This window comes from Protopterus annectens, chromosome 1.part2, assembly GCF_019279795.1.
Source record: "Protopterus annectens isolate FY-2018-M chromosome 1.part2, PAN1.0, whole genome shotgun sequence".
NCBI lineage: Eukaryota > Metazoa > Chordata > Ceratodontiformes > Protopteridae > Protopterus > Protopterus annectens.
Genome location: NC_056727.1, coordinates 1116651191 through 1116723279, shown reverse-complemented (window position 1 = coordinate 1116723279; position 72089 = coordinate 1116651191).

The window sequence follows — 72089 nt, the reverse complement described above, 5'->3', positions numbered from 1 at the left end:
TGCAGTCTCCATCAGTAAGTGGACTAGCAGGTCAAAAGGATACATTCCACACCTTCCCCACACCATGTGTGAAACCTAGCTGAACATTACACCATAGTGGATGTTGTATTCATGTACTGGTAGGACACACAACCACCTTCACTGAGTAGCTAAGTGTACATTTATGCCAACAGCACATATCAGCAATACACTCACACAGCAATATTCCATGTCATGATCCCACAAACTGTTAGTTGACAGTTCCACTGTGAAGCCATGGCACTGTAATGGTCAACTGTGGGCACATCATATTCTCCACACACACATCATATTTGCCACACCCACCTCATGATTACTGGAAGAGTGCCAGCAATGTGCTCTGTTTGAGCTTGGCATTACACTTGTTCAAGCATGTGCAAGGTCTGTGGCTTATAAACATCTCACCCCAGCACGTTCTGGCTATTGTGGTAATAAGGTTGATGTCCAGACAGCATACAGCATGCATGGCTTGCAATTGTTGACATGAGGTATATGTAGGAGCTGTGGGTCACACATGGCTGTACATGTCATGGACATATCACCGGTAACTACTCAGGAACATACAGAGCATAGCTGTATTTCCCTGAGTCTGTCAATACAGGCCATGTGTGTAGGTCCTACGATCCTGTTATTTGGGTATGTTTGTAGGCATTGCATTTGGTGGACACGTCTAATGACATACATGCCACATGGATTGTTGTATGATATGATAGGTGTCATGGGTGACCAGTAAAGAGGGAATATTACCTCTGTCAACATAGATATGTTAGCATTCAGCAGCCATGGACCTATCTTCCATTTGAATGTGTGTAATGAATGTAGCCACCTGCATGCACAAAGGACATTCATTTATGTTGTATGAGTGTGGGATGTACATATCCAGGGCAGGTACATCTAGGGTATATCCAACCATGAGGGTGTTGTTTACTGGTGTATAGCAACAGTCAACTGTGTTACTGCTGACAACATCCAAGGGACCCTGGTATGTGTACAACTGACCTGGTTACAAACAGTGGTATTATTGCGTTGCATTACACATTATGCAACTGTGTCAGTACATGGGTACTTTGCACAGTTGATGTAGGGCTAAGTACAGTCCACCAGTCAAAGGTTACTTGGTATTGTGCCATAATATTTCATACCACATTTATGGATGTGTGTTGGTAGTCTAAGGACATGGTGGTGGATGTATATGAGGATACAACCTAGAATGCAGCTTTTGCCCATGTCACCTGTACCTGACTCATCTGTGATGAATTATGTTGGAGTAGTGGTCTTTACTTGTGAGTAGCCTTTATGAATATGTGGACACCACCACCTGGAGTGGTCCATACCAGTGTTATGGTCCACATGTCTGGATCTGAGTTATATGGTGATAGTGTTATTGTGCACTACAGAGCCTTCAGCCAGGTGTTCCTCACTGCACATATGTCAGTATTCCCCATTGTACGTTCTACATTGAGCAAATGGATTGTGAAAGCCACACATCTAGCACTGGTTAGCATAAGCATTCAATGCACTTGTCTTGTAGGTGTCAGGGTGTTACTTCTGTGCTTAGTACATTTGCCTTGGAATGGCACTATATGGGTAAATTCGACCTAGGTATTATCCACACTCCCTTGAATCATGGATGCATGTGATCTGTGATGAAGGCTTGTCTTCTTTCAGTCATGTCATCCCGGAATGACAGACACTGGACAAACTCATTATTACAGCAGGACATTGACTCATTGTATTGGTCAAGCAGTTGCCACTCGTACCATGACATCACTGCGAGTGGCAGTATTGTGCTTGGTATCAAATGCTACATCTAAGGTGACTGACAGCAGCAGATGTTGTGTAGATGACCAATGTCAGATATACTTAGTGGAGTGGTCCTGCTAATAATGACAACTACTGACACAGCCAGGTGAGGTCATCTTGACACCTGCACCTCAGTACCATTAGACAATGGGGCTCACATATTATGCTTGCACATGCCAGTGTTCCAAGTATAATGCCACTGTCCACAACCTGATATCAATGTATGCCTATCAGGGTAGCAATGTATGTGACACATGCTGTACTTTGCATCCACCTGTGTGCCCCAGTTAACCAATTGTCTGTTACTGCCACACATGCATGATTGTGTATACTTCACATATATATGGCAGTTCTTCATGTACATGTATGCATGTGTATCACACAGCACAGACACAGATATATCATTTATGGGCCACATAGAGGTATATGTTAGTAAACCTGTATGATGTGCATATATACTGACAGTTAAGATGTACATAGCTGTAAACCTGTGTGTTTACAATAGGAGTCCATTGTAACATGTTCTGTATGTCTAAGTGTATGAGCATGACCTTACCCCCTTAATCTACAATCACATCCCCCCTATGGGAACATACACATTGTAAATAACCACTTATGTTTAATATCTTCTGTACATACCTACTAACTATTGTCTTTATTTTAACATTTTTCCTAGTGAACAGAGACTAAAAATTGTAAACTGATATGAATTGTTGCATTTGCTCTTCTGTGTATTCCAGTTGTATTAACATTTACTTGTGCTTATATGTACTCTTCTGTCACTTTTACAAACTGTTATTTTATTTTACTTTTATACTTGATATTGCATCTATGGAGCTTTTCTCCCCAGGACTCCATTGAAAATGGGCTCATTCAGCCCAATGGACCATCCTAGCAAACAAAATTCAAATAAATAAATAAATGCCCACTGTGGCCTTCTTTGGTTAGAATCAGAGTGCATCCCAGACAGCCCTGTGCTACTAAGTGTATGAGCGTACTCACTGCCACCCTGTGTAATTTGAGTCAGTGCATCCAAACAAGCCCTTTGTTTCTAAGTGTATGAGTATGCCCAGTATAACCTTGTATAGTTGGAGTCAGAGTGCATCCCAAATGGCCCTGTGCTACTAAGTATATGAGCATGCCCACTGTCACCTTGTGTAATTGGAGTCAATGCATCCAAACAAGTCCTGTGATTCTATGTGTATGAGCATGACCACTGTAATCCTGTATAGTGATAGTAGTTGTCCTTTCCACAGATGGGCATACTCCAGTTCAGGGTTTGTTGTGCTACAACTGTACCTCTCAGGCCTACCTATGTCTTACCTGCAGATGATGTGTCTTGTTTGTGCATACAGGTTGTAATGGACTCCTACTTTAAACACACAGGTTTACAGCTATGTACATCTTAACTGTCAGTATCCCAGTTGATGTCCTCAATCTTAGAAGGGCATTCTGACTGTCTTAAATGTGTAATCTCTGTGGTGCATCGTGTAACTGCACAGTACTGTAATAGTGATCTGTAGATAGGCAGGAGTTCTGATCCCACCACTGGCAAGTGTGTGTGTATTTGTGTCTGCATCCTGTCATGACAGTGTGTTTTACTGTTTTCCAAAGAGAAACCACCTTTTGCACTGGCCTTTATCCTTGTCATCTGCTAAACCACCATTTCACCCCTCCCCACTGCAAGTAATCAGTCCTGTGATGTCACCCAGCTCAGAAGCAGAATCAGAGTAAGTGTAACTGTATGGGTTCTGTGGCACATACCCTAACTGCATACCACTCTACTAGTTACCTTTACATAGGCAAGACTTGTAAGCACAATATTGGCAAGTGTGTGTGTGTGTTTGTGTGTGTGTGACTACCCTGTAGCCAGGTATACACATGTGTTATGTCTTTTTACATGCTGCACACCATGGTAGTCATCTGTGGTGAGTGGAGTCTACAAATTATTACATAGTTAGGAATAGAAAAGACGCAGAAGTGGTCGCTGGGGTGTTTTTTCATACCCATCATTCCCCCACCCAAACTCCACAATCCCCGGGGTATATTTCCTTAGCCATCATTCCCCACCTCAAACTCCACATACACAGCAACCATCCCTTCTCTGGTGAACTGATTAAGATTTAAATGTTATAATACAAGAGTTGCCTCTGTTTTGTGTACACGTCAATTCCTTTGGAACCCTTCTGTGTCACAAAGGGTTTTCAGACATGTTTATATATATGGCTATAGCTGTGTCTGTATATATGCATATATATATATATATATATATATATACATATATATATATATATATATATATATATATATATATATGTGTGTGTGTGTGTGTGTTTACACATCCTATAAGTGCATATATGTATTTAGTATTTATTTATAACAGTTATACATATGTAGACTTGTCTATGTTGTTTCACAGAGTACAGTACATTCAAATGTACTGTACATATGTACACAAAGTGACTGTCCCATTTGTTTTCAGTACTGTGGAATACCTGTAGTAAAATGTGTATTCTAAAAACCGTGAAACATATATACAACCCAGATGGCTTAATGGTAAGTCCAGTGACTATGGTATGCATGGTCCAGGGTTCAAGACCTCCAATGGTTGTTAATAATGTCATTTAGGACTGAATAAGGCACTTTTAAGTGAGTGTAAATGTGTTTTTGTGACAGTAAGCAGCGGGTACACACAGTTAAAAGACATATAAAACACAGTACACTTGAAATGCCCTTCTTTGGTAATCCTGCTGATGTCATTCATTGTGACATACACCTTTGGGAAAGAAGTACTTCAGTAATGTCTGTGGTGCGTACTATAACTGCATACTGCTGTAGTGTAATAAACTGGCTAGATAGGGGTTCAAATGCCAGATATGATGGGTGAGTGTGTGTGTGTGTGTGTGTGTGTGTGTGTGTGTGTGTGTGTTTGACTTGTATCCTCTGTAGTGGTGCTTGTAAGTGTGACACGTGTGGGCAATGTGGAGGGTATTTTGCATATATTTTATGTTGGCCGTACTCTATATCACAATGTCAACCATACAGGGATAACAGATGTGCATTAGCTGTGAGGCTGGGGTGCAAAGCCATACCCATACATGTGACATCAAGGCCAACAAATCACAGTTAGCAACCCCACTATTACCCAGAGCACACACTCAACCCATGTGTCATACGCACACACATGCCTAGGCAACAGCCAATATGTGGGTAGTACACTGCATATTGGCCACTGATAGTAGCTATGCAGTGATAGCATGGGCTACAGAGGGCATGTCACCCTAGCCATCTGTCCAATATGCATGTACATGCACACAATGCACCTCCACCATGTTCCCCAATGGACACCTGCACCACCTATGGTGCTTTCACATGTGACTCACAACGGACATACCATGCCTGACAACATGCTTACAACTGCTTTACAGTGCCTTAAACATTCTGTATCCATTGGTCCTTGTTCTGCCTAGCAACAAAATAAACAACCTCTACTAGGCTTGAACCCAGGGCCATGCACACCATAGCCAAAGTGATTTACCTCTAAGCCACCTCTGTTATGCATAACCCTCCTCTATGCACAAACATACCATCTGGCCCAGTCATTCAACAGTACAGAGTATGTATTCTAACACGTAGATGTATGTGTGTGTGAAAATATATTAATGTCTACACAGATACAAATGTATGTATATATATATATATATATATATATATATATATATATATATTTTTTTTGTATATATATATATATATATATATATATATATATATATATATATTTGTATGTATGTATATATATATATATATATATATATATATATATATATATTATTTATATATATATATATATATATATATATATATATATATATATAGACAGAGAGAGAGAGAGAGAGAGAGAGAGACAGGGAGAGATATATAAATAGATATAGATATAGATATAGATATATATATAAATATCTATATCCACATATGTGTAAGCAGATATTTATATCCATATAGGTATATACGGACATACATCTGTAGATAAGTTGGGAACATAGCAGAAACATATATGTCCACATGTACCATGAAAGGGGTTGACAGGCACAAACAACATACGTCATGCATGAATAGGTATTCCCCCCACAGCAAAACATGTCTGACCTACAATACACTACCAACTGTTGCAGATCCCATAACCAGAACCTTACACAACAAGGCCACAAGATGTCAAAAGTACCCCATCCCACCTGTATGATGTCAGGCTGGTATCAGTAACATATCATGCAGTACAGTCAGGCTCATAATGACTCCCATTTTGCAGTTATCTGTTACCTTTGTTAGCCAGAGTCCCGTACTGTTGGCCCATACTACAGAGATGTAGAATTCAAACAATAGTGGTCCCAGGACTGAACCCTGAGGTACTCCATCTGTCACTTGTCTGGGGATGGATTTGGAGACAGTTACACCTACAGTTTGGGTTATGTCAGTAAGCCATGTGGCAAGCCATCGAGTGGCATAGGGATGTATTGACGGATTGGTGTATTAAACTATGTTTCCAGACTGATGTATGGTATTGAATGGCTTGGTGAGGTCCACATAGGCATTGTGGACTGCCTTACCCTCTTCAACAGCTATGCAGACTGAGTCAAAGCAGACAATCCATTTCAAGAGGCAAGACTGGCCCTCCATGAGCCCAGTCTGTGTGGGGTCCAGTGTTTGAGGGTTGCCAATATCTGTGTTCCAAACTTCCCTGATAATGCATTCCATGGCCATGCAGATCAGGCTCGTCACACTGATGTGAATGAAAAACCAATAAACGAAAATGGTGAACCATAAAGTAAACCAAACCACGAACTATCTTCAGTGCACTGCTGTCAATATAACACGTTCAGTGCAATACTGTCAATATAACATACTGCCAAAGCAAAAGTCCCAACTTTAAGAAATTATTTATTGAAGCGCTTTTCGAATGCCTTCCTAGGCAATCTTCTTCAGCTGAAGAAGATTGCCTAGGAAGGCATTCGAAAAGCGCTTCAATAAATAATTTCTTAAAGTTGGGACTTTTGCTTTGGCAGTATGTTATATTGACAGTATTGCACTGAACGTGTTATATTGACAGCAGTGCACTGAAGATAGTTCGTGGTTTGGTTTACTTTATGGTTCACCATTTTTGTTTATTCGTCACACTGATGTGACAGTAGTTCCAGGGATCCAAGGTGGCTCTCCCCTTGTGGAGTGGAATAACTGCAGCTGTGCACCACTCAGTGGGCACCAGGCCTGATGCAAGGTTATAATTACACATGACAGTCTGGTCCCATGGATGATGTATTCTTAGCTGTGGATAGTGCGGTTTCTGCCTGTGTGGCCATGGTTACTGGCCAATGGAACTCTGTTCATATTGCCATTGGCCCTTTTGGGGGTGAGAGGGGGGTTACTGTGGCACTAAACCAATCCGCCAGGATATTAGCACAGTCCATGGGAGCAATCTATGTAATGCCATTCTGTCGTAGCTCAGAGCACGTCTCAGCATTGCCTGTTAGATTCAGGACATAACTATAGAATGGTGTGTGGTTGTCTGTGGAATCTGTGGTGATTTTAGTTACATAACCAGCTTTGGAGGATTCCGCAGGGGATCTCAACATCTTACTGTGGCTGGTAAGGGAGTTGTTTGCATCCTTGGAGTATCCTTTTTGCTTCAACAGTGTCTACCTTCTGTTGTATACTCTGTTAATGGCAGGAGACAACCAGACTGGCTTGCTTATTTGGGAAGTGAGCATTGTGGTTCCATGTGGGATGTCAGGAATCATGCACAAGTGGATGTGCTCATTCAGTACCTAAGTACAGAATTCATCTGTAGAAATGTCAGCTCCTGTCTCCATGGGTGAAACAAACATTGTCACTTCTGCCTTGTGTAGCATGAAGCTGGCTATGGGGAGGTCTTTTGTGGACAACTGTATATGCATTCCTTTCACATGTTCACATTGATTAGCCTATACTGGGATTACTGTGGTGAAACCTCAGTCTCATATACTGTTGTGATGGCTTAGTGGTTAGTTACTGTGACTATAATGTACAGTGTCCTGGGTTCATGACCTGCAAAGGTGGGGTATTTTTGTCTGGCCAGGACAGCGATTAATGCATATAGACTAATTGTGGAAATTAGGTTAGTCACACTTAATACAATTCAAATGCCCTACATTGGCAATCCTGCTGATGTCAATCACTGGGGAGTACACCTTTGGGGAAAAGAATACTCCAGCAATCTCTGTGGTGCATGCTATTACAGTGTAATGCTGTAGTGTGATATAGAACTCTGGTATGGGTACTAGTCTCACACATGGGAGTTGTGGATTCCTTGGTGTCCTTTCCTATGCCTGTGTAGAGAGTGCTGCATGTCTGGCTAGTCACACTCACTATGATTCATTGGCCCTACTTTGGCAATCTTGCTGATGTCACCCATCTAGAAATACACCTCTGGGACTACTATAACCCAGTAATCTCCGTAGTGTGTCCTGTAACTGCATAATGCTGTAGTGTGATAAACTAGTTTTGTAGGTGTTCTAATTCAAGACTTGGCAACTGTGAGTGTGTGCGTGTATGTGTCTGTGTGCTTTAGAAGGGAACAATGCTTTTTAGAGTACTCACACTCCTTACAATTCATACAATCAACTTTGGCAAGGCTGCTGATGTCACCCACCTAGAAATACACCTCTGGGAATACTACTGCTGGAGTGTGATTTAGAACTATGGTGGGGTTCCATCCTCAACCATGGCAGTTATGTATGTTTTGAGTGTGTTTCAATGTCTGTGTAGGGAGCAATGCATTATAACCTACTCACTCGCAGGACATTTACAATGCCCTACTTTGATAATCCTGCTGATGTCATTCCTTGTCAAATACACCTGTGGGGAACAAGTTCCCTAATAATCCCTGTGGTGCGTCCTATAACATCTCCATGTAGTAGTGTGATATAGATCTTGGTCATGGGTTCTGTACCCACACATGTCAGCTGTGGATATTTTGTGTGTGTCTCACTGTCTGTTTTGTGAACAATGCATTTTAGGCTATTCATTTGCAGGAAATTTGAAATGCCCTACTTTGGTAAACCTGCTGATGTCATTCCTTGTGAAATACACCTTTGGGGATAGGGTAGCCCAATAATCTCTGTAGTGCATGCTATAACTGCATAATGCTGTAGTGTGATAAACTAGTTAGGTGGGAGTTCTATTCCGAAACATGGCAGGTGTGTGTGTTTGTCAGTCATATCCTGTGTGGAGGTGTCTGACCCCTGGACATGTTGAGGAGCAAGTTTTGTAGTTTTCCTATATGGTGGCCATATTATATGTCACAATGTCCATCTCACGAGGATTACAGATTTCAATCAGCCAAGAGACTGGCTTGGTAAGCCATACCCCTACATCTGGCAAAAGGCCTGGCGAACAAAGTAAGCAACCCTACTATTACCCAGAGTACGGTCTGAACCCATGTGTCATACACAAACACACTTGCTTAGAAATATACCGCTATGTTGCTAGTACCCTGCACATTGTTGACAGATAGTAAGCATGGTGTGATTGCAGAGGCCATGGCACCCTGTCCACCAGTACAATAGGCACATAATTGCAGACAATGCACCTTCACTATGTTCCCCACTAGACGCCTGCAAAATATGTGGTGCCATCAGATGTGATCCACAAAGGACATACTGTGTCTTATACACATGCCCTGTATGGACAGATGCCACTGACACCAGGGAATAGGTTCATAGGTTCATACGCTATCAGCCCTGGGGCCTATACAAGCCCAGCCAAAAAGGTACCCTGGCTTTTGCCACCCAAGAAAATTATTTTCCTGTGCCACTGTCAAACAGAGCCACAGAGTTGATCCCCGGAGTGAATTTCCTATTTCCAATCCAATCATCAAGATTTTTCTTGAAGAGTGCTAATGAGGAGCTTTGTTTGATATAGATAGGCAGTTTATTCCAGAGTATGAGAAGTCTCTGGGACAGGAATCTATCCCTCTGGCATGTTCTGTTCATTTAACTTTATATAATGTCTTTGGACTTTAACTGTGTGTGGTAGTAATTATTTCATTTAATATCTTTATCATACTTACTATTTTATATTTGTATAAGTATTTTTTTTTTTGGACTGTAACTGTGTGAGTCAGTAATTAACTCACTTAGTAATAATAAGTAACTGTAGAGTTGTTAGTTTTTGTCTCTTCAAACTTTCTTTAAAACACAATTATGTTTTCCTTATTGTATTCTCTGTGGAGCTTTTCTCCCTGGGCCTCTACTGAAAATGGAAATATCTCCAGCTAGACTAGCCCGGTCAACAAATGTAAAATAAAATGTAAAATAAAATAAAATAAATAAATAAAATTGTGGTGACAAGGTTTAGGTCCCTAAAGCGTGTAGCTTGGAGGGATTGGGATTTCTTTAAGTGGAGCATGTCCAACAGCTCTGGGTTTGACATAGCTTTGTATGTTAGGCAGAGATCACCTCTGAGCAGGCGATATGTGATTGAGTAAAGCTGGAGTTTTTTGAGATGGTCTGTGTAGGGCATCTGTTTGAGGCCGGTAATCCTCTTTGTGAGGTATTTCTGTGGCCTTTCCAGTTGTTGTAGATGTCTTGTGAGGTACGTGCTAAAATGGGCATTGTACTCTATAATGGGTCTAATGAGTGAAGAGTAGAGGGGAACAATGAACTCTTTTTTTCTGGATGAGAAACCTTTTGTGATGAGGTGTGCCACGTAGAAGGATTTCCTGACTACTGTGGCAATGTGATTATCAAAGGAGAGACTACTGTTCACCTGTGTCCCAAGGTCTCTTATCACACTTTTGGTGTTAAGTATACTACCGCCTATGTTGTACATGATGGGTACAGAGTTTTTACCAACAGGGATGACAATGCACTTTTTGGCATTGAGCTTGAGGCCATGGCTTTGACACCAGGCATATGTCTCAGTGAGGCCCTTTTGTAGGATGTCCACATCGTTAGGAGTTTCAATTATGGCTCCTAGTTTGCAGTCATCTGCGAACTTCATTAGCCAAAGACCTTCTGTGTTAGCCTGTACTTCAGAGAAGTACATACCAAACAGGAGAGGACCCAGGACTGAAACCTGTGGTACACAACTTGTCACTGGTCTGAAGTCGGATTTGGAGTCTGCTACTTTCACAGTGTGGGTTCTGTCAGTGAGCCAGTCGGCAACCCATCTTGTGACATAGGGATTTATACCTAGTTTAGTGATTTTATCTATAATTCTAAAGTGGGGGATGGCGTTGAAAGCCTTGGCAAGATCTAGATAGGCTGTGTGAACCACCTTACCCTTGTCTACGGCTTTGGTGACTGCTTCAAAGAAGTCTATAAGGTTTAGGTGACATGATCTACCTTTTACAAACCCAAACTGGGTGGGGTCCAGAGTTTGGAGATTACCAATGTCTTTGTTTATAAGTTCCATGATGATACATTCCATGGCCTTGCAGACCAGGCTCATCAGGCTAATGGGGCGGTAGTTCCCGGGGTCCGTGGTGGCTCCCCCTTGTGGAGTGGGATAACCGTTGCTGTGCACCATTCAGTAGGTACAAAGCCTGTGGTAAGGCTATGATTAAACATGGTACTTAGGTGGGGTGCCAGTTCATTCTGTAGTTCGTGAAGAACGCAGCCTGGGATGTTGTCTGGTCCCATGGATGCTGTGTTCTTGGCTTTGTAGAGTGTGGTTTTTACCTGTGCAGCTGTTATTACAGGAACTTTGCTTTCTTCCAGTATAGAGATGGGCTCTTTAGGGGGTGAGAGGGGGGTAAAGTTAGCACTGAACCTATATGCCAGGATGTTGGCAATATCAGTTGGGTCTGTATATTTAGTGCAATTGTACTGTAACTCAGAGAAGATCTGAGTGTTACCTTTGAGATTCTTGACATAGCTATAGAATGCTTTGTGGTTGTCATTAGAATCAGTGGCGATTTTGTTTTTGTAACTAGCTTTGGAGGATTTTATCAGGGATCGCAGCTTCTTACTGAGGCTGACCAGGGAGCTCCTCCATTCATGGGATTTTACTCTCTTTTGCAACAGTTTCTTCCTTCTGTTGTACAGTTTGTTTATGGCAGGGGACCACCAGATTGGCTTCCTTTTTTTGGAGGATAGCATCTTGGTTCTGTTTGGGATAGCACGATCCATGCATTCATGTAAGTGCTTATAAAGTGCAATTGTGTAGGATTCAGTAGTCGTAACTGTACTGTCCATCTGCATGGGTGTCATGATGTTCACCACTTCTGTCTTAAGAAGCATGAAGTTGGCTTTGGAGAAATTTTTTACCATGGTTTCCTTAATGTGGGGTGGGGGCAGGATGTGGATATCTAGGGTAATTAGCTTATGGTCGGATTGGACCAATGAGGCGTTGACTTCAGGTGTGGAACACCGGTCACTCATGTTGGTAATGACTAGATCTAGGATATTGTTGCCCCTGGTGGGGGTGTGGATAAGTTGATCCAGGGCATTGGAGTTTATGAATTCCAGAAAGTGTTGAGCGAAGGAGTTGGTACATGAGTAGTTTTCCCAGTTAATGGTGGGGTAGTTGAAATCGCCCATTATTAGGGTGTTTGGTTGAACCCTAATATTTTCCAGTACATCAAGAAAAGAGGAGTGGGATTTCTGGGGCATGGTGGGTGATCTGTAGCAAGCTACATTTTGGATTGCAGTTTTGCCCAGAGGTAGTTGCACTTGGATAACCTCGGCTGCATTATCCTGAGCAACTAGCCTGAAGGTGTGGATATCCTTAATAAATATGGACACACCTCCGACTTTGGTGTTCCGGTCCAGGTTGCATGGCCGAAAAGTGTGGTATGAGTTATAGCCTGGTAGTGCAGGGGTGCTGTCTGGAGCCTTGAACCAGGTCTCAGTCACTGCACAGATATCAATGTTCTCCATTTTAAGGTGTGTCTTGAGTGAGTGCATTTTGAGATTTATACTTCTAGCATTGAGTAGCATCACACTCAGTTTTTGCTTGCCTGTTCCTGTTACGGTGGTGAATTTGTCATTTGAACCTTGACTAAAAAAAGCCCTATAAGGGCAGCAAGAACCTTAGCCAGTGTCTGGAATCCCAGGGGTGACAGGTGCAGGCCATCTCTGGCAAAGCATCGTGGTCTGTCAACCATGTCATCCCAGGCAGACAGATACTGGATCCCTTTAGAATGGCACCATAAGCTTAGCCAATTGTTGAAGTCAATCATTTTGTCCTTGTACTGCGGCATCATTCTGGGTGATGGCAGAATGCTACTCAGGGCTAGGGTCATACCTGCCTGGGCTACAAGATCGGAGAGCTCTTCCATGTCTCTTTTCATGTAGTCCAGGGATGTCCATCTCAGGTCATTCACACAAACATGGACAATGACAGAGTCATATTTGTACTTGTGGAGTGACCTGAGTGCGTGGGTTATGTGGTGGAACCTGGCACCTGACAGTAACCTTCTCCTTGTTTAGGCTGGTGAGTGGGACATCAGTGTGCCTGACTATAGAGTCACCTATGACTAGTGTGTTGGGTATGTTGTTTTGCCTTATTGGCTGTGGTTGAGTGGCACACTGAGTCTGCGGGTTATGTGTCATTTGGGTTGTGTTGGGGGGTGGATGTTGCTTGCATTTCTGCTTTGGAGTTCTCTGTTGCTTGAGCAGATTATTATTAAGAGCCTCCGCAAATGTTTTTGTTTTTCTATGTGTGGATTTTGGTGGTGTAGATTTAGTGAGACTATGTGATGAGTGTGATGTGGTGCAAGTGTTTACCTTCTCCTCTTGACTGTCAAGTTCAGTCTTGATTGGAGAGAGCTTTGCCTCCAGTTTGGCTAGATAAGTGCATCTCTCACAGGTTGTAGTGTTGGGTTGTAGGAGGAGAGGGTTGTCTGTGTACATGAGGCAATTTCTACATTGCCTCAAGATGCCCAGATTCATCAGGTAGACAGGAGAGAACACTGGGAGTTGACCCTTGGACATGCCTGAATAAAAAACTATTTTCCACTAGATAAGTGAGGAAAGTGAGTACAAGAGCTGTTTTTCTCTGAGCAAGTGAGGAAAGTAAGTACCAAAACTGTTTTCCTTTAGGTAATGAGGAAGGTTGAGTGCTGTAGTAATCAGAAGGTTATTTAGTGCTTACAAGTTCTGAACAAGTGCTGATCACGAATAAGCAAATTCAAGTGCTAAAACTAAGAATCTGTATCTGGACTAAACTAGTTACAGGAAAGGGGAAAACAAGTGCAAATGTGGGCTTTTAAATCAGAAAGTTGAGAGAGATGGAAAAACTGCCCAAACGGCCAATAACTACAATTTCTGGGCCAGAACCACTCCTTATGTGGTAGATAGGTTACCTAGTGCTTACCACTCCCACTGATAAGCTAGAAGGCTTCCCTCCAACACAGAAAGCTTGGGGGGGGGGGCTCAGAAGCTTATATACAGTCTTGGATACAAAAAATCTGAATCTGGACTACACTAGCTACAGGAAAGGTAAATATATATATATATATATATATATATATATATATACAGAAAAGTAGCTAAAACAGCAGTCAAAATAATTCAAATGCAGTGCAAGCTAGCACACTTGAGTACGTAGCAATGTTAGACCAAACAGTTTAAAAAATGCAATTAAATTAAAAATGACTAAAAAGTGCAGAAGGAGTCTATTAGGTAGAATGAGGTAAAGAGATGGGACTGGGGGGAGTGTCCCAGATCAAATCTACAGTGGGGGCGGGCAACTGCAAAAGCCTCCAAATTTAAACAACACAGGAATAGGAAGGGTGCGTATGGGAAAACTAACACCTTCAGCAGAGATCTGAAAAACTATACAGTGAATCAAAAATAACAGTGCACAACTCTGAAGTCAGCCAGCAATGATATAAAATTAGTCAAACAACAATTACCAGTACACAACTCTGAAGTGCCAGAAAAAATATACTCAGCTCAGTATATCTCCAGATAGTTTGAAGAGCACTCTGTCAGGACACATGAAGGCTCCAGCAATGATCTGCAGACTTTTTTACTAAGAGGGTCTAACTTTATGCAAGTAATCCTTGAGATGGTCAGATAACACACATGATGTAAAACCAATTATACCAACTTAAGCCACAGAGAAATAGGGGGAGGGGGGGGACACCTTCAGCAGAGATCTGAAAAAACTATACAGTGAAGCAAAAATAACAGTGCACAACTCTGAAGTCAGCCAGCAATGATATAAAATTAGTCAAACAGCAATTACCAGTACACAACTCTGAAGTGCCAGAAAAATAGACTCAGCTCTGTATATCTCCAGATAGTTTGAAGAGCACTCTGTCAGGACACAGGAAGGCTCCAGCAGTGATATGGAATGTTTGTATCATGCTATCAATGCAGGTGCAGGGTCAACCTGCTGTCTATTAGCAGGTCCTGCCACACCAGGCCAGGAGTGGCACATCTGAAGATAACAGTCTGTGTACATAACATGTGCCAGGCAAACCAGGTATACTTAAACATGTCACTGTACATAAATGTGGGACGTGCACATCCCAGGCAATGTCCATGTCAAAGACTATCAAACACAGACATGGCATGCATTGCAAAGCAATGGCCACACACAATAGTAACCAGGATGACAGGACGGTTAATACAATACATTGCAGAAACTACACCCTTGAACCACACTGCAGATCATTGTCAGGTGGCCTGATGCCAAGGATTCCCCCTCACCCTGCCTTGTACAGCCATCTTGCACAGCCAACCACTACACACCCATGAAGCAATGCACACATGCATGTCAGTACTGGCACCTTGTGTCTGCGTGTGGGGTATGATGTTCCCAACCACGGTCACACCCAATATAACTCCCATTAGCATACTGACTGATGTCAGACACTTTCACATGCCCTAGCCCATAGAACCTCAGGATAACCCCTGTGGTGCATGTAATACCTGTGCATTACTGTAGTGTGGCAAACTAAGTAGTTAAGAAATGTATTTGTGAGCCTGCCAAAGTGTGCCAATGTGTCTGAGTCCCTTAGAGTGTGGCTCTGTTGACAATGACATCTGTTCATGTGGACAGTCATGTGTGCTACACCTAATGTATGTCTGCTATATCTCTGTTGCAGATGTCACTCACCAGCACACATATATGTTCTTACAGCACACCAGCATGTCAGCTATGTGGCACATGGAGTAACTGCATGCACTTGTAATAGTAATGGCTAGTCAGTCAGGGGTTTGAACCCCTGTACTGGTATGTGTGTGACCGAAGTTGCTAAGGTTTTAGTCTCCAAGCCCTTTTCTGATGTACTTTGTCTCGGTCTGTCCCTCCCACACACTCTCTGGTGGATGTGGAGTTGTACACCTGCTCAGCAGCAGCTTGTGTTTTGTAAGTAGATGGTCATGATCAGGTGATGGTCTCTGCACCTATTGCAGTCCTCCTCTAGCTGATTGTATGTGTAACAGCTGTGGTGACATTCCCACAGCCAATTGCATGGAAACAAAGTACAATATCTAGGAACATCATGTTGGTGTTTGCCCATGACAGTCGTTGTGAGTGGAACCTGGATCTGGTGTTTGGTAAACAGCATCATAGATGAAATCTGAATATTCCTCAAGCAACATACACTGTGGAAAATAGCCTAAAGACAGGAGAGTGATGTGCTAGTCATGACTACAGCATGTAAGTGTAGCTATGCTTCATTCAGACTACTGCCAGTTTAACAGGTTGTGTGTGGTAATGGCTAGTCTGCATGTTTTAATAACTGACAACACAGTGCTCTGTTTGTGAGGAAACCCCCGTCTGTAGGGTCATCTGTGGACTGGTCAGTGTGTGGAACCATTTGTTTCTTGAGTTACTCACAGAACACACATCTGTGAACTGCAGAAGCATAGTGTGAGGATTGCAGTCAGTACACGGTGACAGTGATTAAAGTTACTGACATTGCCTCCCTGATTGGACATACATCACATGAAACAGTGGTATGACAGTCACTGTCTGAGGTCATCACAGTGACATGCCAATAATGGGCCACTGTTCATAGCTGCAGTCACAAGTTATCTACGCTTTGGACAGATGTCATGCAGTATATATGCATGTGTTGTGCTCCCTCTGCAAATGTATTTCATCTGTTGTCTTGGGTTAATGGTAATATCTATGCATGCTATTATAGGTAATCCTGAATGCTGCTGACTATTACTAAGCCTTATCTGTGTTAAAACTGCAACACCATAGGCTGTATGGGATTGCAGGTCCCGGTGGAACCACCTGTCCCACTTCAGCTGGCCATGGCACTGGGCACCAGCACATCTGGGGCACAGCCTTGGACCTCCAACTCTGTTGACTCTGCACCACCTTTGGGTGGAACCACCACTGCGGATGGGGCTTTCCCCCCCTGGGAGCAGGTCCAGACAGGAAATTGTCAGCCATTGTACGGTCCAGGCCGTGGTGCATAGGGAGCTCAATAAGGGGGTTTGAGGCCAGCTACGCCAGCTCGAGGGCAGAGCTGCACAATTAGAGGGTGAGCCTGCCCCTCCTAGACAGCCCCCAGCACAGCCACCTTTGGGGCTGTGAAGGTGCAATGGTGGCTGCCCATGGGTGGGGACCTCCATCCCACTGTTTTTATTTGGGGACTCATGGGCTTGTGACTGCCAAACACCCCTTCCCATCCAAGGTGTTTATCCCCCACATGTTTCATATACCGCCCCTGTATGCTGTCTTGTCTGTCATCATATCCAGCCTATCCTCCATGAGCATACCTACTCTCCTTCCCCAACATCCCACTCTCATCTTACAAAAATGGAAACAAAAAGCCAATCTGTTCCCAGAACAACTTATGCCCCATACATAGCTGTCCATTTTACACACGTGTCCACTGGACACATGTAACCTTTTTAATTTGCATCACAACATACTACTGTTGTCCTCACCCCTCTCTCAAGCACACGATCATGGTATGCACATGACTCCTAGAGGTTCCAGGTACATGTGATGCAGACGACCCATTTATACAAACAACACTACATGCCCCTCTATGGTTACCCCATTTAACTTTTTAATGATGATGAATTTGCACACAGCACCTTGCAAGAGTACTGTTCTCACATTATGATTGGACAGGAACTGTCTAGTTAATGTAAATAAAATGCTCAAAGTAATGTATTTGGGCAATCTACAAATGTTTGCGTGTATTAATGACACACGTCTGTCTGAGGGAGTCTTGATATTACATAGGACAACACCACTACATAATACAGGAGTTGCTGGTGTTTTCCTTTTCATTCTTTTTTAATGCTTTGTTGTCACATGGTTTGTATCTATATATATCTATATCTATGTATGTATATATATCTGGACATAAACACACACACATATACATCTACATAATGAAATACATTTCCTATACTGTTGAATGATTGTGCTGGATGATATGTTTGTGATAACATCACATGTCTGTATATCTGCCATGGCTTAGTGGTAAATCACTTTGGCTGTACTGTGCAGGGTCCTGGTTTCAAACCTTGCAGAGGCTGTTTATTTTGTTGCTGGGCAGAACAAAGGCCATTAGATACTGAGTGATTAAGGAACTTTTAAGCAGTTGTGAGTGGGTGTGCACGGGTTTGCGCAACAGTAAGCAGTGGTTACTTTTGGTTACAGTTCCTTACACTTAGTTACCTTCTTGATTGCTTAACCTGTGTAGGCAGTGCTTACCCCCATGCAAACAGGCCGAAACCCGCTTACTGCTGCTTAAAAGTGCTTACTCCTACTTACCCCTGCACTAATTTCTTAAAAAGAAAAGAAAAAAGGGGTGATAGGAAAGCGGTGTAAAAGGGGCATAAAGAGGGAAAGACAGTAGGGAAAATAGCTAAGGATGTGCAGGAAGGGTGTAGGGAAGGTCCATAGCTGTCCATTTCTTCTACAGCAACGGCTGTGCATATGCAATAAATTTGGCAGTATATTTGGACACTCACACCCCTGATAGTATGTTGTGATGCCAATTAGAAATGTTTACATGCGGTGGTATAGCAGAAGCATTGTTGCCTCACAGCAAGAGGTTCTCTAGTTCGATTCTTGACTGGAGTGCCTTTGTGGAGTCTGCATGTCCTCCCCGCAGTCGAGTGGCCTCCGAAAGACATGCATGAATGTTCGTGCCTTTGCTGATGGTTAGGCATCAGGCTGGCAACTCGGCACCATAAAAATCTACTGCCAATCATTAGTGGACCGGAGTTCCGCTGTGGTGGCTCCTAACCGGGAAAAGCCGAAAAGACAAACAAAACATGTGTCCAGTGGACACGTGTGGAAAATGGACAGCTATGTATGGGGCGTGCTTTTTTTGGGGGAACAGATTGCCCCTTTTTTCTTTTATTTTTAGGTGAGAGTGGGATGTTGAGAAAGGAGAGTAGGTACGATCAGGGAGGATAGGTTTGGTAGGATGACAGACAAAACAAACAAGATGCGTACAGGGGCGGTATATGACACGTGGGGGAACACCTTGGATGGGGAGGGGTGTTTGGAAGTCGCAAGCCCATGAGCCCACAAATGGATACAGTGGGACTGAGGTCCCCACCCATGGGCAGTCACCACTGCACCTTCACAGCCCAGAGGTTGGCTGTGCTGGGGGCTGTGTAGGAGGGGCAGGCTCTCCCTCTAGTTGTGCAACTCGGCCCTCAAGTTGTCATAGGCAGTCTTGAATCTCCCTGTTGAGCTCCCTACGTACCACGGCTCGGACAGTACAATGGGTGACAGGTTCCTGTCTTCTCCCGGGGGTGAGCCCCATCCCCTGCGGTGGTTCCACCCAAAGGTGGTGCAGGGCCAATGGACAAGGAGGTCCCACACTTGGCCCCAGATGTGCTGGTGCCCAGTGCCATGGCCAGCTGAGATGGGACAGGTGGGTCTGCTGGGACCGGCCTTCCCATACGAGCTATGCTGTAGCATGTTTAAGGCAGATATGAGTTAGTAATAGTCAACAGCATTCACGATTAGATATAACAGCATGCATAAGTATTCCCATTACCCAGGGCACCAGATATAAAATAGTTGCAGAGCAGGCAGAACACATACATATATGGGTAAACATTGGCTATTACAACAACATGCAGGTTTCATTGATGGCAACAGGCCACCAATATGGGGGTATTTTAACATGGCACATGCATACAAACAGATGTGAATATTTCTAAACCAATAGGACATAGGTCCCAACAAAGGTTAGGAGTGTAGATATACCAAATGAGGTGTGTAAATTGGTTATTTTTGCACATATGGTAGGGGTGAGAGAGAGAGAGAGAGAGAGAGAGAGTTCAATTAACAACTAATAAATCCTTGTAGTTTTCACAATATTCATAGTCACTGCAATGGTCTGTCCCTTACTATTATTACACTACCCAATGGCGTTATATTGTACAATGGTATGTTTGTAGATTAGTATGTACGGGACCTGTGTCTTACTTGACAAGATGCAGGTGTTAATGCAACATGTTTTGAGACTGCTCTCATACACTTTGGGTGAGATGCTGGGATGAGAGGTATGTTTGCATGTACATTCCCTGACTATGTACAAGTCTGACTATCAGTTATATATGTCATTAACAGCTGCCTACATTTCTTGGATCATCACACTCATTTGCCAGGGGAATAGGGCAAAAGGCAGATGATGTGGGCCATTTATCAGGACATACTGGGCAGATTGGAACAGTTGTGGGGTATGAATATGCATACCACTCTCTATTTGAGCATTCTAGCAAAATCTGTACAGTTGTTAAGTGTAAATATGCATACAGCTTTCTCTCTGAACATTCTAACAAACTGTGTGCAGTTGTGTGGAATGATTATGCATACAACTTACTAGCACTCCTGGGATCCCAAGCCGTGCTGTGTGTGACAAAAGCATTACAGTTAAGATCACTGTACACTATGCTATCAGGCAATTGTTGTGAGGCTTTGCAATGTATTTTGTCTAATATGACTGACCTGTTTGCACTTCCAACATTGTTATATAGCACTTCGTACACATGTTATCTGTATACCACAGTGTGGGTAACACTGCTTACTACAACAGTACTATTTAATAACTGCAGTAGTACAACAACATATAAGCAAAGTTCTTTAAGGTTAAGGTTGGTATTAATGAATTGTGAGATATTGCAAAGTCAAAACGTATTGTCACAAAGTATATCAACAATCCAAACCTGTTGCTGAAGAAATGCAGTATATGATAAAAACAAGCTTTTATTGTCGGTAAACGCTTTCGTAGTGCTTCTCACACTACCTCCTCAAACCTTTACATGAAATATTAACTTACAAACCCTTCTTATATAAGTGACTCAGTCAACTCAAACTACTTAATTGGCATCTTACAATGCTATCTAATTATACTCATTATACATAAAAGCATCCACTACTTAATGAATTTAATACTTCTTACATATATAGTAGCTGCTAATTCAGGCTTAACAAATGAATTGATTCATAAAAATACATAATATATATTGAATTATGTACATATAAATACTAGCTCAAAACCTTAAATAATCATTAAAATTCATATACAAAAATAACTTTAAATAACTTATTATACTATTTGGCGAAAGGTCTGTTTCTCAGTATTGGTTTCAAAGGAATTCTCTCACTAAGGCCTGAGCCTCTATCAGCCCTTGTCCTAATAATCCAGCGCGTCTCTGATGTCTCTGTATTGTTTGTGGTGTCACTCCCTCTCTCATTTTCTTCTATCTTTTCTATTGCTTGGAGCCTAAATGCATGTCCTGGTTCTGTGTTCCTAACATGCTTGGCTAGAGCATTTGTGAGGTTCTGATTTTTAATTTGTCAAAGGTGTTCACATATCCTAAATCTAAGTTCCCTGTTAGTTTTACCTACATAAAAATTCGAGCAGATATCGCATACAGCTAAGTATACAATATTTTTAGTGTGACAAGTAGCCTGTATGTTAAATGTAAATATTCTGCCAGTGTCAGGATGCGAAAAAGTGTTGCTAGTGTCTATAACTTTACATTGGTTGCATTTTCTGCATGGTATAGTTCCTTTTATTAGGGCTGCTTCTCCTTCTTTACCTACCTTACCGTCTCTAGGATAGCATAGGTATCTTTTTAGGGATTTCTTATTCTTAAAAGAGAAGCTAGGATCTTCTCCTACTATCTCCATTATCTTAGCATCATGTGTTAAAACGGGCCAATGTTTCTTAATTATTCCTGTCACAATGGACATATTACTAGAATATTGTGTGGGAACTCTTACTACTTTTCTTTTTTCTTGTCGGCTAACAACATATGACTGCAGGGTAAACAGAAGCAATGCAGGGGTTGCACCTTTATTCACAGCATATTACACAATTCTGTATGCTGGTACAACTCTTTCCAAGGCTCTTACATTTATTTGTTATGACAGTACATGCAGGCTATTTACTAACCTGCCTCACGATGCATCCTTTGCAGCCTAGCATCATAGGCTTGCTGGTTCACAGCACGCTCATCTGCAGCTATCAGAGAAGTTCAGTGATATTTAGCCATACCTATCCATAGTATACACAAGCTAGGCAATTATTAACTACATAGTGGAAGGAGTACTTACTCACTTCTGGGGCAATCTGCATCAGCCTTGCCTCCTGGAGCCACTGTTCCAGGATATCTCCCCTCCACCGCTTCAGGTCTGCATGATGATGCCTGACCTGCTCACTAGTCTGGGGGATACCTGTGGCACTAGTGAGGTCATGTGTGAGACTGTCCCAGGCCTCCGATTTGTACTGCGAGCCCTGGTACTGGCCCTGCAGTAGTCTCCTGTCATGGTGCTTTACCAGGAGCCATACCATGAATTTTGACGCCTGGATGCCCCAGCACTGCACTCTGAAGCAAGTACCTTCTCCCACTCCAGCCATTCTGCCTGCAGGGGGATGCTACAACCAGTTATGAGCCGTATTCCCGCCTCTTTGGTTTAAGTAGGGCCGGATTCCCGCACTTTTCCATAATTGGCCAGTTTCGAAAAGGCTAAGCTATGGGCACACCTGCTTACTTCACGTTGGCACTGCTTAAGGAGGTGTACCTGTGGGCATATTGTATTGGCTTCCCTACCCATTGCTTACAATTACTTAGTTGGGCTGTGCTGCGGTTAGCATTGCTTATTGGTTATCTAGCATTATATTTGCCTTTTGTCAATGATGTCTTATTCATTACAGGTTATATATGTGTCTGGTATCCGTAATTCATGTGCACATACACTGTATGTGGTCCCGGGGACATCAAAACATTATTACAGTGACACCTCAACTCTATGTTTATTACAGTACTCCAGTTCACATATTTATGGTCTGTGGCGGGTTATAGAAAATTACACTGTACATAGATTCAGTTCACATATTTGATTTGATTTCCCTGTGGTGAGGATTAGTTTGCTGATACCTTCTTTATATGTACTGCTATCATGGTGTAGTGGTTAACTACTGTGACTGTGATGTACAGGGTCCTGAGTTCTAGCCTTGCAGAGGCTGTTTATTTTGTTGCTGGGCAGAACACGCGCCATTGGGTACAGAGTGATTAAGACACTTTAAAGCAGTTGTGAGCGGAGCTAAGCAATGCTAAACTCTGGTTACAGTTTCTTACACTCAGTTAGCTTCTTCTTCTTTCAGCTTTTTCCCAGTTAGGGGTCACCACAGTGGATCACCTTGTCTGCTCATGATTGGCAGTGGAGTTTTACGGTGTCAAGTTGCCAGCCCGGCACCCAACCTTCCACAGAAGGCACAAACATGCACACACTCACACCTAGGGTCAATTTAGAGTGTCCAATCCACCTGCACCATGTCTCTGGGATGTGAGAGGAAACTGGAACACCCAGAAGAAACCCACGCAACCACAGAGAGGATATGCAGACTCCACACAGAAGGCACCCCAGCTGAGGATTGAACCGGAGAACCTCTTGCTGTGAGGTGGTAATGCTAACCACTGCACTAACATGGCCACCCCACACTCAGTTAGCTTCTACTTTGCTTAATCTGTGTAGGCAATGCATACCCACATGCAAACACACTTAAACATGCTTACTGGTGCTTATATATACTTACTGCTGCTTATTTATGCTTAAACCTAGTGCCTTATTCATTATGACACTGACACTTCACTCCAGTTCACTTTTAATTGTTATTATGAAGGTTATACAGCAGACGGATGTCAAAATATGTTCATATACAGATTACCAATGGAAAATGGTATGTGCTGTAGTGGGATTTGAACCAGGAATGTCTGTTCATTAGGCAGATGCTCTAGCCACTACACTATTGCGGTGCTACTTTATTTGCTTGTATACCCATATACCCATGGATCCTAGTTCCCCAAACACCCACCCCAACACTTCACTGACACAGCAGTCATCCATTCTCCAGTTTGATACACGGTGTATCCACACCACTACACATTGGCCACTCTCTACTCCTGTAGACCCATCCCATGGGTTGACTCACTCCACATATCCTCAGACATCCTCAGACATCCCAACCTTTTAGTCCACAAACATTGGTGAAATGAGTGACCAATAGGAGACTAAGGGTTGTCCCACCTGGGACACAAATGTCTTTATTTCAAGATTAGACTGTATACTTCATTACATCACTACTCCCGTTAACAAGACACTACAATAAATTAATAACTATGACTATGTGGTAATGCACAGATTACACATGAAAGATAATAATATACGAGTTTGGTGAAATTATATTACAAATAGGACCGGTTTAGTGATTGGCGTTGCCGTAGCAGGCAGATCACAGGAATGATTCCACTATTTCATAGTGAGAAAGTCCTCACATTTTATTTTTTGAGAACAGCACTGACTTCAGACAAAGGACACACTTCTGCATTTTTGCAGATTCGTCCCTTCTCTCTTATGCACAACCTATTATTCTATCTACTGTCGAGGTTTGTTGGGGCACTTTCATGTTATTTATGTCTGCAAAAGGAATGAATGTGGTACAGGGAATGTACTTCTACATATAGATGTATGTATGTGTGTATGCATATATACATATAACGAACTCGCTGACCTCCACGAGGCGGCCCAATTAGAACAAGGCCATCCAACCCTGACACGCCTTGATCCATAATTTCATATCCATGGTTCCTCCAACCTAGCCAAGTTCGACATACACGCAAACCATCCATTCTCCGGTTGCTTTCACAGCCATAACACACCTTCACACATTGCCCTCTCACCAGCATTAGGGATCCTACATATATGTTGTCCCAACCCATGTATCATCAGGCTGTCCCACCATTTGGTCCTTGAACATACCTGCCCTTGCTTATGTAATGGTCGGAAGTCCACACAACCTAGCAATTTTTGGGTAGTTCCACCAGAGACTACCCTGTGATTGTTTGTAAAGTAGACTTAGCAGATCGACAATGTTACTTCCACTGGTAGTATCCTGCCTGTGGTGTGAGTAGCAGTGATTTGCTCACTCCTGCCCAGCTTGATATGACTTAAGCTGACAGCACTAAATAATACTCATTCTTTTAGTATGTTTTATTGTCACAATGTTCATTCTTCATATATATATATATATATATATATATATATATATATTATATATCTGTACATACACATGCACATACACCTACATAATTATATACATTTCCTAAGCTGTTGCATGACTGTGCTGGACGATATGTTTGTGATAACATCAGATTTATGTATATTTGTCATGGCTTTGCGGTAAATCACATTGGTAGCGGTGTGCAGGGTCTTGGGTTTGACCTTTGCAGAGGCCATTTATTTTGTTGCTGGGCAGAACAAGGGCCATTGGTACAGAGTGATTAAAGCACTTTTAAGCAGTTGTGAGCAGGTGTGTGCATGTTTGCGTGACGGTAGTTTGTGCTATCTTCTGATTACAGTTTCTTAAATTCATTTAGCTTCTACTATGCTTAATGTGTGTGGGCACTGCTTACACCCACACAAACGCACTTAGACTTGCTTACTAGTACTTATATATATTTACTACTGCTTATTTGTGCTTACACCTGCTTACTAGTGCCTTATTCATTATGACACTACCACTTTGATTAAATGACATTAGTTAAACATTTCATGCAGTACTCCAGTTCACATTTACATGTTATTATGTAGGTTATACAGCAAAAAGATGTATAAATATGTTCATATACACATTCCACATGGAAAATGATATGTGCTATAGTGGGACTCGAACCACGAACACCTGTTCATTAGGCGGATGCTCTAACCACTATACTATTGACGTTAGTATTAATTTTGCATGTTTTTTTCTATTTGGATGATTTTGATGTGTAAGCTACACTAAGCAGAGGGCAGCAATGCAGAAACACGCTGCGCTTCACTTACACTTTCAATAATAAAGCAATACAAATGTAAAATAGGGACACAAGAAATCTAATTGTGATAGTTCAAGTGACAGGGGCTCGCATTCCACTATGTGCTTGTGTGTTTACTACTTTGATTTTATTTCAGTGTTCGTGGACACTATTGTATGCTTAGCATACATTTCAGTATCCATGGACACTGAATTAATTGCTTACTATTAGAGGCGGGCTCTGATAGTAAGCATTGTAGGTTGTGCAACTGTGGGGGCATGTTTAAGCCTCGGTAGAGCACTTAAACACGCCCCCTGCACTCGCACACGTTTCTTGTTCACGTTGAGGGTGCGGCAGCACACTCTCATAAATATCAATATGGTGCTGCTGCACCATCTGTAAGGAGGACATTCGGTGCAAGGCTAAAACCGTCCTTGCGCCAAGCTTCATGAATCCCGGGGTAAGTTTCTTAACATATTTTATTCTCTCAATATTAGTATACAAACTAGTGAAGCAAATATGTGTCTGCATGTGCATCAGTATAAAGAAGATTCAGTAAAAGTATCGAACAGAAGACCTTAGAAGAAAAAAATAATTTTCAATAGACTTTGCATCAATCTACAGTTCTGCATTTAAACCTAAATGTTGGTTCCCTTCAGTGGAATTATAATTTTGACTTCAGAAGAGAGCTAAATAAAACTTTTAAAGAATGCACAGTGTTTTTAAAGAGTCTAACACATACAGTAGCATCCAGGAGTATTGTACTCCTGCTGCCTTTATTCATAAGCTTGACAAAACCTACAAGGAAGTATGCTGCAGATTTTTGTGCATAGACAAGTGAGGACGTTAATCACTATGAGAGAGTGCATAGCAGATAAATTGGATTTATTTGGTAAATTAAAAATGTAGGCAATGAAATAAGATAAAGCTATTTAACTTACACTTTGTGCATTATCACGTATTATCATGTATTAAGAGAAGATCTGATCTGGGTCTTTGAATGTTTATATGATCCCGGCTTACTCAATTTAAGTAGTTTCTTTGTAAGCCACCACAGATCTACAAGAAATAGTAATTTATTGCTTGACATTGATCCAAGTACAAAGCATAAGGTTAAGAAGTTCTTTCAATGTATAACTAGAGGAAGGTGGACTATGATATCAGTTGAGATCAGACAATTAGATAATTAAAAAAATTAAGAACCATATAGACGTACGGTATGGTCTACTGCCCCTGATTCTCAGGAGAAAGATTTGAGGTGGGGAATACTGCAAGCAAACCAGTCCCAAGTGTTCAAAAACCACCGTCTCAAAGCCAGGGACTCGAATGTCTTGTAGCTCATGTAGGCTACTGCTGAAGTTTGAACCTGAACATGAGTTTGGGCAAGTAGTGGTGGGGAGGGAGCGGGAGGGTGGTTTTAAGGTTAGGGATTGGAAGGAGGATTTTAGGGTTAGGAGTCTGAAAGGAATTTTAGTGCGAAGGAGCAGGAGTGAGATCGGAGACTTTAGGAATAGGGAGTTGGAGTGGAGTTTTAGAGTAAGGGAGTAAGGAGTCTAGTTGGGAACCGGGTGAAAGCTTTAGGGTTAAAGTTTGGCTTCTAGTAGGGCTGTACAGTTTTTTCGGTTTGGGCGTTGGGAGGGCACCATGTGAACAGGAATTCTGGTTAGTGGGAGGTCAATAACTTGCTTTTTTGAACAAATGGCAATGAACAAGTGTGTTGCAAGTAACTAGTATAAATGCACCTGTAGTAGACCCCTTATGATGACCTGTTATGAAATTCCTTAACCAATCCAACACAATGAACATTGAACATTCTCTTTCTTCTACCTACCTGTATAGCAAACCTTTTAATTGTCCAGATTCTTACAGACTGTCCAGATTTTTGCCTAACATTTTTGGTTTGCTCCTCATAAAATGTGTGGTTTTCTGTTAAATCAGGATTTAAGTCAATAAATAACGGTATACATTTGAGTTTCAGACTTCATATCCTTCACAACATGCATGCTAACACAAATGTTATTCTAGCAACTTTTAAAGTTTATAAGAACAATATTTAAAATGTTATCCTTATTTTTGTGCCTTTATCCCCCTATTTTAGGTTTTGTTCAAATTTCTTCCACCAAGAATTTGAGAGGTATGAAGTGTATGTCTCTTCATGTTGTCCTGATATCATACTCACTGCCACTGGCTGCCATTATAAAAATATATGCTTTCAATACTCCATTTTATCCAACCCATCAACCTATCCATGTAACATTTGTAAGCCTACATCTTCTATTTCCAAACCACTATTAGTAAAGCAATATTTTGTGAGTAATAAGTGCACTTGTGACAGACAGCATCAAAAGCAATCTGTTAGAAGAGCCTGAACATAAAACTGGGTTTTGTTTAAACAATAGCGAAAGGACTAGCCATTTGACATGTGATGTAGGTAATCGTAGATTGATTCTCCTTTTTGATAGCACTTCATGTTCATCGTATTGATCATTGCTGCAGTAGCATTAGGTATGTGCTTATATCCTGCATAGGATGTAACAGTTGGACAGCTTCCAAAGCTTCAGGACAACTTTCATGCACCCAAACCATTATTCAAATGAATGACAGGTTTGGATGTCATGCCCTACGAAGCTCTCCAGCCACTATAGAGTACACTAGTCTGAGGTATTTTAGGATCAACATTTGGCTTTTGCTGTTCCTTTGCTGGGCAGATAAGTTTTCTTTGGGGAACAAAAAAACCTCCACTTTATAAAAATTGTTATTTTATTGTGCTTTACTGTTTAAGAAAGTTATTTGAAAGTAATTGGAAAACATTTTTTTCTGCAAAAAATGTGCTTGTTTTACAGTTTGGGCTGACAAAGTGTTTTAAAGTGCTTTTTTTACTGTGCTTTTGTGTGAGAAAAGTGACTTTTAAAAACTTCAGATTTTTACTGGCTTTTTCTGTTGGTTTTCCTTGAGAAAGAGGTACCATTTTCAGCTTGATTGGGAAAAACTACTTATCTCATTGTCAGTCCGTCTTCCAGCTACAAAAAGAAAAAACATAAGCAAACAGCCTTTACCACCACAGCATGCTAGCAATTTGCCTCAACTGCAGGTGGATGACCCTGTTGTGGCCATAACTTGTTTCTCAGACCACTCATCTATTACCCTGGATCCATACCTCTCAACTATCCAGATTTTCTCAGGATGTCCAGATTTTTGCCTCATATTTTTGGTTTGCTTCTCATAAAATTGCATTTTTTCTGGCAAACTGTTGGCAAGTCATTGAAGATTGACATCAGAAATTAAAGACAGATGTTTGAGTTTCAGACTTCATGCCCTTCAGAAAATTCATGCAAATGCAAAACCTGTAGATCTATCAACTTTCTAATTTTTAAGAGCAATATTTGAAAATTGTCTGTATTTTTGTGGCTTTGCCCCCCCTCCACCATTATTTACAGCCTTGTCCAGATTTCTTTTTCTCTAAGAGGGTGAACGGCATGCCTGGAACCCTGTAGTGTAGCACCTACAGTCACTATGGATGAGGGGTTAGCCATGTCCTCTGTGCTTTTTTAGATCTCCCTAAAGAGCAAGGAAGAGCCACTCTTGTCAGTCCTGGGACAGGGAACAGGGAAGGCCTTCCTGGTTAGTTGGAATGTTGTGCCATTCCTGGGGAAGCTGCTGCAACCATTAATAACACTATGGGGCATATTCTTCCTTCTTCATGTCAAAAAGAAACAGAAACTAAACATGTATCAACTCTAACTGAAATCTCCTTAGATAGGAGTAGTTTACCAGGTCTGGCTGAGAGTTTATTTCCTTCTTATATGATGGTTTATGGTAAAAGAAAGAGCGATACTTCTTTTCCTGAAGAGATTCAAGATTTTGAATTTGGATGGGAAGATGAAGGGACAGATAATACAGGGGTTTCTACTCAGTTTTCTGATTCAGACTCAGAGGAGAGCTCAGGTTCTGATTCTACCTGTGAACATTTCTCTTTCAATGAGATTGCTTCTAGAATATGGTAGTGTTTTTAATTTAAGGACACTAAGGTTTCTCAGTCCCCCAGAAAATAATATGAGCTGTTACAAAAGGGTTTTCCATAACCTTCACCCATTCCCCCAGTTCTGTCTGTTATGAAGGATGTGAGTGTCTCTGCCTGAAATTTTTTTGACAGTCAGCCTGCGGCCCATAAAATGGCAGAAAGTATAAAGTTCATCAGTCGTTTTAAGTTTTTATACACACTTACCAAACCCGATCCAGCAGTTATAGCCATACCTCTCAGCTTCTTGGTGCAAACAATCTGGAAAAAGCCTAAAATAATGGGGCACAGAGGCTCAGAAATAGGGACTGATCTTAAATATTGCTCTTATAAACTTAGAAATTTGGTAGAATAACTGTTTTTTGTTTGCATGCATTTTTGGAAGGATATGAAGCCTGAAACTGAAATGAATGTCATCATTTTGTGACTTCGATCCTCAGTCATTTGCCAAGAAAAAAAAAATTTATAAGGAACAGACTAAAAATATGGGGTAAAAATCTGAATATTCTGTGAAAATCTGAACAGTTGTGAGATAAACATTTTGTTAATTCCAATCCTTCTCTCTCTGACAAAAATGGAAATATACCGCTCAACCGTTCAGATGTTCACAGAATGTCCAGATTGTTGCCTCATATTTTTAGTCTCTTTCTCGTACAGTTTTTTTTTTTTTTTGACAAATCACTAGAGATTGAAGTCAATATACAGTGACAGACATTTGGGTTTCATACTTTATATTTTTCTGAAAATGCTTGTTAACATAAAACATATTATTCTAGCAACTTTATAAATTTATAACAGCAATATTTAAAATCAGTCCCTATTTTTGAGCCTTTGTCCCTCCATTATTTCTGGCTTTGTCCATATTTATTGTGCTAACAGGTTGAGAGGTATTGACAAGTATGGGAAAAAAGTGTATGCTTCTGCAGGTACGATTTTCAGAATTTTGAATTGTCAGGCTCATGTGTTAAAGTTTATTCTGACATTGTGAAAGTGAGGAATGTTTTGTCTGTAGCTTCTTCTTGTGAGGAAAAAAAATCTGCTTTAAAAACCTTAGTTTCTTCCATTGTTCAGGTCACAACTCATTGTTTACAGTGTGTGTGTATGACTCAGCTGATTCCTCTTCCAGGGCTATGGCCACTGGTACTGTTTTGAGGAGGTTTGTCTGTCTGCATTCTCAGAACCTCCCAGATGATGTGAAAAATGAGATTTAAAATTCTTTGGCTAGAGATTTAGGTTTTGTGTCCTCTGCTGTAGAAGTTTTCAAACTGTGTTATAAAATGGGTAAGTTGATAAGGGAATCTGTAATAATTTTCAGTCATCCTTTTCCAAATTTTCCAAGAGATTGTCTAACCCCTCATGAAATTTTGGCAAAAAGAAAATAAACAGTCTCAACAAATTGCAGGTAAATAGACATTTAAGAAGAAATGGCGAGGAGGTTCCAAAAAAAATTCAGGTACTACCACCCAAAACCAAAATCAGTCCAACAAGTCAGAATGCCTATTTAAGGGGCCTTGTCCCAACATACCCCCTCTCATCCTGGTAGGCCTATTTCTCTTCCGGAAAATCTGAATCTCTACTTTTCTCTTTGGCAACAGCTAGTTTCAGACAAATGGGTTCTGAAGATTATCTGTCAAAGTTACAAATGTCAGTGGGAGGAAATCCTTCCTTTTCAGGGGGAAATGTCTCATCCACCAGACCAGACTATTTTATTTTCCCTTATTGTGACTCCACATATGAAAGATGAAACAGTATCAGAAGTTTCTTTGGCCCCAGCACTATCATCCTTTGTATTTTCAAATGCCAGTGCTGGGTTTTCTCAAAAGAGAAATCACTTGGCGAAGACAGCAAATATCCCTAAATCTGGGTCTTCCCTTCGCTCTTCCTGTTCCAAAGCAGTCAGTCACCATAGATTTCTTAGATTTTGCCTGGGGTGCAGTTTCAGGAGAGATAAAAGTACAAGATATGTGGGATACCGAGGACAGAAACAACCACATAAATGTAAAATTGGTGCTTGCCCTGATCAAGGCACTCAACTCTTTGAATAATCTTTGGTCCCCAGGACCTGATGACATAGTTACAGACAGTACCTCAGTCATGTGATACATCAACAAGCAAGTGAGACCCAGATAGTACCACCTTTCCAGACTAGACATATTATCTTTGGATATAGCATCAGAGCACAATATCACTCTGCAGGCATTCTACATTCCATCAGAACAAAATTGTGTGGCAGACAAGCTGAGCAGGAAAATGGCAGACACTAGCAAATGGGAATTAGATTGGGGGGTTCCAAGAGTTGGTACATCTTTGGGGAGTTCCTCAAGTAGACCTATTTGTCTCCTCTGTGAACAATCAGCTGACAAGATTCTGCTCCCAGACCCCATGCAAGAATGCCTGGAAAATATATGCCTTTTCTTGTCCTTGGCCAGGAATGTTACTATATTCTTTTCCACCCTTTCCACTCATATCCAGGCTATTTCTGAAGATTCAGAAGGAATTCCTCCAGGATCATTGTGGTGACTCCATTCTGACCCAGGCAACAGTTGTTCTCCCTTCTTTTGGAATGACAAGGGGCAATTACCACAAGCTTCTTCACAGAATGGATCTATTCACAGAAGATCAGGGGTGTATGAGACACTCAAACCCCAGTCTACTTCAACTCATTACCTGGATGATAGGGTATTAATTTTATTTAGGCACCTAGTTACAGAGGATGTACAGCAGGTATTAGTGCAGGCAATAAAGTCTGTTACTAGAAAATTATATATTAGCAAATTAAAATGTTTTTCTAGTTGGTTTCAACAACATAACCAGCACCCATTCAGGGATAGTTGTCCGGTTTTACAACAGTTGCGTGAGTTACTATCCTATGGCCTTTCCTACTCCTTCATCAAGGTTCATTTATTTTCTGTTGCAGCATGTCTGCCTATGTTTCCTCCTCTTTCAATGCATTCTCATGTCAAAATGTTTTTAAAATGAGTTTTACATAATGGACCTCGAAGAAAACTGGTGTCCCTTCATTGGGGTCGTAATCTAGTGTTAGAGAAGGTAACACTTGCTCTATTTGAATAAGCTAACCTGGATGACTTCAGATTTTTAGCATGGAAACAGTTTTGGTGATTGCTGTGACCTTTGGAAGAAGGGTAACTGAATTACAATCTCTTATGGTGAGTCAACCCTATCTCATTTTCCCTAGAGTCAGGATTTCTTTGAGAACTAATCCTTCTTTTATACCTAAAGTGATATCCAAGTTTACTTTAAGCTAAACTATCCATCTTCCTGTTTTCATTCCTGAACCTAAAAATGAGGGAGAAAGGATGCTCCATACCTTGAATGCCCACAGACAACTCAGATACTATCTTGACTAAATCTTTCTTGTGAAGGTAAGAAGAAGGGATAACCTCTGTCAAAACAGACTATTTCCAAATGCTTGTCTAAGGCTATTACCTTTTGTTATACTCACAAAAAAAAATATTCCAGGCAGTAACAAGACCCACTCTACCAAGGCATTGGCTTCATGGGTCTATATTACAACATCAAAACGTTGTAATATCGAACACCAAATGAGCAACACATATTCATCGAAATGCATTTAAGTGATTTGATGAATACTTTACAGGGCAAAGATGTAGTTGGCCAACTACACAGTGTTGCCCTTTTCTCGACTGTAGTGCGATCTCAGAGTTGGTATATTTAGTTGGGGGCATGTGGGGAGTAAAGCCCCTCACGTTGGGGAGTGTGGGGGTGACGCCTCCCTCATAGTTATGTTTGTGTGTGTGTGTGTGTGTGTGTGTGTGTGTGTGTGTGTGTGTGTGTGTGTTGGTGGGGGGGGGTTGTGCAAGCAAATTATTTCCCAGGGAAGGAATTTGCTGTTTTGACTGTTCACGCTTTAGTGCTTTCGGTCTTTGTGTCGACGAAGAGGCGTTCACTTAAACGCCTCTTTGGTGTTATAATATAGACCCAGCTTTATCTATGCTTTTCAGAAAGGGTTGGATTCTAGTAGTCTAGAAGCAGCAACATGAGCCTGTCTGTATATGTTTACAAGGCATAACACACCTGATTCCTTCTCTAGGTACAGATCAAGCTTTGTTGGACCATTCTCCAGGGGCCTCTGGACCCTTTCTTTTTCCACCTCCCAGATGTATTAAGCTTGGGTAATGTCCCATATATCTAAGGCTACTACAGGAATGATCAAGATGATGAATGTAGTAGAGATGTGCGAGCATGCACACATTAGCACTAAATGCTCAAATGATCATTGCTGCAGTAGCTGCTCTTGCCTCCATTCATCTTGTTTTTTAGTGTGTTGCTTATGTCAGGTTGCAGACATTTATTATTTGTAGATTCTAGCATTGTCCTTTCAGGGGTCAGCCTACCTGTCACTGTTAGCATGAAAGCTCTGAAGGGCTTGGCCCCCAATACTGTCTTTTTAGTTAGTTCACCTTAAGCTAACTGATGGTTTGGGTGCGTGGAAGGTGCCCTGAAGCTTTGGAATTTGTCTGGCTGTTAAATCCTGTGCAGTATATAACACATATAGCTAAGGCTACTGCAGCAGTGATCATTTGAACATTAACTCTTATCGTAAGTTTACTTACACAACTGTACTTTCTTTGACCTAATGTGACCCTTCATCCAAATGTTCATTAGTGCCCCATCAATACTTTTGCTGTTAAATAATATCTTGTCACCCTCAACATTGTCTTTTCCCTGAACATCTTTTATTAGAGGACATTCAAAGCATCACATCCAGTGCTGGATTTTCCATGTTAACTTTTTCCATGTTAACAGCGGTAATACTGATTCTGCAGTTATCATTTTTGTTAAGTGCCTTTGTTGGACAGAATTTTAAGAGCAGTCCAGTCATTTCTTTAGAAATTACAGGTTTACTACCAAAATGTGGAAAATCAAAATACTTTTCCACATTTTGATCGAACCGGTTTGCCAAAATTGGTAATAACAAATTACCAGCATTTCGGAAATGGTAACATAGAACTGACATTTGAACACCAGAATGTCCAATATCAAAAGTCTGTCTTACCAGTAATATTTTGGCAGGGGGGGCAAGCCCCCCTGCACCCCCCACCCCCTGCATGTTATATATTCCAACTTTAAGATCGCACTACGGTGAGAAAAGGGTACATATCCTGATCCCCACTGTAGTGAGAGATATTATCAGAACGTCGACTCCACATTAGCAAATGCACACTACCATTCGTTAATGTGGAGCCAAACATTTTCTGAATCAGCATTACAAAAACTTGAAAACAGCCTTTCAACCTTCCCAGCTTTGAGTAAGTGCCAATCTAAATTTTGATAGTAAACCAAAATAACATACTTGGGTGTTCAGCCAAAATTTACACCTCAGTATCCACAACAGATATTTAACTTTCTATATTCTATCCAACACCCCACTACCTTTTCTGGACTATAATTTACCATGTCTGCCTATAAATTTGAAGGATTTCTTCTACGTGTGTTTATTCATAATTTATAGCAGATTATCAGTCTTTCACCAGTATCTACATCTAGCCTTCCACCAGCTTCACTGTTGTGATATTAGTCACATCAGTCACCAGAACTCACAGCATTTTACATACAGAACAAGAACAAAGAAAAAATAACTAAATAAATATCCCCAAATTCTGTCATACTTAAATTGTGAAATTATTACCTTGGAACTTCTCAAAAATTTCCAGTCTTAAGAAATATGGAGCAATGATATGAGCCAAAATTAGAGGAGTCCTTAAATATTAGGACCGTTGAGAGTTATGTTGGTCACTATACTTTTGATAAATCCATTGTTAATGTCTTTTAAATTGCCAAGATGTACCCATATATATTTTTGCCTTTACTGAAGAAGATAGATAATCTGTGACAAGCCTTGCATAGTACACCAGGTGTAAAATAACATCCAAGTAACTCTTGCTCACAACATCAGTTCACCAGGCTATACATATGAGATGTATACTTGCCTGTATTCCATTTTAGATCAGGAGTCCAAGTAAAAAGATAAACTGCAGATAAAAATTTTCTGTGGACTGTTGATAACATTGAATGATTTAGCATATTTATATGCTAGGCTAAACTGTAGCTTTGGCTATGGATAGTGCAGCATATCTTTTTGACATTGGAACCTAGGTATAGTGTATGAATCTAAAGATAATCAGTCATGCATGATGGTTTAGAGAATACGTTTTCTGCCATCTCCTATTTTCAGAATCTGGAGTTTAATTTTACTTCTGGTCAATGTCTATATGAAGGCATGTTCTTCCTATGGGTGCCTCAGATTTCTAAGAACAAAAAGTGCTGCCAAGTAAACAAACCACAAATAACCAAGGTAGAGAGGCGAAATCAATGGAGAATCCAAACAAAAAATAGCGTAATTAGAATTTATTTATCCGCTTTCGTCCGTGGACTTCATCAGAATCAGATTTCTACCAAACCTTTAAAATATACAGGCTTGATTAGATTTCATGACCTTGTTTTATTTATGCATAAATGGCTGCTATGTCGATGTAGCTAACTTCGACAAACAAATGTCGAAAAATACACTTCAGCATGTACTCCAAGGCTCTTCCTTGGAACATGCAAATTATAAAATAATATTTTTGCAGTGGGACAAACCCTCTTGAAACCCCATACCACCTGATAATTATTTATTCCAACTCAAAGATCGCACAGTCCCTGGGAGAGGGCATATTCCCCAACCTTGCAGATCGTCTAATCTCGCACAACTGTCAGCCATCAGTTTTGTTGACCAAAGCATGTCAACAATCAACTAGTACTATGTAAACTATATATACATATAGCTATCTATGTATATATATTATACACACACACACACACACACACACATATATATATATATATATAGTAGCGTTGTCGCCTCACAGTAAGACGTTATCCTGTTCGATTCTCAGCTAAAGTGTCTTCTGTGTGGAGACATGCGTGAATGGGCGTACCTTCGTTGAAGGTTGTGCGTCAGGTCTGGCAAGTCAGTATGTAAAAATCTACTGCCAATCATTAGCGGACCGGAGTTCCGCTGTGGCGACCCCTGACCGGGAAAAGCCAAAAGATGCAACATATATATATATATATATATATATATATATATTATACACACACACACACATTTTATATATATATATATATATATATATATATATATATATATATATATATATATATGAGTATGAGTGCCTCATGAAATACTTAACTCTCAAAAAAGTGAACATAAGAAGAGCAGTAATTTTAGAGTGAATCTAAAATGATCAAAAGTATGCAAAAGTAAAAAAAAAACATTTTTTTCCATCTCTGAGATTGCACAACAGCAGGGTAAGGGTGAATTCCTTGACCCCACTGCAATGTGATTTCACACAAAAGGCTGCTGGCAAATATTTTATTAGAAAGAATGTTCACTTTTATGAGCGTGCATTTTTTTACAACAGTAAAAAGGTTTCACTCATATCAGTGTTTACTCTTTTAATTTCCAACCATATACATGCATATGCATTTCATATGCCAAAGAATAATTGTATTAAAATCCACAGTGAGTTGGCAAACTGATTTCACAGCGCCAACATTAGATGCTCATCGTCACCTCACCCTGCCTTCTAACTGCCCCAAAGCAGGCTTGACCCCACCCCCCCATAATCAGAACTTTACCACACACTGATACCTTATAGTTTCATAGAAGTGCTGTATGATTTGTTGATCTAAATGTTATCCTTTAGTTTTCTCATTAGTTGTTCAGCATTGGGGCATCATGGTAACACACATTGATGACTTACTCTTTGTAGGCTTAAATACTTGGACTTCAGTCAGCAACTGTCCTTTATTCAACAAACATTTGCAAACAAATTTTTGTGTTCTGTGTCCTGCTCTAGCCAGGATTCTTTGTAGCAGAGCTCAAAGTGAGCTCAGACTTTCATTGTAGAAGAGACACTTTATACTCAAAAACAAAAAAATAGATATGGAGATGAAGTTATCCCATGTTCACTGGTAACGTTTGGAATAAGACCCCCTATTCCCTTAGAATAATAAGATTTTGCTAAATATAGACTATTTACAGACTCAGTAGTACAGCCACTGCAATGTAACCTAAGAGCTAATCAATAACAAAAACAATGTCCTTCTCTAATTTATAGAAAAGTGGGTTTCTGTTTGAATGAGTATCCTTAATATCATTTTGCTATGTTCCCTTCAGTTGTCCTGCAGTTTGTTGGAATGCAATTCATCAGTGTGTTTGAAATAATAAAAAAAAACGTACATACGTGGTACATTACTTTGTAAGTGATCAGTACAAGTGAAGGAGGAGAAAGGGTTTGTACCTTTCATTTACACTTATTCTGAATTTTGCTCATACTGTTTTGCCAAGATTGAGTGGCAATGGGATTAAGAAAATTTGTCATTTTTCTCCACTGTTGTGTAACTTCAGAATTAGCTGTGGCGACCCCTAACCGGGAAAAGCCGAAAGAAGAAGAAGATTGTCTCTGGGGCAGTGGTAAAGGAGGCTTGCCCCTGGAAAAAAAATTTGTTTTGTTTTAATGAACTCTGTGTTTTCTAAAGCAAATATTCAGAAGTTTTTGTCCAACATATTGGATCTCAGTGATAATTTACATTGACGATTCAATATAGACTCCTTTACATATATGATATCCAGCAAAAGCTGCATAATTTTCAATTATGCTTTTGAAGTTTCTCATTGTTGCATTATTAGTCATCTAAAATGATTGAGTTACTCTGTGGCTAGTTAGATTTATCTGCAATCCAAAAGAACTTGCTTGAAAGTTTACTTTATTATGTGATATATATATATATATATATATATATATATATATATATATATATTTATATATATATATATATATGTATATATATATATATATATATATATATATATGGTTTACTATCAGAATTACGAACGTCACTCGGTCGAAAGTTGTATAGTCGAACGCATAAGGTCGGAAACACAAATGTCGAAGGCAGTATAATCAATCGGGAATGGTTATACCATGGGTCGAGGTAGGTGTACAGTATAATACCCTACTACAAACATCCTCCCTACCTCGACCCATGGTAAAACCGTTCCCGATTGATTATACTGCCTTCGACATTTGTGTTTCGACTATGCTCGACTATACAACATTCCGAGGACGTCAGTAATCTGATAGTAAACCTATATATATATATATATATATATATATATATATACACATATATATATATATATGTATATATATATATATATTTATATATATATATATATATATATATATATATATATATATATATACACACACACACACACACACACACATATATATATATATATATGTATATATATATATATATATATATATATATATATGTATATATATATATATATAGACTCACTTTACAATCTCGAAATACTGAAATTGCAAATTTCAGTATCTCGAGACGAAAGTGTCGAAAGTACACTACATCAAAACTTTAAAAAAAATGAACATCACTAAAACTTATCAAATTTTCAGAATGTGATGCTCAGTATTTTAACACACCCTTCACCATACAAACAAGTACACATACACCTTCCTCTCCACACTACAACAAACCAACACAACACACACACACACACACACACACACACACACACACACACACACACACACACACACACACACACACACACACACACACACATACACGCACACACACAAACACACAAACGAAACCCACCTAATCTAAGTATAAGCATGGGGGCTGTGCCCAACACACTCCCGCTACTTATATATACAAGCTCTGAGGTTGCACTAACAAGAATAAGACATCAAACCCACTGCTATGCACTCTACAATTCCTTTGTACAAACACACATTACATATGTACAAACATCACCACTTTCAGCACTTACACACTCACACTCTTACCTACCTACCCTAACCTACGCCTAAAAGTTCCCAACACACTTAAATAATACCAAATCCCTACCCAAAACCCTTAAACCAAAAACACTTATCTAAATTTCCTAGTATAACCACACATCAGCAGCCATCTCTATATCCCAGACCACACTGCACCTTAAAGACACAGCAAACTGTGAATTTGACAATTTCACATTCGTTGAAATGCAGTTTTGAATAACTACACTTTTGACATTTTTGTCTCAAGATACTGAAATTCGCGATTTCAGTATTTCGAGATTGTAAAGGGAATCCATACATATATATAAAATATTTGGCACTTCTGTCCACATCATTAAACTTAACATGTATTATATTTTTACCTGCAATTATTGTGGATGTTCCTGCTATATGTTTGTACTTTGTCTTGAATCTTTCTCCATAGAGCTTCACTTGAAAATGGGACTTCTTAGCAAGTCATTCCCTGGTCAACCAGTTTAGTAAATGCTTAAGCAAACAGATAAATTTAATTCCCTTTAGGAGCAAATGTTTGGAAACACAAGCCAGTAAACAGGGAAATGAATCCATTAGATTCTTTGTGACTTCTTCTTGGTATTAGGCTATAGCAACATTCTGAGTCATGCAATCATTTGCCACCTGTCTAAGCAGCCATATTTAGTACTGTATATGATACTGTACTTGCAAAATCCAGCCACTGGGGATGCACAAGTCAGTGCATTTCTTTGTGCCGGTCCCAAGCCCGGATAAATGGGGAGGGTAGCATCAGGAAGGGCATCCGGCATAAAACTTGGCCAAATTCTTCATACGGTCACCAGTAAATATTTACATACCGGTTCGGTCGAGGCCCAGGTTAACAATGACCACCACCAGTACTGTTAGCCAACAAGGTGCTGGCGGAAATTGGGTTACTGTTGGCCGAAGGAAGAGAGGAGGTGGAAGGCATGGCCGAAGGCAGGAAGAGAGGAGAAAGGCTAGGACTGTGGTAGTGAGGGTTGGAACTTTGAATGTTGTCAGTATGACTTGTATAGGGTGAGAGCTAGCCGATATGATGGACAGAAGGAAGGTTGGTATATTGTGTGTGCAGGAGACCAGATGGAAGTGGAGTAAGGCTAGGTGTATCGGAGGTGGATTCAAATTGTTTTATCATGGTGTGGATGGGAGGAGAAATGGCATAGGAGTTATCCTGAAGGAACAGTATGCTAAGAGTGTTTTGGAGGTGAAAAGAGTGTCGGATAGAGTGATGTTTATGAAGCTGGAAATTGATGGTGTAATGATGAATGTTATTATGGATGAGAAAGAAAAGTTTTGGAGTGAGTTGGATGAAGTCGTGATGACTGTACCCAAGGGTGAGAGAGTGGTGATTGGAGCAGATTTAAATGGGCATGTTGGTGAAGGGAACAGAGGGGATGAGGAAGTGATGGGTAGGTATGGTGTTAAACAAAGGAATGCAGAAGGTCAGATGGTAGTGGATTTTGCGAAAAGAATGGACATGGCTGTGGTGAATACGTATTTTAACAAGAGGGAGGAGCATAGGGTGACATACAAGAGTGGAGGAAGATGCACACAGGTGGATTATATCTTATGTAGGACGGCCAGTTTGAAGGAGATTGGAGACTGTAAAGTGGTGACAAGGGAAAGTGTAGTTAGGCAGCATAGGATGGTGGTTTGTAAGATGACGTCGGTGATCAAGAAGAGGAGGAGGAGTGTGAGGGCAGCACCAAGGATCAAATGGTGGAAATTGAAAAAGAGTAATTGTGAGGTGGAGTTTAGGGAAGAGTTAAGACAGGCACTGGGTGGCAGTGAAGAGTTACCAAATAGCTGGGTAACTACAGCAGAACTAGTAAGGGAAAATCCTAGAAAGGTGCTTGGTATGACATCTGGACAGAGGAAGGACGACAAGGAGACATGGTGGTGGAATGAGGAAGTACAGGAGAGTATACAGAGAAAGAGGTTGCTAAGAAGAAGTGGGATTGTCAGAGAGATGAAGAAAGTAGACAGGGGTATAAGGAGCTGAGGCATATGCCAAAGAGAGAGGTGGGGGAAAGCTAAGGATAAGCCGTATGAAGAGTTGTAGGAAAGGTTGGACACTAAGGAGGGAAAAAAGGACCTGTACCGATTGGTTAGACAGAGGGACTGAACTAGGAAAGATGTGCAGCAGGTAAGGGTGATAAAGGATAATGAGGGAAACATACTCACGAGTGAGGAGAGTGTGTTGAGGAGATGGAAATAGTACTTTGAGGGGTTGATAAATGAAGAGAATGAGAGGGAGAGAAGGTTGGATGATTTTCACTTAGTGAATCACAAAGTGCAATGGATTAGCAAGGAGGAAGTAAGGATAGCTATGAAGAGGATGAAGAATGGAAAGGCTCTTGGTCCAGATGACATACCTGTGGAAGCATGGAGGTGATTAGGTGAAATGGCAGTGGAGTTTTTAACCAGATTGTTTAAATAAATTTTGGAACGTGAGAGGATGCCTCAAGAATGGAAAAAAAGTGTTTTGGTACCGATTTTTAAGAATAAGGGTGATGTGCAAAGCTGTAGTAACTACAGAGGGATTAAACTGATCAGTCACAGCATGAAGTTATGGGAAAGAGTAGTGGAAGCTAGGTTAAGAAGGGACATGATGATTAGTGATCAGCGGTATGGTTTCATGCCAGGAAAGAGCACTACAGATGCGATGTTTGCTCTGAGAGTGTTGATGGAGAAGTACAGAGAAGGTCAGAAGGAGTTGCATTGTGTTTTTGTAGACTTAGAGAAAGCATATGACAGGGTGCGTAGAGAGGAGTTGTGGTATTGTATGAGGAAGTCGGGAGTGTCAGAGAAGTATGTAAGAGTATTACATGATATGTACGAGGATAGTGTGACAGCTGTGAGGTCTGCAGTGGGAGTGACGGATGCATTTAAGGTGGAGGTGGAATTACATCAAGGATCAGCTCTGAGCCCTTTCTTATTTGCAATGGTGATGGACAGATTGACAGACGAGATCAGACACAGGAGTCCCCGTGGACTATGATGTTTGCAGATGACATTGTGATCTGTAGTGAAAGTAGGTAACAGGTGGAGGAGACCTTGGAGAGATGGAAATATGCTCTAGAGAGAAGAGGAATGAAGGTCAGCAGGACTAAGACCGACTATATGTGTGTGAATGAGAGGGAGGATAGAGGAATGGTGAGGATGCAAGGAGTAGAGGTGGTGAAGGTGGATGAGTTTAAATACTTGGGATCAATAGTTCAGAGTAATGGTGAGTGTGGAAGAGAGGTGAAGAAGAGAGTACAGGCAGGATGGAGTGGGTGTAGAAGAGTGTCGGGAGTGAGTTGTGACAGATGAGTGCCAGTAAGAGTGAAAGGGAAGGTCTACAAGAGGGTACTGAGGCCAGCTATGTTATATGGGTTGGAGACAGTGGCATTGACAAAAAGGCAGAAGTTAGAGCTGGATGTGACAGAGTTAAAGATATTAAGATTTGCACTGGGTGTGACGAGGGTGGGCAGGATTAGGAATAAGTATATTAGAGGGTCAGCCCAGGTTGGAAGGTTTGGAGACAAAGCCAGAGAGGCAAGATTATGTTGGTTTGGACATGTTCTAAGGAGGGATGCTGAGTATATTGGGAAAAAGATGCTAAAGATGAAGCTACAAGGTAACAGGAAAAGAGGAAGGCCTAAGATAAGGTTTATGGATGTAGTGAGAGAGGACATGCAGGTGTTTGGTGTGACAGAGCAAGATGCAGAGGACAGATAGAAATGGATCTGCTCTGGTGACCCCTAATGGGAACAGCCAAGAGATGATTATGACTTGCAAATTACCTTGCGGCAATAGGAGGTGGCAAGAAGGTAGGGCTCAGGTTGACAGTGAGATAAAGAGACATTTGAGTAGCAAAGGCATTCTACCAAAAGGACTGACTGTATTTTAATGTCTGAGAAAAGTAGGTGTAGATGGGAGTAACAGAATAGTAAAAGAGGGAGCAACCAGGAGAACTGACTTATGCAAGACCAGTCAAATCACCATGGAGAAAGCAAGTCTATAAAAATGAGTGATAAGATACCAAGCAGGCCAAAAAAGAAGAAATATTGAATGATGCATTGGCCAAAAACAGTTGGTCTTTGTAGGAAGATGATTGTGTAACAGATCTTGTTACAGAAAGGGGTGATCGTGGCTGAGGCTGAAATAATGGACCTTTTGCTATGTGACAATTTTGAAAGGATGGAGAATGGAAAACAGCAAGAGTGATGGTTCTATATGTATTTGAAGGTACGTGAAGGAAATGACTGAAGTGAAAACAAAAAGAGCGGCAGTTGAAAATGGATAGCGATGAGTGGGGTTCAGCTAAGGAAAATGTAGATGTAAGTGCTGTGCAACCAACTGTAAATGCAGAATTGCCTTCTTCCTTTCTTTTGAAAAGTCATATGCTGCTTTCATCTGGAGGTACCTGCATCAGAAGCTACAAGAGGCAAGATTGCCTAGTCTGTTCTTATGAAATGAGCAATAATTTAGCCAGAACAAGGCTAGCAGTCCAGTCATGTAAAGAAATTCTTATTCCTAGTGGCGGAAAAACAGTTTAAGTAAGATCCGCAAAACAGAAATGATTACTTTGATTTCTTAAAATTATATCCAAACAACAGCAGGGAAAGAAACTGCAAAGAACACCAAGAGAATACAAAAAAAAATGTTTTAATAAAATAATAAAATACAGGTTAGCACTTCCACTGCAGTTAAAATGTATCACTGAATAGGACTAGCAACTTCATAAGACAAGATAATACAAATCAGCTGACAGTATTACATAGAATTAAATTAGGTGACCAAACTGTATTGGATGCTTGTCGCAATAAAAGACTGAACATTTCTGAAAATTATTTTGTGCCACCTTAAGAAATTAATTATCTTTAGTATTTTCTGATCATTCTTTATAGTTTCTTTCCTTTCTGCTGTTTAGTTTAAGTAAAATAAAATAAAATACGTTTGATTAATATACAGAATGCAAGGTTGTATTAGTATAACGGAAGATGAACTACAAAGGAATAGGAGTTATGTGGTTTTCTTAGACAAAATAGTGTTTTATGTTCATTAACATAAACTGAATATGCTTTTAGTATAGTAAAGACAAGTGATGTCACAAAAGCCATTACAGATATTCAGGTCTTTTTCCTTTCATTGGTACTTAGTAGAAGACATTGTGTGACTTCCTAGTTTTGCTATATTTTTTAGCATTTAGTGTTGCTTGTTCCCAGATGTTATTTATCATCATTACTTCTCCTTGTTATAGAGAACATTGTCTGGTTTAAAAAATGTCCAGATATTAAAATAAACAGCCACTCAGACCCGAATAGATTGACTTAAGTACACAGGAGAATAAGGCTAAGAAAGGTGTCTGCCTCTCTATCTCTCTGTCTCCATCTCTGTTTCACATTATATGTGTGCTTTGTGTGTGTGTGTGTGTGTGTGTGTGTGTGTGTGTGTGTGTGTGTGTGTGTGTGTGTGTGTGTGTGTGTGTGTGTGTGTGTGTTTGTTAAAGAAGGGGTTAGCTAAGGGCATGAATTTAGTGTATGTAAAAGTGTGTGTTTTGTTTATTAGTGCTACAGTTAGGGTTAGGTAAGAGGATAGATTTAGTGTATTTATGAGAGTTTGGGGTTATGTTTAGGATAAAGATCAGGTAAGGGGATAGCTTTGGTCAATATGCGTGTGTGTGTGTGTGTGTGTGTGTGTGTGTGTGTGTGTGTGTGTGTGTGTGTGTGTGTGTGTGTGTGTGTGTGTATTTGTGGTAAGTATCCAAGAGATGTTTTGTGTAGTGGTAATGTTAGGGAAAGTTTTTTGAAGGTAAGGAGCACGGTGTGGGTTAGTATTAGAGTTAGGGGTGGTGTGCATTCCTAAGCTGGAGGAGGGAGTTTGACTCAGTTGTGATTGTTCGTTCGTGAGTCAACCACAAATATTTGTTTTCCTCAGGGAGCTGCCAGAACTATTAATCATTTTTTTCTGTCCAGCCTTATAAACTCCATTGTGGAATTATTGGATTTGCTTGTGTAAGATAGCCCAACAAACATTTTATATAGCTTTGCATTTCATAAGGCATTTATTACAACAGCAATGAATTCTGTATTGGGGATTAGGGATTGTGCAAACACTACAATGTAAAAGTGGCTGAAAAGCATTGGAAACATGAACTACAAAGTGTCATAGAGAATGATGAAGTATATATCACATGGGATCACTCATAACCTACAGTTCAAAAAATAGATGCAAGAAACCTAGATGTAGTAGTCTATGAAAAAAGTTGCTACACCCACTGATTACAGTGTCATATAGCCAAGTGGCTCACAGACAGGACCCAGGAAGTTAGAACTGGGGAGTCCACCTTTATAAAGAGGCTAGTTACAAGTGGAGTCCCTCAGGGATCGGTCCTTGAACTGTTCCTTTTTGGCATTTACTTCTCTGAAGGCCAATGTCAGTGGTCTCTGTCTGACTAAATTTGCAGATGATTGCAATTAAGAGCTGTCATTGAATCTCACACTGACACAAATGCTCTCCGGGAAGAGCTGTCACCGACAAACAACTGGTGTCAGAGCCATGGACTAAAACTAAATACCAAGAAATGTGTAGTAGTATCCTTCAGAAAGTCATCCACCCTTGGTAATTATCATATTGCCAACACACCCCTTAGAGTTGACCCAGTAGTCAGGCACTTAGGAACATAGACAGTGATGTATCCTTTGATCTTCTCATGTCTACAGTAGGGAGGAAATCATTCTATGCTGCTCAACTTATAAACAAAGGTATGGCATCTAGGTCCAAGGAAATAATTGTTCCATTGTATTAGGCATTCATCAGACCTATCATTGAGTACAGTGCCCTCTTTTGTATGTACCTATCCAGGCATATCCAACAACTGGAATGTCCACAGAGGTTCCTCACTAAAAGAATACAGGGCATAAGTAACATGTCTTATGCAGACCACCTCAAGGCCTTATCCTTGTAGTCTGTCTCCTGCAGGCTCTTGATGGGATATTTTTGCCTTACATACAAGGCTTTGTCAGACTCCACTCTGATGGACATCCTGTATATCCACAAAAAAAACAGCACCAAAATTACCCATTCTAAAGACTTAAACCTTGCCTGTGATATAAATAGGACCTGCTGAAGAGACAGGTATGTATCTCAGAGACTTCCTCGTCTCTGGAACAGGTTCCCCATCCATGTGAAGCAGAGTTCCTCTCTAACCCAATTCAGGTGTAATTGGACAGTTGGATGGGGAACAGGAAATCCATCCCTGGTTTGGCACCTACATCTCTAATGGACATAGGCAAGCTGTAAATGGTTCATCTCCCATGCCTTAGCTTGTATATGTTTCATCTCCCAAGCCCCTGCTTACACTTATCAAGGGCATCAGAACTTGTCAGAGATTTGGGATGCATGGCTAGGCTTTAAAAGGTCCTTGTGTTCATTAACCTAGTGAATACTTATGAACCTATATATATATATAGATATATATATATATATATATATATATATATATATATATATATATATATATATATACAGAGAGATAGAAAGTTATATAACATCAGGATTTGCAGGCCAAAATAAAAGCAATGTAGAAGAAAGATACCCAGACAGTTCCAGTAGTAGTAGTAGTAGGAACAACATGTCTAATAAACCAGAATTTACAGTCATACTTGGATATGCTAGCAGTACTTCTAACCCCATATGAATTATAGAAGGTGACAGTCCTGGGCACTTTGCAAGAGCTGACAAGAGCACTCTTGGCCAACATCAAAGACTGAAACAATACTAATTACATGAACTCTAATTGTACCCCAACTCCGGAATGGGGTCCATTTCTGTCACAGTATTAGAAACCCACAAGTCTTGGAGAAATTGAACCAAGAGTGATGCCCTGGAGCCATTGGAGTTATAGCAGGACTTATTGCCCATGTTTAACTGTGATGGTGAAATCCAAGGAATGAAATGCTCATGACAGTAAAACATAAATATATTACTTCCACTTGCTTGCAGCATTATACCTGTCTTAGAGTGAATGCTTTCAATTTATTTATTTATTTTTGTCATGTGATCACTGAGCATGCACAGTTGTATGCCTTATCTATGAAAAGATTATGCTAGTCAGTGTATTGGTTTGCTTTTTAAAAGTTTGAGGGCAGGATTCAATAAACCCTATACAGCTTGCTGTGGTGCGCACATGAGAGCACACAGATTTGTATTCGGTAAATGGCTCTACACAATGTGTAGAGCCATAAAAACACAATAAACATTGTGGCATGCTAATTGCTGCATAAGCAACTGAATTTTATGCTAATCAACAAATTCATGATGACAGAACTATTCAACAACCTATAAAGCAATCAGGTACACTTAATGTAACCTTCTGCCTTGTACTCCAAAACCTACTGGGATGCAGCCACGGAAACTACACTGGAGGAAAACAATGTTAGGGACTGCTGCTGCTGTTCTGCATGTGTATGTGCAACAGGTTCAAGACTATGCTGCTGCTGCTGATAGACACTGGACAAGGAGGAGAAGGGTATTTAGACCCCGTTTAACTTTTCATGGTCTGCAAGAGATGGAAATAGTAGATAGATAGCACTACAGTGTGGATAGAGACACACTCCAGAAACTCTGCAACATCTATCATCCTTACCTGAGAGCAAGGGCAAACTGAGGGGAACCAATACCTGTGGAGACCAAGGTATGCATAACACTTAGAATATTAGCTACAGGAACCTTTCAGTGGCCCACAGGGGACATGCTCGGAGTGTCACAGGCATCAGTTTCCAAGATCTTACACCAGTACCTGAATGTTATGCTGCAGTATGCCAGTGACTATATATATATATATATATATATATATATATATATATATATATATATATATTTTTTTTTCCCCATCCCTGATTTATGTAGGATTTCTACCCCATAGCACACTTTTCTTTTGTCTTAGATGCATAGACTGCATGTACATTGAGAACAAAGCACCACCTAGGAAACAGGGAAGGATCTACATAAACAGAAGGGGGCTCCACTTCATTAACTGCTAGGTTGTGTGTAATGCTAGGGGAGTAATCCTGAATGTGTGTGCTGGCAATGCCAGCAGTTACCATGACTCCCATATCTGGCATACCTCACTGCTCTACCAGAGCATATCCAGGGTTGATGTGCCACAAGGCCATTTACTAGTGGATGCAGGGAATGTACTCAAACCATGACTTGATGACAAACATCAGAAATGCACTCAGACCCATGGAAAATGCTATAATGAGGCATGTGTTCAGACAAGAAATATCATAGAGCATATTTTTGGGCTGTTGAAGTCACAGTTTCAATGCCTACATACATCAGGAAGGGCTCTACAGTACAATCCCAGTACTTGTGCCAGAATTGTTACAGTCTGTTTTTCACTACACAATATCATCCAGTGAAAACAACTGCAGCAGGAACACCAAGGTCTAGGAGCAAATGCTTCACCACCATTGGCAAAGTCACCATGTCCACACTTAGGTGAGGAGTCAGTGGGGGAACATCCAGCTGCTGTGAGTATAGGTAGACATGAGCATGCACAATATGCCCTTGCCCTGGCCAAGGGGCAATAGATAGCACACATACTGACCACCTAAGTAGTACACCTTTAATCCTGCGCACATACATACAGTAAAATGAATGCTAGGCAATGCTCAAAACCTTTATTTCCCCATCTAATGGCTATGTGCTGCTAGCATCAGACAGGGTCAGTCCTAAATGGCAGCAGTTGTAACTGCAGGATTATCAAGGTAAGTGCTGAAACTGTATTAGAAAAATAAATGTGTAAGAACATGAATGAATGGCCAATACCTGCCTAACTGGTACTTTAAATGTAGCTAACTAGAATGTGTGTAAGTTGTCCAGCAATGCCATGAATATCTGACATGACTGACATCTGTAATGTATACTTACGTAGTTTACCAAATAGCCTGCCCCACACAACTGAAATTCGCACTGCAGAAATAGCATTCCAAAAAGTGTACTTATCCCTACAGTCCTACAAGTGGAGCAATAAGCATGACTGAAATCAGTCTTCTGCCCTTCAAGTTCCCTAGCTACATGGTTACTTTTCAGTGTAAATTCGGGCCTCTGAGCACTCTGAAGATGCAAATGAGGTGTGAACGCATTAGAATTGCTAAATGCAAAACATCTGACTTTGTGAAGCAGATGTAAACATAGTGTAGCCCCTACACCATTATTAGATTCCAATGGCTAGCAAATCTGAATGATTAGTGTGAATGAAGTAAAACACAGTAATGCACAGACACCCTTCACTAAAGTGGGTGTGACAGTGAGGATACTTACAGTGTGGAACTAACCGCAGTTAGTTTTTAAACAAAACCAAAGACCCCACATGTGCAATTCCTTGGCATAACAACATGGTTTCCTGCTTTTGCTTAAAACTGTTCTTGAGTGCCATGTATTTGTATTATGCTTTGAAAGAAAAATTAGTGAATATGCACTAGAGATTGCACATGTGATAGTAAAGCAGAGATAAGGGAAGGATCTTCAGAGTACAAAGAGAAGACAGAGATACAGTTTTGTGAACATATTCATAAATAATGTGTGATCACTCATTCCACTAAATATGTTATGTACACATTTACAATCAACTGAGAATGTCCAACTGTATGGATTATTTATTACTGGGTATGGAATGTTAATTGATAGTAATGCACATTATTAGATTGCTGTTGCCAAGCTATGTCTGTGGCAAAGAGACCTAACACACTACAGCGGTGTTGTGTAAATGCAGTATTCTGATGGTTCAAATGTAGAGTAGTATAATTGTTTAGCATTTGTTTCCTTTTCTTTTTCTTTTTCCATGAGTGCAGTGGAATAGCACAAACATGGTTAGCTGTAAGTTTGGTCACCTTACAAAGCACAAACACACTTAGTGATATTGTGAGGTGATCACCAACATGGGTGATAATGACTGCAGAAGTTTCACCTGCTACCCAAGTGACCAAAGGTAAAGCCTGTTTGGACTCCCACAGTAGTTATTTTTGCTGAGGAAGGCTCATAATGAGTATTTATGTAATTTATATATGTTTGCTATTGCCTTTTACATTTGTGCATTGCCCACCTATGTGGAAACAAGGTTCACTACTTAAGAAAAAAAGTGAAAACCTTAATTTGGTTCACCTTCCTCTGTGCAAACAGGCTCAGTGGTGATAAACAGCCATCAGCACTCTGGACAGTACCAAGTGTGAAAAATACACTTGCTACCTAGCTTTCCCTGTGGCATCAGGTGTAAGTGGAGTCAGAACGCAGGTAAGCCAGTTTTCAAATTCGGCACATTCCACTTTTTATTAAGGGTATCCCTCTGTAATATTTCACAAAACTTTCTTTATAAAGGTGATACTACATACCAATATCTATGCATAGCAGGTTGATTGACAGAAAGGTATCATTACTGCTTGCATACACATACTTTTGCAGGTATCATATGTATTATGTGAGTAACTGGTTTTGCATGACAGTGATGATTATGCAATAAAAAATACAGCTGCATACCTCTGATGGATGCAGTAGTTCACTAACATTTACACCCCTTCCATAATCCAAGTATACATGTAAAGCAGAATGTTTTGTGAGGTATGTATCATAACTCCAAACTCTATTACTAACGTCATGCAAGTCTATCCATTTCCAGTATATTGTCAGACATTTGTACTGCATCACACCTGAGAATGCATAAGATAGGACCTTTTAATGTCACACACGTACAGGCCTAATTAAAGTGTAGCACCAGTCACTATTTAAGCTGTATATTTGTAATGACCATTGCTGACAAACACATCTTCTGTGCATTAAGTAATAATTACCTGTGTCAAAATGTATGCATTCGCTTTTTTATATAAGTTTGAATCCCACATCGTACAAATTACATTTAGCAATGTATAAGTCCCCACAAAATATGTGCCAAGTCATCCCATTTATCCCTCCAAAGTTATGGCTTAAAAAAGTCTTTTAGCACATCACTGTTTAGTAAAGGACAAGGTGTGACCTGGTATAGCAGCACATATGTCATAAATCAATGCCAACTCTGACATCAACATTGTGTCACAAACTCCCTTCCTCTTTGTTTGGCAATATTTTTGTTTGCTTACTATTGCACAAACATGGTTGGCGTAGTTGCATGTGTTTGCACACTGGTCATAAAATATATCACAAGTTGGCTGGAAAACATTGCAACTGAAGTTGGAGGACCTTTGCAGACATGGCAGGAGATGGGAAGGATAGTGACAAATTCAGGGCACAGAGGTGGGGTGTGGAGGAGTCAGAAATATTTGTTGCACTCCTCGTGAAGTGCTACAGCTACAGGCTGCTGCAGAGGATTGCACTGGGTCTCAGTACAATGCTGAGGCTTGGAGCAGATTAGCCTAGGTAGTACAATTGGCATACCACACACTGGAGATCAGTGTAGGCACAACTTGATCAGTGGCTGGATAAGTTTAGAACTGCTGACACCCCCAGTTGTGTAAGTATATAGATCAAGCAACTTTAAATGATATGGAATGTTGTAGATAGTCAAGACAGTAAAGTCACTACTTTGAAACAGTTACTGTGACTGTTCTGTTCATTGTTCGATGTAACAAAGTGTAACATCCTACATGGAATGTTGACATAAATCACTTGACTGAAGATTTGTTTTGTCCATAGCATATAGTGTTGGTTCCAGATGCATCTCGTGTCATTTCTTAGTGTGATGTTATATGTCTGTGATATTTTTAATAACTCACATATTAACATTTGCCACAGTTATGCATTCTTATGGAAATATATTGGATAGTGGCCCAAAAATGATTTGCATTGACCTTCTTCCCCACAACAGTCATATTTATCTAACCTTGTTCTGTTTGTCATAAGCCTGTTGACCCTCTATTAACCCTTCTTTGCCCTGATGTCAGTCACTTCATGTTGCAGAGCATGGCAGGTTAATAATGAGAATAGACCAAAACATGCCTATGAATGTTCCATTTCACAAAACATTGTTATGTATATGTCCATCTCTCCTTTGTACTGATTAGGCTGATGGATGTAAAGATCATCTCCTGGTTTCTGCATACTGCCATGGCTCTGCTCATGGATAATACCAACATGTTATCGTGATTTAATAGGTGATCAGTGCTCCTGTAGTGTGCAAGGTTTCAAAATCTGCTGTAGGATTCCCTTTCTGTCATGTTCAGGTAATGATGGATGAAATGTTCAACTAATATGATGTAGAAGCTGTTCTTACTGTGAAGAAGCATACTGCACCCACTTTTTGGGATGTCCAGCCCTCCACAAATAGCATATCTGTTCAGTCATAATAACTGTTTCAAAAATGTACCAGCCCTTGTCATTTTTAGCAAGCTGTACACACACAGCTAACTTGTGATGTGCAGTGAGGCCTGCAAAACAGCTACTAGTTGTAGAAGTGTTTTGAGGTAAGGCATTACTGATACAATTTGGGGAAGACACATACTATAGTGTAGTCGTTGAGAGTTACATTTGCAGCCCTGATCACATTTACTTAGCTAATGACATCTTGACATCATTTGTAAAAAAAAGAGAATCATTAGGTTCACCTGTGCTCTGGCTAGGTGATCACTGGTCTTACACCTTGTCCGTAGAGAAACTATGCTGTAGGTGCATTTATCACATGCAGTACTGTTCAGAGTGCTGATGGCCATGCATTGCCAAAGAGCCTGTTTGCGAGAAGGAAGCTGAACCAAATTAAATTTAAGCAGAGACCCAAGTTTGCTCATTGTTTATTGACACACAAATGGGGAAGGCATGACCATTAGTTACTTATGGAATAAAACTTTGACTCATTTCAGAGATAGACTGCTGCATGCACATCATACTATCTGCCAGCAATTTCTCTGATAGTAAATCCAGCAAGCATGACACATGAAATATTAACAACAAACAGATGCATTATGCAGTTAACTCAAATCAGGTCAGTGACTGTATATTCCTATTTGTATACAATTTGACCATGAGCACCAGTGGATACTGCTACTTCACAAGTCCAAGTTGAATTCCTGAAATCTGAACTACACATGTGCTAATATTTTGCCATCATTCCCACAAACCAGCTTCTTGGCGATGCACTTTGTGAAGAGATATTTAGCATATTTAACTCTGGTTACTCTACTATAATCCACAACTACATGGAAATGCATTCATAAACACAAGAGAAGGGCATTGGTGTGTGCTTCACTGAACACATACTTTCCAATATTTGCATGTGGCACTTGCAATGATATATCAGGACTTGGGGTATTATCAGACTCCAGAATTACAGACCATAACTGCATTGTTACATTTGGTATGGGTTTATAGTGACACTAGACATTGGTCACCCATGATCATATCCCATTGAAATTGTCAGTAACGTGTATTAATGTGGTCATATATTTGCCTGAATACGAAGACACATAACTCCATCATTGCACTACTAGTGTTTCTCAAGTGTGTGTTTAAATGTGTGTGTCATCTACATCACATCCTGAGAAACATGTACATGTCTGTCTCACTTCTGCAATATACATTCATGACGGCTTCTTTCACCTAGGTTGCCAGGATGTAGTTATAAGTACCTTTGCAAATTGCTCTCACCCAATCATATCACAAGTCCTGGCTTTGTAAATAAGTCTCATAACAGTATATGTTACCTGAGACAATATGATAATGTCATGCTCTGTGTAGCGGACTCTGACAGCATTAAAATCAGACTACTGTGGTGGTGCACATGTCCCTTTCTGTGTTCTTCAGCTTGTATAATTAAATAGGTAGAGGTTCTAATCTCACAGCAGTCAGTGTGTGTGTGTGTGTGTGTGTGTGTGTGTGTGTGTGTGTGTGTGTGTGGTCAGAAAAGCATAAATTTAGGTCCTGCTGCCCTTACTCAAGTAGCATTCAGAAGATACATTTACACTACTACATGACTGCACAGTAGTTTCATACAGCCATTCCAAACACCCTTTTCTCAACTGATGATGTCATCCTCTATAAAGTGCACTGTGGCATTGTTAAAGAAAGACTTCTGTGGTGACATGAGCATTAAGTACTGTGTTCTCTAGCTTGTGTAATTTGATAGGTATGGTTTCTACTCTTACAGCAGTCAACTTGAGTATGTGTGTTCATTCATTCAACTATCAGTCTGGAGACAATTTTACACCAGGATGTGAGTCCACAGCTATAGCACGCAATCCTGCCAACATCATCTTCTCTGCATACATTGATAATGTCATCCTATGTAAAGTGCTTTATGACACAGTCAACATCAGATTTGTGCAGTGGCACTAACATTCCATACTGTGCTCTACCACATGGAATAGATATGGGTTTTAATCTCAGAGCACTCAATATGAGTGTGTGTGTGTGTGTGTGTGTGTGTGTGTGTGTGTGTGTGTGTGTGTGTGTGTGTGTGTGTGTGTGTGTGTGTGTGTGTGTGCGTGTGTCTTTTCATTCATATATCAGTCTGGAACCAATTTTAAAACCTGGATATGATTTGATTTGACAGCTGTCTCAGACATTCCTCCCCAAACATCTTTTTCTTAGCATACACTGATGATGACATCCCCTATAAAGTGCTATCTAACAGTATTAAAGTCAGAAATCTGTGGTGGTGCTAGTCTTATGTTGTATGGAATAAAGTTTCTATACCTCACAAAGGTATGGTGGTCAAATCTGACTTCTGATGAACCAAATCCACCTCAGCTGTAATGTGTCCATATATGTTATTAGGGCCCTCACCAACACATTTCAGCTGATAAGTATATAGGCATATGATGTACAACTGATGCAGTGATGTGGAATAGGTAGCGTTGTACTACATATGATCAGTTCCATCGTGTCTCATGTGATTCAGACCAAATGTTTTATTCAGAGGTGATGTACAGTCTGAAGTCCAGTTGTAGTACAGGTACAGCTGTAGTGTGACTACAACATCACAGATGTACCACTATGTCACATCAGTATTACCACTTGATAGCTTGCATGAACACATACAGATGTATGTCAGGATATCATGTCTGTATAGCATTTCACTGGCAATGTCAGGGGGGCAGAGATCATGTGGCACGTGTGCTGAGTTTTGTCATGTACCTATAGAGGATGATTCATGCATTGTTTGGTATGTGTACAGTATTATAGTGACAGCTTCCTCACTTATTGACACTAGACTTTGCACTGCTGTACTTTCTGTGCACATGGGAATAGCTAATGCATTGGAACATGAGGAACTGACTCAAAAAATGGTAGTAAACATTAAGCACTTTAATAAAATATGCTTTTTGTTCAGCTGCAATAGCCAAACTTCATCATGCAGCTGAATGGAAAGCATATTTTATTAAAGAGCGTAACGTTTACTACTATTTTTTGAGTCTGTTCCTCATGTTCCAGTGGTTATTTTTTGTTTTATTAGTTGTTTTTGTTGTTTGTAGCCCTTTTACATAGCTGATGCATTGCCATTAGTCTCACATACTGCAGTACCATTCATGATAACGGATCTCTTGTTAGTTCGCACATCAGTTGCAGATGCTTCAGACAATATCCATTGCTGTTACATATGGCACATGCATGCAATACACAGCTGTGTGCAGGGAATCCACTCATAATAGTATGTTGTTTTGTAAGTATTGTTATCCACACAGACAATACCTATGTAAGCCAGGGACACTTTAGTCAAGTGTATCACATTTGACTCCCACATATCTTGTTGGCTATACAGAACCATTCTTTGGGATGCACACCCATTAGGATTTGATAGTGCAGATTTCCCTTCAAGGTGATGCATCTTTCTGTCTTGCACCCAGTAAATACAAATCTCAGTGATGATATTGATGACATGGGTTTTATTCTTGCAGGTGTGGATTGTGGCTTATGTGTCATGCATACCTCTCAACTAGCAAGGATTGCCCCTAATTTCAACTCCAAGTCCTACTTAACCCCCCCAAAAGTGTTCATTTTTGGGGAAGGGGTGATGAATTCCCTTATAGAATACTGACAGTCATTACAGTTGTAGACGTCTGTTCCTGCAGAACATGTATAATAAGTTACACTCACATATTCTGTCAATGCCACAGATTAATGGTCATAATATTTTAAAAGTGTCCCTGATTGTGCCTGTTTCTGTCTACATTTGTTCAGGAGTCTGTTGCTATGTGTCCATGATTGGTTGACAGATATGCTGACATGTCAGTCATATTCATGCAAGTCATTTTGCAGATCTTCTCACTATGCATATACCATCCTTGCCAAATGTCCTCTCCAATAAGCATGTCAGTGATCCTTATATCATAGCCATTAACCTCCATTCAGATGTAACCTTGTGTCACCATCACATATATACTATCATGTGTGATGATATAATATACTTGTTCAGGAGATGTATACTGTATACAGCAGTACATACTTTCCTATTTACATATATGTGTTGACTTGTCTTGGAAATGTATCTGGATTACCATATCCTATCTTGGGGACATTCCCATATTTACCATGCCCTCTTCCTCTTTCTTCATTCCTGTCATTCGTGTCTGTACCCATTTTCATCAGCACACTTTCCCTGCCCCGTGCATGTTTCATTGTATTTGCCCTCGTTGCCCTCCTCCTATTACTTCATTCTGCAAATAATTGACGTAATGTACATTGCACTCAGTACACTTTTCTTTACTGTGTTAATACTGCTGTTATTGTAGCTGTCTGTGCAATCTCGCTGAGCAGGTTTGCTTATAAACAAACTTAAATGCTACCCTTTTCTTTGCTGGTGCTGCTTTGCACAGTTTCCTAGTGGCAGCCCTAGTTTCAAACCCCTGTTGCTGGCCATGAAACTGTGCCTATATATGTGTAATGAGAAGCATGACTATATGATTAGTGCTGTTGCTCATCATGCTAACACATAAATTCTACAGGGAGTTTATTAAATTCTCAGGTATGTGAAATGGCTGAATTGAAATTTGTTTCACAGAATTTATGTTTCTACTGGTGTGATAGTTTGGTCCTGATACAGAAGTGAAGTTTGTACAATTTTTGAAGTTGTGTGCTGGTGATTTGTTTTATTTGATGCATGTTTTGAATGTAATGCTCTGTTGTACACAGATTTCTGAAATGCAGACTTGCTTTTTTTCTGTAAGAATTATGTTTATGTTTGCGGCTCTTAAAGCATGGATGCTAAAAGAAAATACAACATCCCTGCTAGAAACTGTGAAGCATGATTCTAACTGACAGATGGGATTGATCTATGACCACAATTACATAACATAAATTATTTGCTGTTTTCTGTACAGCAGTAACTGATAGAGCTACCAATACTATGACTGTTAAACTATAAGTCATTCATGCTGTGCTTAAAGTGAAGTCCAAGATCACCATTCTTTTGTTTATAGTAACTGATGACTGTATGGATTTCCTTAACCTACATTAATGCTCCAACCCCCATATCTACATACACACTAATTTACACTGATAGACTAAATATTATACATAGATACTAAGAAAAACATTTTGCCATATCCATTTAAAAATGAAGATTTATTTGTGGTATTGCTGGGCTACTTGCTGTCTAATTTTCTTTTTGTACATGATGGCTTTGGTAGGATCTGTCACAGCAGCAGGAACCTGGCACAGTCATGGTAATGCTTATCCGGTTTCATCTGCTTAACCATATGTTTTGCCATTATTTCTTACTGCATGTGGCAGCCCATTTAGAGATTAAGCAATTAATGCTCTCAGTAAGCAGCATATCTGAAAATAATATCCCATTAGATGAATTTTTGATAGGTGATACAGCTTTATTCAAACACAAGGGAACAATTCAAATAAATATAATGCCATATTATTATGAACTATCATTTCTCCTACCTGCAGCATTGCAAAGAAGCAGTCTTTGTTATTTTTCCTCTTTGTATGATAACCTCTTGCCTTTAATATCAGTCAGCGTCACTATAATCATACTACATTTCAGTATATTGTTACAATAATTTATATTATATTAAGTTACAGTAATTTCTAAAGTATGAAACATGACTCTGATCTCTGTACAGTGTCCTCTAGAGAAACCATTTGCAACTGATTTTTATCAGAATTAAGTCATAGTAAAGATAATTGACTGATGAGGAAGGTGTACAGTCGCTTTATGTACAGTTCTCTTATTTAATCATTTGTTAATCAGTTTAGTGCAGTAATTCTAGACCATTCTTAGCCATTAACTGGGGACCTTGATAATAATGGCAAGGCTAAGAAGCACTTCTATATGTATTATACATATACGTAGATAGCAAGATACACACACGTATACACAGTGTGAGTGTGTGTGTGTGTGTGTGTGTGCGTGTGTGTGTATCTATATCTGTAGCTATATATATATATATATATATATATATATATATATATATATATATATATATATATATATATATACTAATACTTTCATATCCCAAATTACCAAAATCCCGAATGACACAATAGTGAGACCATAACGTTGAATGTTGGTTTACTGAAAGTTTAAAAGCTCGACTTTCAGAATGCCTAAATGACGTTAATAGTTAAATGGTATATTGGTAATTTGTACGTTATCCCCTTAATGTTTGTAGTTTGTAAATCAAAACAGTATCGCAGACGTTAAATTCAGAGTCAGTGAATCATTGGCTAGGTATAGAAGAACCGAGTATATGAAAAATAAGTGCAAGTTGTTATTGTAGGGTAAGTTTAGTCTATGTGAAGGACCGTGTTAGTAAAAAGATATCTGTTGTAAGAGCAAACAGCAAGGAAAAGTCAGAGGTATTTCTGCATCTTCAGTAATTGATGAAGTGTTACAGACATTCATTTTTTTATTGTTTAGTAGTGTTATTTGTTAAAGGCATCAATATATTGTTAAAAATGTATGTGTTAAATTAGTATTTAGTTGTTTGGCAATATATTTAGATTTGTAAAGTGTGCAGTACAGTAATTTAGTTGTGTACTGTTTAAATAACGATCACCATACAGCACTGAACAGCACATTTACTGTTTTCTTTGTTATAGTGCTATCTCGGAGTTGATATATTTATTAGCAGGGGGTGTGGGGTTGCAAGGGGGCTTGCCCCCATTTAAATATATAAAAGGCTGAAGTAAATTGTTCTAATTTGTTAGTGTCTTTTATATTGGTGGAGGGAAGGAACGTTAACTGCGTTTATTATCTTTGGATATTTTAAGTGTCGAGATTTTGAAGTTTCAGTAAATCTAACTGTTGGTTTTATGGTCTCGCTATTGTGTTCAGGATTTTGGTAAGTTGGGATATGAAAGTAGATCTATATATATATATATATATATATATATATATATATATATATATATATATATATATATATATATATATATATATATATATATATATATATAGATGTGTGTGTGTGTGTGTGTGTGTGTGTGTGTGTGTGTGTGTGTGTGAATGTGCACTATGTTGTTGTTGTGTCTTTCGGCTTTTCCCGGTTCGAGGTCGCCACAGCGGAACTCCGGTCCACTAATGATTGGCAATTGATTTTTACGTACTGAGTTGCCAGCCCTGAAGCACAACCTGCAATGAAGGTATGCCCATTCACGCATGTCTCCACGCAGAAGACGCTCTAGCAAAACTCCCTAATGTTGATCTCTGGTCTGTGGATACATTTTGTTTGCCAAAACAGATGATCAACAAATGTGCAAAAATGACAATTCTCAGGGTTGGGGATTATGCCCTTTCCCAGGGACTGTGAAATGTTAGAGTTGGAATAAATAATTAGCAAATATTGTGGTGGGTGCAGCCTTCCACATGAGGGTGCAAATGGGCTTGCCCCCACTCCATAAAACAATGTTTAAAATTTGCATGTTTTGAGGAAAAACATCAGAGCGATGGGTCGATGCTTTGTCAATTTGATAAATTTAAGTATATATATATATATATATATATATATATATATATATATATATATGTATATTAGTGTAACCAGTCAATCAGCATGTTTTTAGGAGGAAGAATAAAATCTAGTCCCTCTGTGTATTCCCTCCCTACCAGCCATTCCAATAGTTCATTCCCTGGCTTCTCAACTGTCTCTGTTACAAGTTACTTTTGGAGCTCCAGGGGTATTTTCTTGTGCCCCTTCTCCATCATTCTTTTTCAGAATGATCACTTTGTATCGCTCAGTCATGACCTTGTGCATCATGTGCACCTCCCTCTTCTTGTTTTAAGTGAGATGATTTCTACCTCCTGCTACCTGTGTTCATATTTCTTCCCTGCCATCCACACAAATCTTTCTGTCAACTTTCTCCTGAATTCCTACAGGTATCCTGATGTCATTTTTCCTTATATTCCCTACAGAATTGTGCTCAGTACTCAATGCTTCATCTGACCAAGACCATGTGAAGTACAAACATTCATTAAACCGTTCCTTCTGAAAATCCCTCCCCCTAACAGCACAACCTATTGCTGCTTATATTACCCAGGCATTCTGCTCCCATTTGCTCATCCCAGGTATGAACAGAACCCCAGCTTTTTTTTGATTAGATTTCATCACCCCCCCCCCTCAATTTATATGTCACACCAGTCGCGTTGTGGCCTTAATGCAGGTCTCTGCATGGGTTTACAGTGAACATCTACCAATACCTTTTTGTCCACTTGTTCAGCCTTTCCAAATCCTTTGCTTGCCTCTTCACACTTGTAGTTTGTACAGCTAATGCATCTTGGTTATGCTTTATGTGGTCAACAGCTAGTGAATCCTTCCACTTAACCTTGCAGGTTTCATCGTTCTTAAACATACCGAATTAATGTATATCTAATGTTTCTGTGAGCTCATTTAATATTCCTGAGTTGCCAATAAGTTGAAAAAGTGAGGGAAGGTGTTTTCCAGTCATCTGCTTCTGGGTTTATGTGTTAATGGCATAAATGCTTGGTATGTATGTTGATGTTTGGTCTAAGGTGCATGCTTGAAGTTTGAAAGTGTGCTAACAACTGGTTATGCATATAACATGTGTTATGTTAGTCGATGACACTTCTTTTTGAAAGCCTCAGGTTCTGCATAGTGAATGAGCAAATTATGTAGAGTAGGTCTTTTGTAAGTCTGTGACAACACACTGTGACAGCAAAATGTATGGTGCAGTTAAAGTACACATCCCTAACAGTGCAAAGCAGTTTGGCAGCACAAAAACAACCAATGTACAAACCACAGTGATAACAAAACTGTTCAAACAATAAAGTACAAAGTGAGCATTAGCATGACGTAATGAAGGACACAAGGAAAACACAATGCTTCAGTCACATCAGTTCATTTTGTGCAACTGTGAACAGTTCCTTTTGTGTTAAGTAACAAATACCATGACAGTTTTGTGTAACACGGAAGAACCATTCCAGAGCAAGTCTTAGGTATGCATTCACAGATAATGAATAATTCAAGGTAGAAGTGGTGACTTCATACTTATATAGGATGTGTGTTCACTTTAGTGAAATTAGATAGTGTGGTATGCTGAAGAAACACACATGGAGATCAATTATTTTCTTTGAAATTACTTTATCTAAGTACTGTACATGTAAATAGTGTCCTTTTATAGGCATGCTGAAGTTCATTCTCACACAACTCCACCATTTCTCTCATTCAGTACACCACATTGATACCCTTTTTAGATTAAAAACATATAATGAGTTCACTTAGGACAGAACGGTATTTCATCACCAATTTGACAGTGTCATCTTGATAAGGTTCATTTGAAAATATACTGAATTCAGTAAGGATACCCAACACAGTTTGACTGCAAATAATTTATTAGTTACAAGGTAAAACGTTGTTGTGTTTTACTAACTCATTGTGATCTTCTCAGTTCATGCAAGGACCCTTCACACTCTTGAATGTCATACTTAGTATATTACCTCAGTCATTATCAAAAACACAAGTAAATGAATTATCTTCTTCAGAAATGGACTGTCTTGAGACATAGCAAGTCTGCATCTCATTTGATTAGAATGTGTCTTGTATGAAATTTGTGCAAAATTTCCCGGAATTCAGTAAGAAACTGCAGATAATGTCTTAAATGCAGTAGCACAGTAGTCAATGGCGCAGTCATTGAAAAAATACATTGAGAGAACACCGTCATTGACAGCACTGTAATCATCATATCATCCCAACAAACACAATCAGGCATGCACAAACACACCTCTGCATATGCAAAATACCCCAAACATCATACAACAGTTAGTCATGCCAATATATATACGCAACCTAAAAAATATAAGCACTTCCTTCACACAGTACAAAAACTTAAATAATCAATTTCAAGATTGCATTTACCTACATGGGGTGAGTCATTCTTGGAGCACAAAGTCACAGAAGCATCTGTGTTGCACTGCATCCACAACTCGTACCTTTGACACAGTCCACACCAAGCACACACTGTGTGTTTTCCTGACTGGTCAGTCCAACAAATAACAACAAACACTACACTGTGACTCACTGCAACCCATACCTGTACATATACATACTGCATGCTTCCAATGGCTTAGTCCAGTAGTAAAAACACACAGCACCATGCACTTGACCACTTGCTCACAAGACTACTGAAACACACACACACAAAGCACATAGTTTAGACCACTCACTTCACACATAAAACCATCATAGCACCATACAAAATCTCTACTCACTTGCATGTTTTTGACTACTCGCATCAAGCAACACAACTGACACAACAAACTTTTGACAACTTTCTTTCACTTGCTGCAAATCTAACTGCAAAGTACCTAGCATGAACACAGCCAAAGAAACCCACCTACATGCTCCTACATACAAACAAATCACTGGACCAGACCTAGAATTTCTGTTATGTAGCAAGAAAGAAAGTAGATCAGCCACAGCAATAGCAAGTGCCTGCACACACCCTCAGCAACTGCATCTACTGGGCCAGTATGGATTAGTATCACTTCAGTCAGTGGTGTTTGATAAGCTGGCTTTTGATAATATGGCTTATGATTGATAATGGTACCTGGAACCTCCTTAGGAGCTCCCCTGTGACACTGTGAACATAACAAATGATGTGACTCTTGCATATTTCCTTTTTGCAAGTACTGTTTCCTCCTAACAGCTACAATCAAACTCACTTTCTTTAGTACAAGTTTAGTTTTCAAACTTATTTACTCTAGAACAGTTCTGCTGATTGTTTTCCTGTAGAAGAATTCAGTGTTCTTCTCTATTGTAAAGAAGAAAGTAAAATCTTACTGTCCTTGTCTAACATAGTATTTGACAATGTCTTCTTTCCTGTTTTGAAGGACCACATAACATTTTTCAACTAAACCTTTGTATGGCAGGTGTACATTAGCATTGCTAAAATGGGCTCTTCCATTTGTTTTAACAAAATACTGACATTTTTCTGATTTTGTTTTCCACTGTCAGTAACGTATGTTCAAGTAAACAGTAAGAAGGGAGCAGTCTTTCTAAATTGTTAGTGTTTGCTTGTGAAGTGGTAACTTTCACACTAAATACTTCTGTTTCACAACTGCTGCTACTGCAGCCATGGATACAGTATTTACAAGTGGTCCTGTGATATCAGTATTCAATTGCTCCATTGCCTACTTGGGAATTCTATGCAGTGTAATGTTTGTGTCAGTGTTGTCTTATCCATCTGATATGGCACACTCATTACACAACTTTTAAGCTGTTATCTAGGTTTAGATATCAAATAAACTGTTTTATTTTTGCTGTGCCACATAGTTTTCCTTAGTTTCTGTAGAATAATTACACAAGTCACCTACAGATCAATGCATTCTTCCACTGGAAGCTCAAATTTCCTTTTATGTTATATTTTCAAATTCTCTTCTACTTTGTATGTCATCTTTCCACTCCAAAACTCAATACACTTGATAATACCCGATTAGCTGTAGTTATAACATTCTTAATTTCATCTTAACAGGAATAGCCTCAAAATGTTCCTTGTAGTAATCACATAATATGTGATCTGTTCTGTAGCTGTATCTAATGTTTCATACAGAATACTGGAGAATTTATCCACATTCCAACGATGCCTAGAAACCCTGCATTCTCTTTGATTGGCATAAACTGTCAATATTATGTCTGATATCTTGATTCCTGCTATTATAAGTAAACTCTCAATGTTAATATTAGTTTATGGTCAGTGACCAAATTGAAGTTTCTACTCTGACAATATTGGTGGACTATTATTACCCCAAATATCCAAGGTAGGGCTTCTTTCTTGATATGGGAGTACTTTACCTTTGCAAAAGAAATCATAGATAATTGTTTATTTATTATCTGAAATATGTGATTGTATTACTTTACCTATACCTCAGACAGAACCTAAAGAACGTTGTTAGTGAGTGGTGTAACCACACCAATAATCAAATCACAAACACTGCAACAACATTCAAGGAAGTCCACCAGGCTTCCAAAAGAGCTTCTTGGTAGATTGCCTGGAATGCTTTTGCATCATTTTTGTGTGATTATTGTTTCCATTAGATACATTTTCATTTATCAATCTGTACAGTGGTGCTAATATTGTACTTTGACTGACATAAACATTCCATGACAATTACTCAAACCAAGAAACTCCTTTGGCTGTTTTGCAAATAGGGAGTGGGTGGATCCTTATGAATATCTTTTATTTTCTCCCGTGGAAGGGCACATCCATTTCCTATGCAGAACTTAGCAAAGACATTCAGTGGATGACATGTCAATCTTATTTTGAGTTTTTAGCATTTAGGTAATTTATTAAAATGCACAGTATTTTCAGAAATAAAATCATCCAGTACATAGCTACATTTAAATTCTTTAATAACTTTTGCAGTACTCACTCTGAAGGGTAGTATCATATAAACTAACAAATATCTATTTTTGTCAATCATCACATTATTTTATGGGTATCATCACTTAATATGTGTTGATAAGCACCTGTAGATTTTTTGCGAAAAACACTACTTCTATCGCTGATCACTCATATTGACCATCAGCTCTTGCAATATAAGTATCAAATATGTCTGTATGTTTGAAGCTTTATTCAGTCATCTCGTGATTACTACAAATTTGTTTAGTATTATCACTAGTTAGATAGTCAGCAAAATGAACATTGTTACCCTAGTGGTGAACAAAAATTCTTTAATGGTGTATAAATGTTCAGATATTGACCAGTAGAAAACTCATCCACCAACTTCAAGGCACCATATACAGCTGCTGTGAAGCAGGGGTTGAAGAAAGCAACTGACTACCATTTTTTTACAATTATTAAATGTGGATTTGCTGTTTAATGAGTAACTTTTTAAAAAAAAATAAATTAAAATAGATAAAATAATAAAAAGTAAAAATACAAAAGTAATTGCAAATGTTTAGAAATTGCCATTTTACTTTCCTGTCACTAAATGCAACTTTGCTAAGTGTAACTGAAGAAGCTGTGTTTAATGAGGTGGAAAGACAGTATATCATACTCCAGGGCTGAAGGTTAATCATAAAAAAGTAACCAAATAATTAGTGAGTGGAATACACCCAACAAAATCAAAACATGAAAACAGACTCCAGCTATTACCATTTCTGATAATAAAAACTACATTTTGACTATGCTAGGTTACTTAGAAGGTCTGATAACATACCATGTCAGTTACTATAACCACAGCACAACATCAGTGAACAAAAGTGACACCGCTGCCATTTTCTAGTAATACTTCTATAAAATTCTTAGAAGTAATTTAATATTTACCCTGTCTATATGCTGAAACATATGAGTGTTTGAATATTAAAAAAGATATTATAGAAAATTTTAAATAAAAAATTACATCATGTCCTGAAAGTGTCCCTGGAATTTTTTATGAAAATCTGGAAATAAATGAGGCACATATTTATAGAAATGTCTTTTTCTGAATTGCCTGTTCTTAGATTTTGTACAATAAGTCTGGGAAAGTGCATTATTTGTTCCTGTCTTTAAGAGAGGAAATAATATTGATAAAGGTTGCTACAGACCTGTCATCTTTATCTGTATAATTCATAAAATCTTTGAAAAAATCATATTAAAACTGATGACATTTAATGAACTTTGCAAAAAATACTGTAACAACACGTTTTTTAGTAGGTATTTACTATGTACCCAGTCTGCTTCAATACTACAATTATAGATATATGGGACATGGGCCTTCCTGTGGATGCTGTCTTTTAGATTTAGCTAAGGCCTTTGACAGATTATCGCATCCTGTTATTATCAATGAAATTAAAACAATTAAAATGTATTAATTTAGAATGAAATGTGTAATATAAAGGTTGCATAAGCCACACATTTCCTATGAAGATCAGAAATATTCTCTCAGTCTAAATTAATCTCACAAGGTGTGTATTGACAACAGCACTTACTATAACACAGTTTAAAACTGGGTTACATGCATGTATTAGAAAATCCAGGTTTGAACCATTGCATGCAGGACACAAACTCTAAGGTGGCTCTTTGCAGAACAGTTAGTTTATAATAGCTACATTTGAACCTCAGAACTATGCTTTCAGTGTACTCATATTTTTTTTTCTTTCAAGCCTGGATAGCTCTTTAAATACTTTTTCTTTAATCAAAAGTGGCAGTGGTCTACTTCTTCAAAACTTTTATGATCTACACCTTTTCTGCACAATGATAGCCTTATTACCACTCAGCAGTTAATTCCACCCGGACACACTTCTGCTTACAATTCAAGCACTTCTTCTAATGATACAAACCCGTGAAACACAGTCTTAATTTCTTTTCATTTTACTGCCAGAGAAAGTTTCCTCTGACAACTTTTTCAGCAGCTGAAGGCAACTATTTGTTTTGCTTTCCATTTTTTACTCTAGACCTTATTTTACCATCTTCACATTTATATTCTGCAATCATTTCTTAGGTGATGGTGAGTGAATGGAACATCTGTGTTGTGATGTTCCTGTAACCGATCTCTGTGTCCCTTTTTACCATTAATTTTAAAGGTAAACAAAATGACCCTTTTCCATTTTGATCACTCTTTGGAAATATTTACAATTCAGTTTTATTTTCATATACATCTTTTCCATATACATATATATATATATATATATATATATATATATATATATATATATGTATATATTCAGTATTATGCTACAATAATTTCTCTTTTTACTCATGTTGAAACAAGACTTTACTACAATAATATTTTATGTCCCATTTTCAGCAGCTAAGACATTTAACCTATTTATAATAATAAATACAGACGTCTTGGAAATTATTTAAACTGTTATGTCATTAACCAAACTGCTTTACAAAATGCAGACTTTACCTGTATTTCAACAATGATTAGCATGCTAACTGTTTTGCAGTCTTGGCATTGGTATATGTAATTAGCAGGGATTGTGGCGGCTGGAAGAGAACTTGCCCTCCAGCAAAAACATTACCTTTATTTTTTGCAGTTTTTGATCATTTTAGATTCACTTTAGAATGGTCACTCATCTTTATTTCACTATTTTGATCTTTAAATACTTCATGAGACAATTGTACACACACACACACACACATATATATATATATATATATATATATATATATATATATATATATATATACATATATATCTATATCTACATAGCTATATAGTTCTATATATATATATATATATATATATATATATATATATATATGGGTCTATATTATGTCAGCAAAATGGCATTACAGTGAATGTTACAGATCTATAGATGATTTGTTGTTTGGTTGTAAGAGTGGCAGAGAGCAGGTAGAAATATTCATTTTTGACTTACATCAAATAGGTTTAATATTAAATTTGATGGTCTCCAGGTAGGAGAAGAAGTTCACTATTTGGGTATTATTTTGAGAGGAAAGGTTAGAGGAACTATACAAACTAGGATACATAGAAAATTCAGAATGAAAATAATATACTTCATGGGGAAAGCTGCCACCACCCCCGTACTCTTAAGGCTATTTCATATGGAGAATTCACTTGGATAAAAAGGCTTTGTAACAACTGAGCAGAAACAGAACAAGAAATTAATCAAAGCAAGCTTTTTTACAGAGAGGCTATAAAGAAAAATGGACAGAAGAAGCAATGACAAAGGTAGCAAGACCTCATACTAAGACGGGTATAACAGCTGGTAACAGTAGACAAATGAAAAATGTAACACAAGAGTTGGAAAGTATATTTTTTGTTACCAGGTATACTCTTTTTTCAAATAAACTCATAAGTATAGTTAGATATTTTTGGGATATGATAGTGAAATGCACCCATGTATATAATACTAGTCAGCTACAAGTTGCCTATTCAAAAGATAGAAGTATACTGGATTTCTTAATGCATGGAAAATTTCAGCTTCCGAGTATGTTTATGTACTCATAAATACAACAAAAAGGTACTATACCTTGTAGCAAATGTAAATGTGCATATGTAATAAATAGTTTGAATATATTAATGGAAGAAAGTTTCAGGTCTATGGAACTTATGGATGCCATAGTGAAAGGGTAATATACGTTATATGTTGCCCTTCTAAGAAATTTTACATTGGCGAAACTAAGAGAAGTTTTGCAGTAAGAATAAGGGAGCATATACGGGATGTTATTAATGGAACAGATACTAATCCAGTAGCAGTACATTTTAAAGAGGTACATAATAGTGATCCTGAGGATTTAAAAGCTACCATTTTAGAACAAGTGATAAGTGATGATGTTTGTGTTAATAATATTAAATTTAGATTGTGGAAAAAGGAAGCAATTTTTATTTTAAAGTATGGGACTTTATATCCGGAGGAATGAATAAAGAATGCATTTGGAAATGTATGCTATAGAAGTTCCCCATTTTTAATTGGTAAATTGTATAACTGATTGATATTCATTAAGGATATCCACATCTCCAGGCTACTTGCTCAGCATAATGCATCCGAGATTATCCAAGTGCAACTAACTCTGGGCAAGACCACAATCCAAATTGTAACTTGCTGCAGATCCCCCACCATGCCCCAGGATTCCCACTCCTCATTTCTTGATACACTGGAAAATATTAGGGTAAACCCAACACCCTAACAATGGAAAATTTCAACTACCCCACCGTTAACTGGTAATACTACTCATGTACCAACCCTTTTTCTCAACGTTTTCTGGAATTCATAAATTCTAGAGCCTTGGATCAACTTATCCACACCCCCACCAGGGGCAGCTATATCCTAGACCTGGTCATTACCAAGATGGCCGACCAGTGTTCTTCATCAGAGGTCAATTCCTCATTGGTCAGATCTGACCACAAACTAATCAGCCTAGACATCCACATCCTGCCTCTCCCCCCATTAGGGAAACCACCGTAAAATATTTCTCCAAAGCCACCTTCATGCTTGGTAAGACAGAAGTGGCAATCTTCACGACACCCATGCAGACAGACAATAGAGGTATGACTGCTGAATCCTACATAAATGCACTTTATAAGCACTTACACGAGTGCATGGATTGTGCTATCCTTAAGAGAAGCAATATGCTATCCTCCAAAAAAAAGGAAGCCAATTTGGTGGTCCTTTGCCATAAACAAACTCTACAACAGAAGAAAGAAACTGTTGCAAAAAAGAGTGAAATCCCATGACTGGAAGAACTCCCTGGTCAGCCTCAGCAAGAAGCTGAGATCCCTCATAAAATCCTCCAAAGCTAGTTACGAAAACAAAATCGCCACTGATTCTAAAGACAACCACAAAGCATTCTATAGCTATGTCAAGAATCTCAATGGCAACACTCAGATCTGCTGTGAGTTACAGCACAATAGGACTAAATATACAGAACCAACTGATATTGCCAACATCTTGGCAGCTAGGTTCAGTGCTAACTTTACCCCCCCCCCTCACTCCCTAAAGGGCCCATCTCTATACCGGAAGAATGCAAAGTTCCTGTAATTACATCTGCACAGGTAAAAACCACACTCTCCAAAGCCATGAACACAGCATCCATGGGACCTGACAACATCTGGAATTATAGATAAACTTACTAAACTAGGTATAAATCCCTATGTCACAAGATGGGTTGCCAACTGGCTCCTGTTTGGTATCTACTTTTCTGAAGTACAGGCTAACACGGAAGGTCTTTGGCTAATGAAGTTCACAGATGACTGCAAACTAGGAGCCATAATTGAAACTCCTAATGATGTGGACATCCTGCAAAAGGTCCTCACTGAGACAGATGCCTGGTGTCAAAGCCATGGCCTCAAGCTCAATGCCAAAAAGTGTATTGTCATCCCCTTTGGTAAAAACTCTGTACCCATGAGCTACCACATAGGTGGTAGTCTACTTAACACCGAAAGTGTGATAAGAGACCTTGGGACACAGGTGGACAGTAGTCTCTCCTTTGATAATCACATTGCCATAGTAGTCAGGAAATCCTTCTACATGGCACACCTCATCACAAAAGGTTTCTCAACCAGGAAAAAAGAGGTCATTGTTTCCCTCTACTCGTCACTCATTAGACCCATTATAGAGTACAATGCCCCTTTTGGTATGTACCTCACAAGACATCTACAATAACTGGAAAGGCCACAGAAATACCTCACAAAGAGGATTACCGGTCTCAAACAGATGCCCTATATAGACTGTCTCAAAAAACTCCAGCTTTACTCTGTCACATATCGCCTACTCAGAGGCAATCTCTGCCTAACATACAAAGCTATGTCAAACCCAGAGCTGTTGGACATGCTCCACTTAAAGAAATCACAATCCCTCTAAGCTACACACTCTAGGGAGCTAAACCTTGTCACCCCAATAAACAGAACATGCTGGAGGGATAGATTCCTGTCCCAGAGACTTCCCATATCTGGAACAGACTACCTATTTATATAAAACAAAGCTCTCATTAGCACTCTTCAAGGAAAATCTTGATGGTTGGATGGGAAATAGGAAATTCACCCCAGGGATCACCTCTGTGGCTCTGCTCGACAGGAGCACAGGAAAATAATTTTCTTGGGTGGCAAATGCCAGAGTACCATTTTGGCTAGGATTGTATAGGCCCTAGGGCCTATAGCCTAGTACCTACCTATGAACCTATGAAACAATGTATAAATGGAGTGTAACA